The sequence below is a fragment of the Rutidosis leptorrhynchoides genome, chromosome 9 (genome assembly GCF_046630445.1).
Source record: "Rutidosis leptorrhynchoides isolate AG116_Rl617_1_P2 chromosome 9, CSIRO_AGI_Rlap_v1, whole genome shotgun sequence".
NCBI lineage: Eukaryota > Viridiplantae > Streptophyta > Magnoliopsida > Asterales > Asteraceae > Rutidosis > Rutidosis leptorrhynchoides.
The window spans coordinates 265,393,807-265,465,895 of NC_092341.1; the positions used below are offsets into that span (position 1 = coordinate 265,393,807).

At 33.6% G+C, this 72,089-nt stretch overlaps 1 non-coding gene across 1 annotated transcript; it reads right to left on the reverse strand.

Annotated features, from left to right (window-relative positions):
• Positions 1 to 35,620: 35,620 nt before the first annotated feature.
• Positions 35,621 to 35,727, reverse strand: LOC139869735 (small nucleolar RNA R71). The gene has a single exon (XR_011766316.1). It is a non-coding gene; the product is annotated as a small nucleolar RNA R71 (small nucleolar RNA).
• Between the last annotated feature and the right edge of the window lie 36,362 nt (positions 35,728 to 72,089).

The window sequence follows — 72,089 nt, forward strand, 5'->3', positions numbered from 1 at the left end:
AGGTAGTCATTTCAGTCGAAAGAACGACGTCTAGATGACCATTTTAGAAAACATACTTCCACTTTGAGTTTAACCATAAATTTTGGATATAGTTTCATGTTCATAGTAAAAATCATTTTCTCAGAATAACAACTTTTAAATCAAAGTTTATCATAGTTTTTAATTAACTAACCCAAAACAGCCCGCGGTGTTACTACGACGGCGTAAATCCGGTTTTACAGTGTTTTTCGTGTTTCCAGGTTTTAAATCATTAAGTTAGCATATCATATAGATATAGAATATGTGTTTAGTTGATTTTAAAAGTCAAGTTAGAAGGATTAACTTTTGTTTGCGAACAAGTTTAGAATTAACTAAACTATGTTCTAGTGATTACAAGTTTAAACCTTCGAATAAGATAGCTTTATATGTATGAATCGAATGATGTTATGAACATCATTACTACCTTAAGTTCCTTGGATAAACCTACTGGAAAAGAAAAAAATGGATCTAGCTTCAACGGATCCTTGGATGGCTCGAAGTTCTTGAAGCAGAATCATGACATGAAAACAAGTTCAAGTAAGATCATCACTTGAAATAAGATTGTTATAGTTATAGAAATTGAACCAAAGTTTGAATATGATTATTACCTTGTATTAGAATGATAACCTACTGTAAGAAACAAAGATTTCTTGAGGTTGGATGATCAACTTACAAGATTGGAAGTGAGCTAGCAAACTTGAAAGTATTCTTGATTTTATGTAACTAGAACTTGTAGAATATATGAAGAACACTTAGAACTTGAAGATAGAACTTGAGAGAGATCAATTAGATGAAGAAAATTGAAGAATGAAAGTGTTTGTAGGTGTTTTTGGTCGTTGGTGTATGGATTAGATATAAAGGATATGTAATTTTGTTTTCATGTAAATAAGTCATGAATGATTACTCATATTTTTGTAATTTTATGAGATATTTCATGCTAGTTGCCAAATAATGGTTCCCACATGTGTTAGGTGGCTCACATGGGCTGCTAAGAGCTGATCATTGGAGTGTATATACCAATAGTACATACATCTAAAAGCTGTGTATTGAACGAGTACGAATACGGGTGCATACGAGTAGAATTGTTGATGAAACTGAACGAGGATGTAATTGTAAGCATTTTTGTTAAGTAGAAGTATTTTGATAAGTGTATTTAAGTCTTTCAAAAGTGTATAAATACATATTAAAACACTACATGTATATACATTTTAACTGAGTCGTTAAGTCATCGTTAGTCGTTACATGTAAGTGTTGTTTTGAAACTTTTAGGTTAATGATCTTGTTAAATGTTGTTAACCCAATGTTTATAATATCAAATGAGATTTTAAATTATTATATTATCATGATATTATCATGTATGAATATCTCTTAATATGATATATATACATTAAATGTCTTTACAACGATAATCGTTACATATATGTCTCGTTTAAAAATCATTAAGTTAGTAGTCTTGTTTTTACATATGTAGTTCATTGTTAATATACTTAATGATATGTTTACTTATCATAGTATCATGTTAACTATATATATATCCATATATATGTCATCATATAGTTTTTACAAGTTTTAACGTTCGTGAATCACCGGTCAACTTGGGTGGTCAATTGTCTATATGAAACATATTTCAATTAATCAAGTCTTAACAAGTTTGATTGCTTAACATGTTGGAAACATTTAATCATGTAAATATCAATCTCAATTAGTATATATAAACATGGAAAAGTTCGGGTCACTACAGCCCCCCCTCATTATACGAGACAGATCCTCTCATGGTTAGAATAAGTCTGACCACTTGGCGACCCTGTTTGATGCTGAGGTCCGTGGATTTCCAGCTGATTTTCAAGAAAACTTTTCAAGTTTTTTTGTAGACTCTACAACTGGTCTGGACGACAACTTCCTGACCTAAATCAAGAAGCGCGTGTCTTTTTCGGAAGACTTTACTTCCTTTTAATGATGGAATTGATTCATCGTTTAGATCCATCTTTCTTTCAAATATATTACAATTTACCGGGTAAAACAGTTAATTTTGTCCAAAACAAAAGTATCTTCAATTATTTGTACAAAAATATGTGACATATGTTCTAAATAACTTGGTAAATTTTTCCCGCACTTGGCTTTTATTTTCCTTTCCTTGCCTTTTTTTTTTCCTCTATTCCATTTTAAATGAATTCTAACATTTTGGGTTGTTTCTCAATTTATGTCCTTTACGAGGTAACAATAATTTCGGTGTTAACACCTAGTTTTGTCGTTCATAAATATGTATAAACATGATTTTGAGTTCATTTAATTGAAAATTTTGAAAAATTTTACTAGAATTGGGTAGTCAGTATATAAGACTATGGCTGTTCTTTATTATCAGAGAGCACTAGATTCTAATACAACTACTGCGTTACTAGTATTTTTAATGGTAACCAAGTGTTTAAGTTTAAAATTTTAAAAATTCGAAAGAATTTAACCCCTTCCCACACTTAAGATCTTGCAATGCCCTCATTTGCAAGAAATCAGTAACAATTTAAATTATTGAGGGTGATTAGCGTAGAAAAATGATTAAATTTTACCAAAGTTTCCAAACATATTGGCGTTTATTTGTTGAATGATAAATGGTGCACATCATTTGTTCATTCCGTCTTGTTGTTACATCACATTTGTTTTTCGTTTTGTCGTCAAAATTAGTAGCTTTTGCTGAACTTAATGCCAGTCTTTGAAAATGCGCTGTTTTACCCTGTTGTGTACATGTCAATATACATACATACAAATAATAACATGCATGGTAATTTGAAATGTGACTTAACATCCCACTTTCAAATCAAATATGAAATATTAGTAAAAATATTAAACATTACATTAAAAGTATCACAATTTTATATGTTTAAACATAAATAAATAAAAATAATAAAAACATAAAAATCATAGAAATCACCAACGGGAACTATATCAATCTGGATAGGGGTTCTAGTTCATGTCGTCAGGCGGGTTCCACGGTTGGTTATAGGTGTATTGATAGGCCTGGTTAGGGTCATAGAGAGTAAATGGTGGTCGCATATCGGGCTGGTGTGGAGGATAGTAAGCAGGTCGGGTCGGTACGTAGTTATGTGGTACCTGAGGTGATAGCTGGCTCATGATCTGATGCTAATGATAGTGCCATCTATCATGCTGTAGTTGCCTGGAATGCTGGTACACATTCTCGGCTTGCCACTGCTCGTACCGACTATGTCTATCCTGGTTTGTCATTTCTACCTCATCTATACGCTGGTAGACTTCAGTCATAGCCTCCCTAATGACATCCCTAATGTCATCCGGTTCCTCCAATTCCTCATCTGAACCTCTCTCTACCTGTGGATGACAGCCATCATATGGTATTGCCTGATTGCGTCTGCTTTTTAATACCTTAGCACCCTGATAGACCTTCAATCCTAAAGTATCAACTTGTTCCCTACACACCATCAGTGGACCCCCTTGATCCCTATCTACACCCAAATACTCTCCAATGAGAGTAACAAAAATACCTCCTCCTATTATTCTCCCGTCCTGTATTCCTGCTACTATTTTGGACAGATAAAAACCAACACAGTAGGGGTTATTAACAAAGCTTCTAGGGTTTCGAATACACTTAAGGTAAAATAAGTCGTGTAAGGTCATATTCTCCTTGTTTTTACCTCTTTGTGTAATCGAATTAGCTAAAAATCTATGTATAATACGTAGCTCTGCTTTGTTAATATCTAAATAGGAGTGTCTTCCTCCCAGTGAAAAAACATTATAATTTGACATACGCCTCCAGACGGCGTCCGCGTCAAAATTCCTATCTACCCGCTCCCCATGATAAATCAAATTTGTACAATCGGGTAGTAGTAATTCACCAGGAGTGTAAATCTGTAAAGCCCTGGCCATGTCCAGCATGGATATCCTGTACATCCTACGGCCAAGTAAAAATCTAAGAAAACTTCTATCATCTAACCTAACTACATCCGCATTAAGTGAAATAGTACTCATAAGCTCAACACACCATTCCTTATATACAGGCCTACAAATGGTGAATAAACGTTCCCAATCAGGAAAAGAAGAGCTACCATACCTTTGGATCAGATGCTGTCTAACTGAGTTAACTAGTTGGACCCTTTCCAAAGGCTCCCAATCGATTACCCTCGGTACTTCTACATTTTTCGTTACCAGTTTAAATTTGTTACTTTGGTACGTCGGGTAATCTCTTCAACTTCGATCAAATCTCAAATTGGGATGCAACTGTTCTTCATGAATCGTTGGGTGTTCTACTATCGGATGAATCGAAAAAATTACGTAGGCATTAACATATATTCTTGTTGCGGATCAAAATATGGTATGTGTTGATCAGGTTGTTGTTGTTCCTGTTGTTGCTCCTGTTCAGGTTCTGGTTCATATTGTGGCTCATATTGCATTTCTGACTGTGGTTCTAGAGCAGGTTGCCTAGATGATGATGATGCACCATCAGTATCGGTATATCTCTGCAAAACACATTAAACACAAAATTTGTGCATCCAAATATGCATTAGTGTTAGCAAAATAACAACTTGAAACAATTACAATAACATGTTTAATCAAAATTAAACTTATACACATTTTCACAATTTTAACAATTCTACACTTTTTCAAATAAGCATATATGAAAATGTTTACAAAGTTCATAAGCATTCAACTTAAATAACATGTTAAAATAACCATTACTAGCAATTAAACAAGTTTCAAATGGCATTTACATCAATTTAATCAGGTTCATGAATTTTAGACCTAAAAAGTTCACTTTAATTCTCAAAAATCATGTTTAGGATCAAAGTTTGGATCATTTAGCTATCTAAACATGTTACACTACTTAATTTAGCAATAATTCATGACAAAAATCGGTCATAACCTGTTTATATCAAAAAGCCCCAAATTGCTCAAGAACACAAACCCTAGATTTTTAAAAATGTTGAAGTTTTTGGCTTCAAATCATGTTAAATAGCATCAATCTAGGTTATACATGCATAATATACTAACAATTTAACTCTAATTACACTAGAAATTAACAAAATCAAATTAGGTAAATTATAGCTCAAGAACACTAAAAATCAAATTTAAAGAGGTTTAGGGGTGTAATCTTTACCTTTCTTGAAAAACTTTTTAACAAATTCATGATTAGAGCGGATTATAGCAAGAAATTTGGTTGATTTTGGTGAAAAATTGATGATTTTAGGGGTGTTTTTGGAGTGTGTTCGTATGTATGTGTTTGTGGTATTGTGAAGACAGAGCTGCTCGATGCTCTTTTTGTTTCTGACCAGATTTTGGCCTAATGCGACCGCATGAGGTTTAAGAGGAAAACTCATGCGATCGCATGGGGTCTGATTTTATTTTTTTTATTAAAAACCTTTACCTAATAAAACATAAATTAATAAATTTTTAAAAATTTGTTTCTTGTAAGAATGAGGGCGTTTCGGATCGTTGTCCTAGTCTGTCTCTCAACAAAGTTTTAAAATTTGTTACTTTTTAAGCGTCGTTTTAGAAGCAAAGATTTTTGAATTTTTTTAATGTTTTTGGCATACTTTAATTCAATAAGATTAAAAATAAAGATAATAAAATTTCTCGTCCCTCCGTTGGGTAAAGCAATTTCGGTTCAACGACCTAGTTTTCAACTCACGATGAATTTTTAGATATCAAATTTTTAACTTAATGAAATAAAGTAAATTTTTGTTTTTAAATTCACACCAAACTTAAATTTAAAATGCATACAATTAAAAATTCATATTATTAATATTTTTATACATACAAACTTTTAAAAATATTAATTTTTCAAATATTTACAAACTTAAATATATTGATTTTAAAAAGTTTACAATATTAATATAATATTTATATATTAAAAACAAGGTAAAAATTAAAAATCTTTTTGGTTTTTTTTATCCCACTTTAATCAATCAAATATTAACAAAAATATACGCCCCTCTTTTCGGTAAAGTAATTTCGGTTCCATAACCTAGTTTTACTCCTGACGAATTTTTGAAATATTTTGGGTTGATTGATTAAAGATATTTATACCTTAAGAATAAACGGTAAATTTCGCAGTGATGTAATAAATTTTTGTATAAGATATCAATAATTTCGGTTACGCATACCTAATTTTATTGAATACCAATTTAATACTTTATAGCGAACGATTCAGCGTTTATTATCAAAAGGTTAGAAGCAATAAATAAATAAAAAAACAAAAATAAAAACTGTACATACTTACCCATGAGAAAGAATTCTCAGAGACCTGCTTTAGCCGATTCATAGGAGAGTCGTGTGATTTGGTTCTCCATAGCTACATAAGCGTAACCTCGATTCTTCAATATCTTTTCTTCTAAACATATAAACGGTCCTTCTCTGCATAGAGTAACAAATTCGGTATTTGATTATGTTTGATTATTTGAACATTTACCTTCATGTGACCATTTTCCGCATTTATAACATCTTTCAAGGTGTCGTGCTCTTCTTTTTGTTGTGGATTTTGATTTTCCTTTACCAAAATGTATCTTATGATGATCTTTTCTGAGTTCTTTCCTCACTTAGTCACATCTGCCTCTTATTACTGACACCAGGTCACTCGGGAGTGTGTCATTATTACGTTTAGTAATCATAGCGTGTAGTAGTAGACCATGGTTCAGATCAAAGGAATTCTTCATCTCGTAAAACCTAAAAAAAATAAAAAATCAGAATACAGGGAGAAGACTAGTTCTTTAGGGTCTGCTAGGGAAAGACCATTCGGATTCCATTCTCGAGAACTACACGAAAATAGAATATCTAACTCTAACATAAATATATATTACCCTTAAAAGATTCGAACCTTCCCACACTTAGTTAGCTGTGGTGTCGAAATTGTGATTAACTTCATCTTCAACTTCCATTGGACTATCTATGTAATGTTTAACTCTGTGACCATTAACCTTAAATTCAGTCCCATTTGAATTTATTAATTCTACTGTTCCGTATGGAAAAACTCTTTTGACTATGAATGGTCCAGACCATCTTGATTTCAATTTTCCAGAAAATAGCTTGAATCGTGAATTGAAAAGAAGAACTCTGTCCCCTTCTTTAAATTCTTTTGAACTTCTGATTCTTTTATCATGCCATTTCTTCGTTCTTTCTTTATAGATTAACGAATTTTCATATGCTTCATGTCTTAATTCTTCTAATTCGTTTAATTGATGTAACCGTAGACGTCCGGCTTCATGTAAATCAAGATTACATGTCTTCAAAGCCCAAAATGCTTTGTGCTCAATTTCTACTGGAAGATGACATGCTTTTCCGTAAACGAGTCTAAAAGGTGTGGTTCCAATTGGAGTTTTGTAGGCTGTTCTAAAAGCCCAGAGTGCATCCTCCAATTTCATGGACCATTCCTTCGGATTTGATCCTACGGTTTTTTCTAGAATACGTTTTAATGCTCGGTTGGTATTTTCAACTTATCTACTTGTTTGTAGATGATAAGCGGTTGAGATTTTATGAGTTACTCCATATCTTTTGAGAACTTTCTCAAGTTGATTATTACAAAAATGAGTACTCCGATCACTTATTAAAGCTTTCGGTGTTCTGAACCTAGCAAAAAGACGTTTTAAAAAGTTGACTACAACTCGTGCATCTTTAGTTAGGAGAGCTTGTGCTTCCGCCAATTTAGATACATAATCAATGGCAATGAAAATGTAGAGATTATTATGAGATTTTTGAAATGGACCCATAAAGTCAATACCCCAAACGTCAAATACTTCACATACTTGAATGACATTTTGTGGCATTTCATCACGTTGACTTATTTTTCCGGCTCTTTGACAAGCATCACAGGATTTGCAAAGAAGGTGTGCGTCTTTGAAAATTGTAGGCCAATAGAATCCAGCATCGTAAACTTTTCTTGTTGTGAGTTGAGGCCCATAATGCCCTCCTGTTGGTCCTGTGTGACAATGGTTTAAGATTTGACTAGCTTCATCTCCGAATACACATCGGCGTATTATTCCATCGGGACAACTTTTAAACAAATGTGGATCTTTCCAGAAATAGTGTTTTATATCACTAAAGAATTTCTTTCGTTTTTGGTACGACAACCCTTTTTCAAGGAATCCACATACTAAGTAGTTTGCATAGTCTGCAAACCATGAAATTTCATTATAATTTATCTTCAATAGATATTCATCAGGAAAGTTATCTTGTATGGCCGATTCATTTAGAACTTCTAATTCAGGATTTTCAAGACGAGAAAGATGATCAGCGGCGAGATTTTCTGCTCCCTGATAATGCTAAAAACGAACATATATTTCATAGCATTATTCCTCAAGAAAGACAAGCTTTTAGTTGCAATTGTTCTATTTACAAGTGATATTCGTTTAAATAATAAAAGGTGAAGACAAAATATAGATTCGACAAATTGAAGACGCAAACGATCAAAAAGCTCAAAAGTACAAAATACAATCAAAGTGGTTCCAATTATTGATAAGAAACGTCTCAGAATTACAAGAGTACAAGATTCAAAACGCAAAGTACAAGATATTAAATTGTACGCAAGGACGTTCAAAAATCCGGAACCGGGACCAGAGTCAACTCTCAACGCTCGACGCAACGGACTAAAAATTACAAGTTAACTATGTATATAAATATAATATAATATATAATTAATTATATATATTATATATATATATTATATTTATATATTAAAACCGTCGGCAGACTAGGATCCAAACTTGTGTGAGCTGGTTTTACGAACTCTGCGACTTGCGGAGTTTGTAGTGGAAAAATGCCGCAACTCGCAGAGAGACCCTGGACAAAAATGCCTATAAAAACCAGCGCATTCTGAACGTAAAATATATCCTTTTTCTTCTTCTCTCATCAAACGTATTTTATATATATATATATATATATATATATATATATATATATATATATATATATATATATATATATATATATATATATATATATATATATATATATTATAATTTTAATTTTAATTTTAATTTTAATTCTAATAATAAGGGTATGTTAGCGAATGTTGTAAGGGTGTAAGTCGAAATTATGTCCGTGTAACGCTACGCTATTTTTAATCATTGTAAGTTATGTTCAACCTTTTTAATTTAATGTCTCGTAGCTAAGTTATTATTATGCTTATTTAATCCGAAGTAATCATGATGTTGGGCTAATTACTAAAATTGGATAATTGGGCTTTGTACCATAATTGGGGTTTGGACAAAAGAACGACACTTGTGAAAATTAGACTATGGGCTATTAATGGGCTTTATATTTGTTTAACTAAATGATAGTTTGTTAGTTTTAATATAAAGATTTACAATTGGACGTCCATATAAATAATCATATACACTCGATCGGACACGATGGGCGGGGTATTTATATGTACGAATAATCGTTCATTTAACCGGACACGGGATTGGATTAATAGCCACTAGAATTATTAAAACAGGGGTGAAATTATGTACAAGGATACTTGGCATAATTGATAACAAAGTATTAAAACCTTGGGTTACACGCAATCGATAACCTGGTGTAATTATTAAACAAAGTATTAAAATCTTGTTACAGTTCAAGTCCCCAATTAGTTGGAATATTTGACTTCGGGTATAAGGATATTTGACGAGGATACTCGCACTTTATATTTATGACTGATGGACTGTTATGGATAAAAACCAGACGGACATATTAAATAATCCAGGACAAAGGACAATTAACCCATGGGCATAAAACTAAAATCAACACGTCAAACATCATGATTACGGAAGTTTAAATAAGCATAATTCTTTTATTTCATATTTAATTTCCTTTATTTTATATTTAATTGCACTTCTAATTATCGTACTTTTATTTATTGTCATTGTATTTAATTGCACTTTTAATAATCGTACTTTTTAATTATCGCAATTTTATTTTATCGCACTTTTATCTATCGCAGTTTCATTATCGTTATTTACTTTACGCTTTAAATTAAGTTATATTTATTTTTAATATTTTACATTAGGTTTTAACTGCGACTAAAGTTTTAAAATCGACAAACCGGTCATTAAACGGTAAAAACCCCCCTTTATAATAATAATATTACTTATTTATATATTTTTATTTTTATAAATTAAAACTAATATAGCGTTAAGCTTTGTTTAAAGATTCTCTGTGGAACGAACCGGACTTACTAAAAACTACACTACTGTACGATTAGGTACACTGCCTATAAGTGTTGTAGCAAGGTTTAAGTATATCAATTCTATAAATAAATAAATATCTTGTGTAAAATTTTATCGTATTTAATAGTATTTCCTGCTAAAATTTAATAGTATTTTATACCCCTTAGCTTTAACTATCACTCCCTTTTTGTCTCGAATTTCAATATCGAACTCTTGTAGGAGTAAGATCCAATGGATTAATCGTGGTTTGGCATCTTGTTTTGAAAATAGGTATCTAAGAGCAAAATGGTCGGTATAGACCACCGTTTTTGCTAGAACGAGATATGAACGAAATTTTTCAAAAGCAAAGACAATAGCAAGGACTTCCTTTTCAGTAGTTGTGTAATTCGTTTGTGCTCCTTGTAATGTCTTACTAGCGTAATAAATAGGTTGAAATCGTTTTTCAATCATTTGTCCTAAAACGGCTCCCATTTCAAAATCACTTGCATCGCACATTAGTTCAAACGGTAGATTCCAATTTGGAGTTATCATGATTGGTGCATTAGTGAGTTTTTCTTTAAGAATATTAAAAGATTTGATGCATTCATCTGAAAAGATGAATGGAGCATCATTTTCTAGGAGTTTATTCATAGGAGTGGCAATTTTAGAAAAATCTTTTATGAAACATCGGTTAAAACCGGCACGCCCTAGAAAACTCCTAACTCCTCTAACATTGGTGGGATGTGAAAGTTTAGCAATTACATCTACTTTAGCTCTCTCCACTTCAATTCCTTTCTTTGAAATTTTATGACCAAGAACGATGCCTTCTTTAACCATGAAATGGCATTTCTCCCAATTAAGTACTAGATTTGATTGTTCGCATCTAATAAGCATTCGTTCAAGATTAACTAGACATGATTCAAAAGTATCACCAAAGACTGAAAAGTCATCCATGAAAACTTCCATGCATTCTTCTATCATGTCGTGATAAATCGCCATCATGCACCTTTGAAAGGTTGCAGGGGCGTTGAAAAGTCCAAATGGCATGCGTTTATAAGTAAAAGTACCATAAGGGCACGTGAATGTGGTTTTCTCTTGATCCTCGGGTGCTATTGGGATTTGAAAATATCCGGAAAAACTGTCAAGAAAATAATAGTAACTATTTCCGGCTAATCTTTCTAACATTTGAGCAATGAAAGGTAAGGGAAAGTGATCTTTTCTGGTGGCGTCATTTAATTATCTATAATCAATACAAATACGCCATCCTGTTACAGTCCTAGTAGGAATAAGCTCATTTTTTTCATTTGTGATGATAGTCATGCCACCCTTCTTAGGTACGCATTGAACTGGGCTTACCCATGGACTAACAGAGATTGGATAAATTAAACCTGCATCTAGCAATTTAATAATTTCTTTCTTAACAACATCTTGCATATTAGGATTTAGTCTTCGTTGGCGTTGCACATACGTTTTATGACCTTCTTCCATAAGGATTTTATGTATGCAATACGAAGGACTTATGCCTTTAATATCATGAATCTTCCATGCAATAGCTGGTTTATGAGCTTTTACCACAGAAATGAGTTGAGATTTTTCATTTTCCGTAAGAGAAGACGTTATTATTACAGGTAATTCAGATTCACCATGTAAATAAGCGTATTCCAAATGGTTTAGAAGTGGCTTTAACTCTAATGTCGGTGGTTCTTCTATCGATGATTTATATCGATATTTGTCTTCTTCTTTTAGCATTTGAAGTTCTTCTGTTGTTGGTTCATAATCATTAGCCATAAGTGCGGCTAACATTTCAGCTTCATCAATTGGTTCAGTTCCTTCTCCTAAAGAACATTCTCCTGTTCCTTGTAATTCTGGAAATTCTTCTAACAATTCTGCATGTGAATCTATAGTTTGAAATATAATAACATGTATCATCTGTAGATTGCGGTTATTGCATGGCTCTATTAACAGAAAAGGTAACACTCTCGTCCTCTATACTTAGGGTCAGTTTCTTACCGAACACGTCTATTATTGCTTTAACCGTGTTTAAGAATGGTCTTCCTAATATGAGAGGAACTCGAGAATCTTCTTCCATGTCCAGAATAACAAAATCTACTGGAAATACTAAAGTACCAACTTTAACTAGCATGTTCTCCATTATCCCTCTAGGATATTTTACTGATCGATCGGCTAGTTGTATGCTTATTCTTGTTAGTTTTAATTCTCCGAGGTCTAGTTTAGCGTATAGTGAATACGGCATTAGATTTATACTAGCACCTAAGTCTGTCAATGCTTCTATTGAACTAAGACTACCCAGAAAACATGGAATTGTGAAACTTCCTGGATCTGATAATTTTTCTGGTATCTTATTCAACAGCACTGCAGAACAATTAGCATTCATTGTAACAGCGGAGAGTTCTTCCATTTTCTTTCTATTTGTGATTAGATCTTTCAAGAATTTAGCATATCTAGGCATTCCTGAGATCACATCAATGAAAGGAAGATTAACATTTATTTGTTTAAACATATCCAAGAATTTAGATTGCTCGGCTTCAAGTCTTTCTTTTCTCATTTTATTCGGGTAAGGAAGTGGTGGTTGGTATGGTTTAACATAAGGTTTAGCCTTAACTGTGTTATCTTCATTAACCTTTTCAACTACCGGTTCCGATTCCTTATCTTGCTCAGGTTGTGGTTCTTGTGTAGTAGGAATAGAGTCATCAGAAATTACAGGTATTTCAGGTGGTTTAAGTGTACCACTTCTTGTGGTAATGGCTTTAGCTGTTTCATTCCGGGGGTTAGCATTTTTATCGCTAGGTAGACTTCCCGATTTTCTTTCACCTATCAACCTTGCTAGGTTGCTTACTTCTTGTTCCAGATTTAGAATAGAAGCTTGTTGATTTCTAAATGCTTGAGCATTTTTTTCATTTGTTTGTTTCTGAGATGTGAAAAACTGTGTTTGAGATTCAACTAGCTTCGACATCGTATCTTCTAAATTTGGCTTTTTTCATCGGTTTGTGGTGGTTTGTTTTGAAAAATTGGTCTTTGCTGGTTGTAAGTATTATTGGATACTTGTTGATTGCTAGGACCTTGTTGATTGTTGTATGGAACATTTTGGTTATAATTCTGGTTTTGATTGTAGATTGGTCTTGGCGGTTAATAATTATTCTGATAATTATTTTCAGGCCTTTGGTTCACGTATGAAACATTCTCTCTTTGTTTCATTATTTGTTCAATACTGAGACAATCTTTTGTCAAATATGGTCCTCCACACTGCTCACAAATAATTCGTATTGAGTGAATATCCTTGGTCATCTTTTTCATTCGTCTCTCGACAGCATCTATCTTTGCGGAAATGGAATCGAAGTAATGGCTAGAATCGGCTCTAGCTGCTTTAGATGATCTAACGATATCTTTTTCTTGATGCCACTCATGTGAGTGGGAAGCAGTGTTATCAATAATTTTGTAAGCTTCAGTTGCTGTTTTCTTCATAATGGAACCACCAGCTGCTATGTCGATGTCTTTGCGTGTAGTGATGTCGCATCCTTGGTACAATATTTGTACTATTTGATAAGTGTCTAAACCATGTTGCGGACATCCTCTTAATAACTTTCCAAATCTTGTCCATGCTTCATATAGAGTTTCATTTGGCTTTTGCGTGAACGTAACAATTTCTCCTTGAAGTCTCACGGCTTTAGATGCCGGAAAGAATTGTTTAAGAAAATTTTCAACTAAGACATCCCATGTATCAATCGCACCTTCAGGTAACGATTCTAACCAATCTTTGGCTTCTCCCTTTAAAGTCCAGGGAAATAACATGAGATATATCTGTTCATCCTCCACTTCTCGGATTTTGAATAGAGTACAGATCCTATTAAAGGTACGAAGATGTTCATTTGGATCTTCCTTCGGTGCACCACTAAATTGGCATTGATTAGTTACCATATGTTGGATTTGTCCTTTGATTTCATAATCTGGAGCATTAATGTCTGGTTGAGTAATTGCGTGACTTTGGCCAGTGCGTTTAGCTCTCATTCGGTCTTCCATACTTAGAGGTTCCAGATTTTCCATGATCGAATTTGTTGAATCTGAATCACTAGAGGATTCTGATTTAATGGTTTGCTCCTCAACAATCTCTGTTTGAATGATTGGTGGTTCCGGAGGAAAGATTAATGGTTCAGGATCTCTGAATTGTCCCTGAATATCCTCCGGATTCTCAATTGTGAGATCGGGTTCAAAAAATGGATTATCGAAAATTTGAATTGGAGTACTTGGTCGAATGGATGACGATTCTAAAGAAAAAATCAACGGCGACAATATTGGCTAGATGTCTTGATCGAGTTACAGGTGATGAACGTATGAAAGGTGGTGAACGTTTTGCTCGGTGCATTCACTGAATATCCTATTAGTTATAAAAGATAAAAATTATATAAGTTATCAAATTAATAGACTTTTCTGATTTTGCCCACGTTTCGAATAGCCAATAGATGCAGCAGGTAGCCATGACCCTTTAAATCGGAAGCCCACAACTCGCCACTAACAAATCCAACTATTACTACGAACCAGAAAATTTTGGATGTCTATCAATTTAACCACTTAAAATAATTTTTCGTCGAAATTTAAAGAAATTTTAGAGAAGAAATAGAAAATTCTATGTCCTAAAAACTAGAGCGTCGAGAAATAAGAAAGAAAAAGAGCGCGTCGAAAAACGTCAAAAAATAAAAGGTCAAAAAAATAATAAAAAGAACGTAGCGCGTCGAAACTTAAAAAGGAACTAAAATTTATAAACAGCGTCGCAAAATTCTAAAGCACCTAAATCTTAGTCTAAAGAAAAGGCACTTAAGGGATTTTACGGCAAAGCCTAAAAATCTAGAAATAAAAGTAAACTACGACAAAAACTTATATTAAAACTAATTATGAGCGAAAAATTCAAATATTACGATTAAACTATTAAAAAGATATGAAGATATAAAAATAAAACTAAAGTTATAAAAAAAAAATTTATAAAAATATTATTTTTATATTATTTATTTTATAAAAGTATTAGTTTTTATATAAATAATAAAACTAGATAAAACTTAAAATACTAAAACTAATTAATAAATAAATAAAACCCTAATTAGGTTTTAATTAATAATAATAATAATTAATACTCCTTAATTAATACAGAACTACGTCAAACCTGACGTGTCAGATCAGGCCATGCGATCGCATGGATATCCCGTTATATTTTCATGCGGTCACATGGGTTAGGGTTCCAGGCCAGATTATGGGCTGCTACAGTACCAGGCCCAAAAATTTTTAATTTTTTAAATTTTTTTTCCGTTTTTATAAAATATTTATATAAACCAATAAAACCTTATATTTTAAAAACTAAAATAAAAATAAAGAAACTTTATAATTTTTTTTATATATATTTAACAAACTCTTAAAAATATATAAATTTTGTTTTTGTTTTTATATTTTTGTTATTTTTAAAATTTAAAATGTATTAAAACTTAATAAAAATCTTTTTTTTTTAAATATATAGCGTTGCGCTTTCGGCGTTTAAGAACTAGTCTTGTTCCCGGCAGCGGCGCCAAAAATACTTGATGTGCGTAGAGGTGTATACGAAATAGTTATGTTTTTATACGAAATACTATTAAATACGATACAATTTTACACAAGTTATTTATTTATTTATAGAGTGGATATACCTAAACCTTGCTACAACACTTATAGGCAGTGTACCTAATCGTACAGTAGTGTAGTTTTTAGTAAGTCCGGTTCATTCCACAGGGATCTAGCCAAGTTTAACGCTATATTTTTAAAACTATATTTGTATAAATATATATAAAAGTAGTATTATTATTATAAAAGGGGGTTTTTACCGTTTAATGACCGGTTTGTCGATTTTAAAACTTTAGTCGCAGTTAAAACCTAATGTAAAATATTAAAAATAAATATAACTTAATTTAAAGCGTAAAGTAAATGACAATAATTAAAGTGCGATAATTAAAAGTGCGATAAATAAAATGACAATAAATAAAATTGTGATAATTAAAAAGTACGATAATTAAAAGTGCAATTAAATAAAATGACAGTAAATAAAAGTGCGATGAAATATGAAATAAAGGAATTATGCTTATTTAAACTTCTGTAATCATGATGTTTGACGTGTTGATTTTAGTTTATTACCATGGGTTAATTGTCCTTTGTTCTGGATTATTCAATATGTCCATCTGGTTTTTGTCCATAACAGTCCATCAGTCATAAATATAAAGTGCGAGTGTCCTCGTCAAATTATTCTTATATCCGAAGTCAAATATTCCAACTAATAGGGAACTTAAACTATAATTACACCAATTTTCCTTGTATGTAATTCACCCCTGCTTTAATAAGTCCATTGACTATTAATCCATTCCCGTGTCCGGTTAAATGAACGATTATTAGTACTTATAAATATCCCGCCCATCGTGTCCGATCGAGTGTATATGGTTATTTATAGGTACGTCCAATTGTAAATCTTTATATTAAATTAACGAACTATCATTCAATTAAACAAATATAAAGCCCATTAATAGCCCATAGTCTAATTTCCACAAGTGTCGTTCTTTTATCCAAACCCCAATTATGGTACAAAGCTCAATTACCCCGTCTTAATATTTTAGCCCAACATCACGATTACTTCGGCTTAAATAAGCATAATAATAACTTAGCTACGAGACATTAAATTAAAAAGGTTGAACATAACTTACAATGATTAATAATAGCGTAGCGTTACACGGACAGAATTTCGACTTACACACTTACAACATTCGCTAACATACCCTTATTATTATTAAATTAAAATTATAATTAAAATTATAATATATATATATATATATATATATATATATATATATATATATATATATATATATATATATATATATATATAGTGGTAGGATCAAGAGGGAAGTAACCATTCGGGGGGAAGCAAAAACTTTTTTTTCTTCATTTTTTGAAAAAACGTTGTTCACGAACATTATAGATGAGATGAAAATATGAACATTTAGTAGAGACACTTTGTGATAAATGTTTTTATTTTGGCGGGAAAACGCTCGAAGAAGTAATATATAACAATTATCGTGTTTTTCGAGCGTATTTTGAGGTTTTAGCTATTGGGGTTTAGATATTAGGGTTTAGATATTAGGGTTTATAGGGTTTAGATATTAGGGTTTAGAAATTTAGGGTTTAGGGTTTAGATTTAGGGTTTAGATTTAGGATTTAGATTGAGTTTTTAACACGAACGGTTTAGAGTTTAGGGTTTAGGGTTTAGGGTTTAGGGTTTGGTGTTTTGGGTTTATGGAATAAACCCAAAACACCAAACCCTAAACCCTAAACCCTAAACCCTAAACTCTAAATCGGGCTAAATTTTACTTCACAAAACATGAAAAAAAAACGTTCATATTCTTCACGAACAATATTATCTTGAATGTTATTTTTGTCGATCGTTTTCCCGCCTAAATAATAACATTTATCACGAAGTGTCTCTTCTAAATGTTCATATTTTCGTGTGATTTAGATGCCGGAAAAAAAAATTTAAAAAAACGAAAAAAAAAATTGCTTCCCCCCGCTTCCCCCCGATTGGTTACTTCCCCATTGATCCTGCCCCTATATATATATATATATATATATATATATATATATATATATATATATATATATATATGTATGTATATATATATGTATGTATATATATATATATATATGTATATATATATATATATATATATATATATATATATATATATATATTACGTGAGAGATAGAGAGGATAGAAAAAGATGTCAATTTTTCGGCCAAAACAAACGAACTTTATAGGACCTGAGCTGATACTGTTCACCATGCGATCGCATGGTTTTTGGTCTTCCTGGCCATGCGATCGCATGGCCTTCTTTTACAGCTCACATGCTTTTGTTTTTTATTTGCCGACGGTTTTAATAAATAAATATAATATATATATATATATATATATATATATATATATATATATATATATATATATATATATATATATATATATATATATATATATATATATATATATATATATATATATATATATATATATAATTTTAAGAATTATTTATATATTATATTATATTTATGTGCATAGTTGACTTGTAATTTTTAGTCCTTTGAGTAGCGCGTTGAGAGTTGACTCTGGCCCGGTTCTGGATTTTCGAACGTCCTTTCGTACTATTTAATATCTTGTACTTTGCGTTTTTGCGTCTTGTACTCTTGTAATTTTGAGACGTTTCTCATCAATAATTTGAACCACTTTGATTGTACTTTGTACTTTTTAGCTTTTTGGTCGTTTGCGTCTTCAAATCGTCAAATCTGTCTTTTGTCTTCATCTTTTATTATTTAAACGAATATCACTTGTAAATAGAACAATTGCAACTAAAAGCTTGTCTTACTTGAAGGATAATGCTATGAAATATATGTTAGTTTTTAGCATTATCAGATTACCATAACCAAAGAAGATACCTGAGATAACCTTAGAATTGAATTTTCCCCCTGTATCGCGTACTAGAATAGTACAAGGAGCACCAAAGGGTTCAAAATGTTTAATGTTAGGCTTTCTCTTGTGCAACAATTCATAACACGTCTTATCGTGTCTCTTCACCACTAGAACTCTGTTCATCACATAACACGCTGTGCTCACGGCTTCTCCCCAGAAAACAATAGGTAAACATGCATCAGCTAGCATAGTTCTTGCGGTTTTAATTAACGTCCTATTCTTTCTTTCAGTAACCCCATTCGACTGAGGTGTATAAGGAGGACTGAACTGTTGTTGTATCCCCTTCTCATTACAAAACAGCAGCAAGTTGTTATTCTTGAACTCCGTACCATTGTCGGTACGAATCTTTCTAAATTTCAATTTATACAAACTTTCAAGCTTCAGAATCAAGACTTTAATGTGCTCGAAAGTATCTGATTTATACTTCAGCATTACAACCCAAGAGAAACGTGAATACTCGTCTGTAACCACCAAGCAATATGATTCTCTAGTGATAGTCTTGCAATTAACTGGGCCAAAGAGATCCATATGCAACAACTCCAAAGGAATATTAACAGAATGATGCTTCTTGGTCTGTTTTCCTTTCCTACACGGAAGACACCCTTTAGGAATATGAAAGCTCTTAAGATTAACACCATCAACTAGTCCATTGTGAACTAGATTATTCATCTTCCTTAGACTCAGATGACCCATATACTTGTGCCAAATGATGGACTCCTGTTCAGTAGCTTTCAAAATAAAAGCCTGATGGCCTGTAGCTGCTTTAACATGAGCCTTTTGCATATCAAGATTATAAAGATCCTTACATCTTGGAGCGGTCATCAAAATCATGTCTTCTGAAATTACGAATTCTTTTCTCAAGATATAACACAATTTATCATTAAAAGCAACTGTATACTTTTTGTCAGCAATCTGTAAAACTGAAAGCAAATTGTTCGACATTTGCTCCACAAAATTGACTTTATCGAAGCTGACATTCTCGTTAGCAATCACCCCTTGCGCAGTAATAAAACCTCCTTCACTACCGGCAAAAGAAACTAGTCCTCCATCCACTGTTTTCACATTAGAAAGTAAGGACAAGTTCCCTGTCATGTGCCTGGATGCCCCACTATCAACAATCCATGTACTGCAGCGAGGATTGTAGGCGACCTGCACATGAAAATAAGGAGATTAGTTAGAAAGGGCCACCCATGCCCGAATGGCAGTGGGTTTCCCATCAATGCTAACCACTGGCAATTCCACCCATTGTCCCTTAGATCCGGAAGGACCTTCAGAGTTTTGGACACCTTTCACTTCTGATTTACGTTTCCAAACAGCATTTTTGGTAATGGTTTCCTGTAATAGTCATTTGTTTGAAAAACTTTTGTTTCAGTTGATTTGACAGAAGTAGGTTTAAACACAGGTGAAGATGATCTTCTATCAAAAGTACGTTTGGGACTAAGATCAATCTTCTTATATGGTGTTTATCGAATGGGTTTGCAATTCATAGCCCTGTGTCCCAACATCCCACAATTGAAACAGTTAACATTATCAAAACCATTAGCATTAAACACTTGACGCCTAGAAGTTGAATACTGTCTCCTCGGGGGTGTATTTTGTTGCCTAGCTGGAGGGGGTGACGTGACTTGCTGTTTAACGGTCTGTCGACGATTAGGCGGAATATATTTCGTCACGCTTCCTGAATTTGAACTCTCACCTTTTGGTGGAAGTTCAACTTTGGAATCAATGACCCGAGTATTCACAGTACTACTATCCTTAACAAACTTAACAGGGGTGAGCTGAGTGTTTTTCTTCCTAGATTGTTTTGGTTTTCTAACACTCCTTTTCTCAGACTTCTGACTCTCACTCCTATTTGCCTCATTCTTTGGATTCTTCAAAATAGTAATGGTCTTAGTCACAACTACAAAAGGTTTCCCGTCTTTTTCGGTGTCGAAATCAGTGTCGGACTCCGTCTCATAAACAACATCTAATGGCTTCTTACCATCACCATTCTCACTTTTACACTCATCAGGATTTTTCTCGGGCTTACCATACTTCGGTTCTACAATCGGATCCCTACTTTTTTCAACAGGTTTATTTACAAACTCTCCCAAAAGTGGTGGTGCAACCTGATTATAGCCTATCCCTTGGTTTTTCGGATGTTTCAAAGTTTGAGTCACGTATGACATTCCCTGCCAGTTATCGATCCTAGCCTTTTCTGACTCACATTTTAACCTGTATGAATCTTTTTCAGCCTTAAGTGCTTCTATCTGGCTCAAATACAGGTGAATCACTTTCTCATAATCTATAATAGTTAATTTTAAATGACCTACCTGATTCTCTAAGGACTTAATAACATCAACATACTCTTTCTGCTTATTAAGGTAGAAAAGAGCATCCTCATAATTCTTCCTATGTGTCTGATTTTCTAGACTCAAGTTCTTAAGTTCAAGTCTAAGTTTCGGACAAGTTTCACAAGTAGCAGGTATCTCGTTAAGCTTTGAGACTACACATTCAAGTCTAGCGATTTCCTATTCAAGGTCAGTGCATTTTAAGCAAAAGGAATCTAAATCATTACATACCTTGTCATTGCAGGATGTGTTAGCCATGAACGCGTAATCTTTTCTACCGACCTGCGAATCTGTATCTGATTCTGATTCTGACTCTGAACTTGTACTGTCTGAATAATTAGCATCATAACCTTCTTTGCCCTCAACTTTAGCAGGATTATCCGAACTTGTCATCGTGACTATCTTCTCATCAGTACCTTCAACATCACCCTTGAGCAAATGTGCAAGTTCTTTTCTAAACCAGGTTCCTGTATGACAACTCATTCCTGAGATTCATCATCATCTGAAGAGTCAGTTGTGAATTCAAGATCAGACAGATCCTTGGCTTTGCGAAACTTATCATACAACCTATACTAATTCTCTTTCTACGACACATCTTCATTATAGCTTCAACCCTTTTCATACGTGCGTCACATTTGCATACATAGCATGTGCAAGCAGGATCATCTTTACCTATACAACCAGCATTTCTTCTGATAACCCTTTCTTCTTCTATTTCAGCTTCACTCTTACCAACAAAAACCACATTAGCCTTTTCAGTATCAACTAAGATCGATCAATCACACACTTCATCAGCATAAGTAGTAGTCAAAGCCTTGGATTGACCACTAGAAGTTGTTTCCTTGTTTACTGTCAGACCAGCATGTCCAGGAGTCACCACAATTGAAGTATTATGAAAAGGATTATGAAAACCAGGCTTAGGTGGTCTTGTGCATGTCCTCTTGAAATGACCAAGTTCATCACAATTATGGCATCTCACTTTGGACATATCAAAACCAAACTTAGTGTTGCGGTTCAAACTCAAAGTACTCTGACCTGTTCTCTTCAAATACTTTCTAGCACATCTCACCACACTGCCCATAGCATACAGGATGTCCATTCTCTCAATCTCATCCTCAACTATCTGATCATAGTCCTCATTCTCCAGATAACCATTTATTATCTGCCCACTTATCATATCATTGTAAGAGTTAACCACGATAGCAGCCAAAGCTATATCCTCCTGAATCAATTCTAGAGGCCCTTTCTTGATATTTTCTGTCTTGATCACTGGTGATTGAGCCTGTTGCATAACGCCGGAATCAATCAGTTTAGCAGTTGACTTCTGTGCTTGAGATTTGGTAATGAAATAACCAGAATCTGATGCTGGAGCTGAGGTCTGTGATGCATTGGTTGAAATGTAAGTTGTTTGCAAAGAAGCATGATTTCCTGAAGATGACCCAATAATGGACGAACCAGCTACAGTGCCAAGTCTCTTCCTCTTTGCCTCAACCTGAATATCCTTTTCCATCAACTTGGAAGTAAAAGCCATCAAGGTTAACGTACGACATGATTCAATGTATCTATTCTGAATCTTTTCAATTTCATTGTCCCATTTCTCAGGAAGACCGTCTTTCAAAACTCTAACTGCTTTCTCATCAGATAAATCAATTCCATAATCTGCCATTTCAGCAACCAGTAGATGATATCTCTCCAAAGTTTGTCCAAGAGACTCGGAAGGAAGAGCAACAAACACTCTCCATTCATCTTTGAGAACCTTACCCTTAGTGGCACGGTAAGTGGCTGTTCCTTTTGTGGCTGATTGAAGAGAAAGCCAAAGGGTATACGAGGTCTTATTTCTGTTCTTGAACTGTGAGAAGATCTCCTTAGACAGTGCCTGAGTAAGTTGAGCGTAGCACTTACACTCCAAGTTATACTGTTCACGCTCAGCAGGATTGAACTGAGCAGTCTCTTTAGGTTCACCGTCTGCCCCGTTTGGCCATGCAAATTCAGTCTCAATAAACTTCCATAGTCTAGAATATATACCATTCAAATATATCATAAAACGTGCCTTCCAGTCCAAAAAGTCCTTCTGGTTGTCAAGCTTGGGAACCTTATTGGAAGTTCCAGACTCATTCGCAGAAAGTATTAACTTTTGAAGTCCAGGTGAAATCACTAAAGCACTGAGTTCGTTAGCCGCTTGTTCATTAGTGTCCGACATTCTAATTAATTATGTGAGAATTAAATGTAAATTAAGTTTCTGGGTTGAAAGACACTCGGTCGATTGTGTAAGACATACGGTCGATTGACTAATACACACGGTCGATTGACTAAGACACACGGTCGATTGTGTAAGACACACGGTCGATTGTCTGTCAAAATTTTGGCAGCACTTCATTACACACTATGCCTTTGGTATTACAACTCACACGGCCGACTGTCAAACTCCCACGGTCGATTGTATTGCTCACACGGTTGAGTGACTACACACACACGGCCGACTGACTATCTTGATCTCACACGGCTTTGGTAATACACACACAGTTGACTAACAAGCTCGCTCGGTCGATTGAGGGACTCACACGGCCGATTGTCAAGACACACACGGCCGAGTGTGTTCTTGACAGATACAGGTCGACTATTAGGATTTTCTAGACTAAAATCGATTTTTCGATCGATTTTTGATGAAAAACTCTAAACCAAAACGTAGAAAACAACTGCAATGACTCCAGAAACACTTTTTGACAAAGAAAACACAAACTATAACGTAAGAAACAGGATTAATCGTTCAAAACACAAATAACACCAAAAACACCAACTTTTTGACCCAAAAACGATTTAGATCAAGCAAAACCAGAGACTTCAGCTCTGATACCACTTTGTAGACGAAGATTTAATAGGTCACTTGCTAACAATCCTAGAGGCGGAATACACTAGAATTGGGTTAAACCGAGATATGGGTCGTATCGAGATCGAATAGATCAAACCTAGGACAAATACTAGATTAGATCGACGCATAAACAAAGTATTTCGGTGGTATTTGGTGTTAGAGTTCGGCAGAGACGAAAACCTGTCGATTAGGGTAAATGTGATGATTAACCTCAACAAAGAAGTCTCAACCCGTATATATACTGCATATCAGACACACTCGGTCGAGTGTGTCTCTCAGTCGGTCGACTGTGTAACACAGTCTGTCGAGTGTGTGGACACACTCGGTCGACTGTGTGTGCAATTTAACTAATTGATTGTTTAACAAATTAAGCACGCACAATCACAAACGTAATCAATAGTCACAAGTAAACATTATTACATAACCGAATGTATCAAACAACGAATCAATCTACAGCTGGGGATTCATGCACCAACAGTTAGCGTGGGGTGCCGATGATGATGGTTTAACCAAAACTCATGTACCAACCACCGAAAAATAAAAATCTAGGTGTAACGGTGCAAAAATGTACAAACTACAGGTACCAACAGTGTAATTTTTTCTAAAATTAATGAATGGAAGGCTAAAGTTAGATTAAATTTCCAAAGATGACTCTTTTTCATTTTCTTATTAGAGATTTCATATATTACAAAGATGACTCTTTTTTCATTGTTGATACTTTGTTGAATTAAAAATGGATCCATGGTGTATTTGGTTTGCTTGTATATATAAATATATACTTATCTGTTTCTATGATCATTGTTATATATGTTGGTTTCGATTACTGCCTACTGAAACTACAATTTTATATTTTGTTAAAACGATCTCATATTGTTCGTTATTTTATCAAAGGTAATGTAACTGGTCATCTTGTCCATTTAAATGGATCTGCAATTGATAGTAATTTAGGGTGTGTTTGGCAAACAGCTTCTTGAAGTTTATGAAAGCTTATTGGAGCTTGAGCTTATCATTTTAATAAGTTTAAAGTCATAAGCTTTGTTTGCTTGACATAAAAAGTGGAGCTTATAAAAATCATAAGCTCTTAAAATTAAGCCACTTCTAGTAGTTTATGAAAAAAGTAGAGCTTATGAACTGAAAAATAAGCTCCAGCACCAAACCCTTATACAAAATAATAAAACTCTAGCACATAAGCTCTAGCTATAAGCTTCAGCTCCAACTAATTTCATCCAAACACACCATAAAAAAACAAATAAAATAATTAGTTGTTGTAGGGGTAAAATAGTCAATTCTATCATTTAAACTCAGAAAAAAGTAAACAACACTGGTTATCATACGTAATATTGTAATCCATAATTTCATAGGGTTTGTTTGAATGAAACTAGTTAGAGCTGGAGCTTATTTTGAAGTTGGAAGATGAAGCTTATAATTTTTTATAAGTGTTTTATAAAGTAACTGAAGTTTATACTTGTGAAATGACTTAAGGGTATCTTACAAAATTTATTTCTCACGAGCTCTTCTTTTTTAATAAGCTAGTTTTAAAGGCTTCTGTTTTTATAGCTTCTTTTTTTATAAGTTCTACTTTTTGACGTATGCCAAACAAAACTTATGATTTATAGTTTATTAATATCATAAGCTCAAACTTCTATAAGCTTTCATACTCGTCGATCAAACGTACTTAGTATCTATAGTAAAGAGCTTAATGGAAAAAAAACAACCCGTTATACTTACAAATATCATATATTATTATTATTATTATAATAGATAGATACTAAAGAGAAAAAAACATAATAAGTGGTTCCATTTCCTTACGTCTTTAACAATCTTTTAGAGAAACTTCCTTTCTAAGATGCTAAGAACAGAGTAGCAGTATTCTCACAAAGACGGGAAAAACAAGAGCAAAGACGCTCCCATTGTTAAAACAATAGTGCAAACTAGAAAACTGAAGCTGGTTGAAAGCTTCCGATCTGAGATCCAATATACCGGGTGGAATCTTATCTTCCGGATCAAGTATCCTAGCTGGGAGGCTTTTGAATGAATTTGATTAGAAGAACTTTCTCGGTTGTCGAGGGTTTGGTCGCGGTATGCGAGGTAATAGCCCCGGGAACGGCGAATATTTTTAGGACCAAGAGACGCGAGGTCGTAGACAAATTTGTGTTGTGGTTATATCTAGTTAGAGGGTCATGATCAGGTGGTAGTTTTTCCGGTTTTGTTTACTATATTACTACCTAAACTTAGTAGGAGTTGGTGATTAAATAAAGTAGCGAGATAGTTAAGTAGTGAGGTAGTGGTTATGCTTTATTTTATGCTATGTAAAGAGTCTTTGAAAGTAACACATCAAAGTATCAATCGTAAGGATTATAGGACCCAAACAATAAGATTAATCACTAAGATTAATCTCCCACTTCGACAAACGAAAGACAATAATACGAAAAATTAAAGAACGCGAGATTTAACGTGGTTATATGTAATCGAATGTCGATTACTTTAATCCACAGACCAAATAAGGAGATTTATTGATATAATTCGTGCACATACATGAGGGTTACAATAGGATGCTTATATAGGCCAAAAACACTTTGAAAAACAAGAAAAACATAAATATCGAAACTACCCGTCAGACACTAACCGCGCTGCGCCTATATGGGGTCGCGTCGCGCCTCTAAGGCAAAACCCCGGACAGACGTTTTCTTTAATATGATGCTCTTTTCAAGTGTTAGGCCGCGGCGCGCCATTCAAGGCCACGGCGTACCTCTTTACTTGAACCGTTTCCATCGTCTTGTTTTGATATCCTTCACATCCAACAATCTCCCACTTGAAGATAGTCAAAACCATAACTCATTTTGTAAACCCATCATATCATCAAACAAACCAAGATCGCCAAAGCACCCTTTACCACCAAACTCCATTTGGGACACGCACACTCCTATCACATACACCGGATAAGCAGACTTTCGATACAAGGTCTTCAACACTTCTTGTTAGAATCAAATCATCATCTCTCTATCTCCCTAGTCGGTCACCACCTTCTCATTAGTTCATGAGAAGACCCGTTGAGGCTATGCAAAACCTCAACTTGTCCATTGACACCACCTTAGTAAACATATCCGCGGGATTCTTCATACCAAGGACTTTCTCCATTATCAAAGTACCATTCTCAATACGTTCTCGAATAAAATGATACCTCAAATCAATGTGTTTCATACGATTATGAAATACCGAATTCTTCGCGAGATTGATTGCACTTTGGTTGTCACAATATAAGATGCAATTGTCTTGTCTTTTACCCAACTCACACAAGAAGTTTGTGACGACCCAGAAATTTCTGACCAAATTTAAACTTTATCTTTAAATGATTTAGTGTTTCCGACACGATAAGCAAAGTCTGTAATGTGAAAATCTCAAAAACTTTGAACTGTGTTCATATAATCAAATACCCTTTTATTCCTACGATTCACGAACGTCATAATTTGTATTAATTATATATACGTGTATATATATATTATATATATTTAACTTGAAAATATGATAATTAAATATCTCATTAAGTATATTAACAAAGTATTATATATATATATATATATATATATATATATATATATATATATATATATATATATATATATATATATATATATATATATATATATATATATATATATATTCATACTACTAATTTAAAGAGTTTTTGAACAATATATATGTTACTATTTAAACGACGTAATTAACTTATGTTAAAATGTATTTACATATAAAGTATTACGAGTGTAAATACATCCTTACAAGTATTAAATACACTTTATAATATACCAATATATATAAAGGATAGCTATACTCGTATTTTCGTCCAATTTCCTCAAGAATTCTACTCGCATTCAAACGATATTTTTACCCGTATTATACACAGCTTCTAGAAGTATTTACTATTGGTATATACCAATAGAAATCTGCAATTATTTTTTAATATGTCATCCATGACCTAATTAATTTAATATGTCATCCATGACTTAATACATTTTAACTTATCTTAGATATTTTCACTAAAAACCAAATTTTCAAGCCTATAAATAAGCACCATTTCTAACTCATTTTCACACATTCATTTTACAAATTTTACTTTCAATTTTCACACACACTTGCAAGAACTCTCTCAAGTTTTGTTCTACTACTTCTTTCCAGCAACTTTACATTCTAAAGTTGAGGTAAAAACTCTACTTTAACTCTTGTTCAATTCATATGTCTATAGCTATCTATATAAGAGTTTATAAACTAGAACATAGTTTAGTTAATTCTAAACTTGTTCGCAAACAAAGTTAATCCTTCTAACTTGACTTTTAAAAATAACTTAACACATATTTTATATCTATATGATATACTAACTTAATGAGCTAAAACTTGGAAACACGAAGAACACCGTAAAACCGGACATACGCCGTCGTAGTAAAACCGGGGGCTGTTTTGGGTTGGATAATTAAAAACTATCATAATATTTGATTTAAAAGTTGTTCTTATGGGAAAATGATATTTCATATGAACATGATACTATATCCAAAAATTATGGTTAAACTCAAAATTGAAGTATGTTTTTCAAAATGGTCATCAAGATATCGTTCTTTCGACGGAAATGACTACCTCTTTAAAATATGGATTATAACTTGTAACTCTGACTATAAACCACCACTTTTTCAGTTTAGTTTCACAAATTACAATTCGTTATGAAACCATATCAATTTGGTTCACTCAAAACGGATTTATAACGAAGAAATTATGGGCAAAACAATATTGGTTAGAAATGGATAATTTGATTACGAGATTAATTCATTAAAATCTATACTAACCATATCCTAGCTAACTTTTCTTGTATTATACATGTATTCTAACATGTCATGGTTACACAATACGTTGGATAAATCAAAAGACACCACATACACAATACGTGTAACTACAATAGCGGTATTGTGGGTCATGATTGAGTCTTATACAACACGTGTATACTATGTACTACTAATTGTGGACTACTAACTGTGGACTACTAACTGTGGACTACTAATTGTGGACTACTAACGTTGGACTGATAACTTGACAACTTAAACAATCACACGTGATTGAAAATATGAACTTAAACAATCACATGTGATTGAAGATATGATATGAATAATAGTTGTATTACATTTTGAATATATATATATATATATATATATATATATATATATATATATATATATATATTTATTACAGGTTCGTGAATCCAAGGACGACGGCCATATTAGAAATAAGTTGAAAACTTATTATTAATATACTTTTACTACCGTGAGTATATAGTCCCATTTTTAAACTCTAAAAATATTTTGAGATGAGAATACATGCATTTTATATTTTACGCCATGGACACAAGTACTTAAAATATATTCTACGTTGAGTTGTACCACCTTGCATATCTTCCCTAATAGCTTGGTAACTAATATTTACATGTTGTAAGAACATGTAAGCGCGAATCCTATTGATAGATCTATCGAGTTTGACAGCCCCAACCGGGCTAGTCGCTCTAGTATCGTAAACGGTTGCATAGTACTTCATTTTTACTACACTTGGTACAGTGTAGGGAGATTTCATAATAAAGGGAATATGCTACATTAATGGTTAAGTATGGTTACCGAAGTGCTCAACAACTTATAGAATATCTTTATTGAAATGTTTGTAACTATGAAATCTTGTTGTCTATATTTATATCGATGCTAACTTTAAACCTATATATCTCACTAACCTTTGTGTTGACTGTTTAAGCATGTTTATTCTCAGGTCTTTAAGAAAGTCTTCCGCTGTTGCATTATCTGAGCAAGCTGTGCATGGAGTCTCATGTTTTTTAAAATGAAGTGTTGCATTCAATAAAACCTTTGTCATGTATTATATTCGACTGTTATGTCACGTGTGTAGTATTTGGAAACCGATGTATTATGGGGATTATTTCTTAAATAATCGCCCACTTGTTTAAAACATGCATTATGTATAATAATGGCGTGATTTTTATGAAACGAATGCAATATTTTCTAAAACGTATCATATAGAGGTCAAATACCTCGCTATGGGACCAATGAATAACGTACTGCATTTATAGTAATATGGACGGGTCGTTTCAAAGTTCTTCAACCAAACAAACTCTTTAGAAGCTTTCGCAATAGCCATGTACTCGGCCTCAGTGGTCAACAAAGCAACACTCCTTTGTAGTCTAGACATCCAACTAACAGCCTTCTTACTAACCATGAAAACATATCCCGTAGTACTCATACCCGAATCACCAAATCCACCTAAATTTGCATCCGCATAACCTCTAAGTACAACATTGCCCTTAGTGAAACACAATCCCATACTAGAAGTATCTTTCAAATAACGAAGCAACCATTTGACAGCTTCCCAATGCTCCTTCCCCGGATTAGACATATAACGGCTTACAACTCCCAATGCATGAGCTATATCCGGTCTCGTACAAACCATGGCATACATAATACTTCCCACGACCGATCTATTCAAAACCTTTTCCATCTCCACTTTGTCTTCTTCCGTTTTAGGTGATTGATTCTTTGATAACTTTATCGCGCTACCCAAAGGCATGGTACGAGCCTTTTCTTTATCAATATTAAACTTTTCTACTACTTTCTCAATATATTTGTATTGAGACAAGTATAGAACACCTCTAGCACGATCACGCACAATACTCATTCCAAGTATTTGCTTAGCACTACCAAGATTCTTCATCTCGAACTCTTTTGAAAGCATAAATTTCAACTTATTGATCTCGGACATGTCGGAACCAGCAAGCAACATGTCATCAACGTATAATAATAAGAATATGTAAGAAGACTTGAATTTCTTCAAGTAACAACAATGGTCTGCTTCACATTTTACAAAACCAACCTTCTTCATAAACTCATCAAATCTCAAGTACCATTGCTGAGGTGCTTGCTTCAATCCATATAAAATTTTCTTTAACATACAAACCCACTTCTCTTTACCCTTTACCTCAAAGCCCTCGGGTTGCCTAATATAGATCTCCTCATCAAGATCCCCGTGTAAGAATGCGATCTTCACATCTAGTTGTTGTAGATGTAAGTCCTCGGATGCGACCAACAAAAGTACCAAACGAATAGTTGTCATCTTCACCACCGATGAAAATATCTCTTTGTAATCAACCCATTTCCTTTGTTGAAAAACTTTAACCACTAACCGTGCTTTGTACCTCTTCCTGCCATCCACCTCATTCTTTATTCTATACACCCATTTGTTTTGCAACGCCTTTTTATCATGAGGTAATTTCACTAGTGACCAAGTCTTGTTCTTCTCAAGTGACCCCATCTTTTCTTTCATAGCAAGCTCTCATTGTATGGATTCTTTGGACTTTCTTGCTTCAAAGTAACTTTCGGGTTCACCATTCTTGGTATAGAGCAAGTAGTTTGTTAATGAAGAATACCTAGGATTAGGTTTCGGCACTCTAGTCGAGCGTCTAAGTATAAGGACAACCGGTATGGTTGAACCATTTTCATTAGTAGTCTCCTCATCACTAGAACTCGTACTATGTTCGAAATTATCACCGTTATCTGAACCATCCCCATCATTGTCAAGATCTGACCCATCACCATTAATCGGTAATTCATTTGTTCCCCGAACTCCCACTAAAACCCACAAGATCATCAAGAGAAACATTGATAATTCTAAAAACGAACATATATTTCATAGCATTATCCCTCAAGAAAGACAAGCTTTTAGTTGCAATTGTTCTATTTACAAGTGATATTCGTTTAAATAATAAAAGGTGAAGACAAAAGACAGATTCGACGAATTGAAGACGCAAACGACCAAAAAGCTCAAAAGTACAAAGTACAATCAAAGTGGTTCAAATTATTGGTGAGAAACATCTCAAAATTACAAGAGTACAAGTCGCAAAACGCAAAATACAAGATATTAAATTGTACGCAAGGACGTTCGAAAATCCGGAACCGGGACCAAAGTCAACTCTCAACGCTCGACGCAACGGACTAAAAATTACAAGTCAACTATGCACATAAATATAATATAATATTTAAATAATTCTTAAAATTATTTATATATTATATATATTTATATAAACCGTCGGCAGAATGCAAACAAATTCTTCTGAGCTGGAAAAAGGGGCCATGAGATCGCATGGCCTGGAGGCTATAACTCCATGCGATCGCATGGTGAACAGTGACAGGTCAGGTCCTATAAAGTTCGCGAGTTTTGGACAAATTTTTAACATATCTTTTCCATCTATCTCTCACTCAACGTATATATATATATATATATATATATATATATATATATATATATATATATATATATATATATATATATATATATATATATATATATATATATTATATTTTTATTTTAATTTTAATTTTAAATTCTAATAATAAATGTATGTTAGCGAATGTTGTAAGGGTGTAAGTCGAAATTCTGTCCGTGTAACACTATGCTATTATTAATCATTGAAAGTTATGTTCAACCTTTTTAAATTAATGTCTCGTAGATAAGTTATTATTATGCTTATTTAATGTCGAAGTAATCATGATGTTGGGCTAAATATTAAAATTGGGTAATTGGGCTTTGTACCATAATTGGGGTTTGGACAAAAGAACGACACTTGTGGAAATTAGACTTTGAGTTATTAATGGGCTTTATATTAACTAAATGATACCTCGTTGATTTAATATATAGACTTATAATTTGACGTATTTATATAACCACATACGCTTGACTGGGTACGGTGGGCGGGATATCTATAAATACCAATAATTGTTCATTTAACCGGACACGGGGATGGATTAATAATCAATAGACTTGTTGAAACAGGGGTGGATTACATTCAAGGGTAATTGGTGCAATTGTTAATAAAGTAGTAAAACCTTAGATTACACGCAGTCGATAACCTGGTGTATTCATTAAACAAAGTATTAAGACCTTGTTACAATTCGAATCCCCAATTAGTTGGAATATTTGACTTCGGGAATAAGAATAATTTGATGAAGACTCTCGCACTTTATGATTATGACTGATGGACTATTATGGACAAATCCGTATGGACATATCGAATAATCCAGGACAAAGGACAATTAACCCACGACTAAACTAAAAACAACACGTCGAACATCATGATTACGGAAGTTTAAATAAGCATAATTTATATATTTCATATTTAATTGCACTTTTAATTATCGCACTTTTATTTACTGTCATTGTATTTAATTGCACTTTTAATTATCGTACTTTCTAATTATCGCACTTTATTTATTGTCATTTTATTTATCGCAATTCCATTATCATTATTTACTTTACGCTTTAAATAAAGTTGTATTTTTTTTAATATTTTACATTAGGTTTTAACTACGACTTAAGTTTTAAAATCAACAAACCGGTCATTAAACGGTAAAAACCCCCCTTTTATAATAATAATACTACTTATATATATTTTTGTATTTTTACAATTATAAGTAAAAAAAAAATATAGCGTTAAACTTGGCTAGAGTTCTCTGTGGACGAACCGGACTTACTAAAAACTACACTACTGTACGATTAGGTACACTACCTATAAGTGTTGTAGCAAGGTTTATGTATATCCACTCTATAAATAAATAAATTACTTGTGTAAAATTGTATCGTATTTAATAGTATTTTGTAGTAAAAATATAACTATTTTATACACCACCTCGCACACATCAAGTATTTTTGGCACCGCTGCCGGGGAAGACATAAACGCCGAAAGCGTAACGCTATATAAAAAAAATTTTAGTTTACTTTTGTAAAAATACGCTTTAGTAAAAATACATTTTAAATATTGAAAATATAAAAATATAAAAAGAAAAGAAAAAACAAAAAAATTATACATTTTTAATAGTTTGTTAAATATATATAAAATTATAAAGTTTTTATTTTTATTTAAAAATTAAGTTTTTATTTAATTTTTACCATCTATTTTATATATATATATTAAAACAGAAAAAAAAATTAATAAAAGTAATCGGCCCGGTACTGTAGCAGCCCAGGTTCTGGCCCGAATTCGCAGACCATGCGACCGCATGGTATTACAACAGTCAGGCCATGCGATCGCATGACCTGATTTGACAAGTCTGAAACATCAGCCGACCAGTTTAGGGTTTAAATTATTAATAATTATTATTATTAAACCCTAATTAGGGTTATATTTAATAATAATTTGTTTTAGTTTTTATTTAATTTGTATTTTTAGTTTAATTAGTTTCATAAATATATAAAAGTAACAGTTTTATAAAATAAATAATATAAAATAATATTTTTATAAAAATTGTACTTTTTATAACTTTAAGTTTATTTTTATATTTTATATCTTTTTATTTGTTTTTAGCATAATATTTGTATTTTTCGCTCGTATTTAGTTTTAAGTCATAGTTATTTTTATTTTTAGATTTTTAGGCTTTGCCGTAAAATCCCTTAAGTACTTTTTCTTTAGACTAAGATTTAGGTGCTTTAGAATTTTGCGACGCCGTTTTTAAGATTTTAGTACTTTTTTAAGTTATTGCTATTTGGGATATAGTATTTCTTGTAAGCTTTAATATTTTTAGACGCAACTTTTAATTCTTAGTTTTTAGTTCCTTTTTAAGTTTCAACGCGCTACATTCTTTTTATTATTTTTTGACCTTTTATTTTTTGACGTTTTTTGACGCGCTCTTTTTCTTTCTTATTTTTCGCCACTCTAGTTTTTAGGACATAGAATTTTCTGTTTCTTCTCTAAAATTTCTTTAAATTTCAATGAAAAATTATTTTAAGCGGTTAAATTAATAGACATCCAAATTTTCTATTTCGTAATAATAGTTGGATTTGTTAGTGGCTGAGTTGTGAGCTTCCGATTTAAAGGGTTCTGGCTCCCTGCTACATCTATTGGCTATTCGAAACGTGGGCAAAAGCAGAAAAGTCTATTAATTTGATAACTTATATAATTTTTATCTTTTATAACTAATAGGATATTCAGTGAATGCACCGAGCAAAACGTTCACCACCTTTTGTACGTTCACCACCTGTAACTCGATCAAGACATCTAGCCAATATTGTCGCCGTTGATTTTTCTTTAGAATCGTCTTCCAGTCAACCAAGTACTCCAATTCAAATTTCCGATAATCCATTTTTTGAACACGACCTCATAATTGAGAATCCGGAGGATATTCAGGGACAATTTAGAGATCCTGAACCATTAATCTTTCCTTCGGAACCACCAATCATTTAAACGGAGATTGTCGAAGAACAACCCATTAAATCAGAATCCTCTAGTGATTCAGATTCAACAAATTCAATCATGGAGAATCTGGAACCTCTAAGTATGGAAGACCAAATGCGAGCTAAACGCACTGGCCAAGGTCACGCAATTACTCAACCTGACATTAATGCGCCAGATTATGAAATCAAAGGACAAATTCTACACATGGTAACTAATCAATGCCAATTTAGTGGTGCACCGAAGGAAGATCCAAACGAACATCTTCGTACATTTAATAGGATATGTACTTTATTTAAAATCCGAGAAGTTGAGGGTGAACAGATATATCTCATGTTATTTCCCTGGACTTTAAAGGGAGAAGCCAAAGATTGGTTAGAATCGTTACCTGAAGGGGCGATTGATACATGGGACGTTTTAGTTGAAAATTTTCTTAAACAATTCTTTCCGGCACCTAAAGCCGTGAGACTTCAAGGAGAAATAGTTACGTTCACACAAAAGCCAAATGAAACTTTATATGAAGCATGGACAAGATTTAGAAAGTTATTAAGAGGATGTCCGCAACATGGTTTAGACACTTGTCAAATAGTACAAATATTCTACCAAGGATGCGACATCACTACAAGAAAAGACATAGATATAGCAGCTGGTGGTTCCATTATGAAGAAAACCGCAACTGACGCTTACAAAATTATTGATAACACTGCTTCCCACTCACATGAGTGGCACCAAGAAAAAGATATCGTTAGATCATCTAAAGCAGCTAGAGCCGATTGTAGCCATGACTTTGATTCCATTTCCGCAAAGATAGATGCTGTCGAGAGACGAATGGAAAAGATGACTAAAGATATTCATTCAATACGAATTAGTTGTGAGCAGTGTGGAGGACCACATTTAACAAAAGATTGTCTCAGTATTGAACTAACAATGGAACAAAGAGAGAATGTTTCATACATAAACCAAAGGCCCGGAAATAATTATCAGAATAATTATCAACTGCCAAGACCAATCTACAATCAAAACCAGAATTATAACCGAAATGTTCCATACAACAACCAACAAGGTCCTAGCAATCAACAAGTATCCAACAATACTTACAATCAGCAAAGACCTATTTTTCAAAACAAACCACCACAAACCAATGATAAAAAGCCAAATTTAGAAGACATGATGTCAAAGCTAGTTGAATCTCAAACTCAGTTTTTCACATCTCAGAAACAAACCAATGAACAAAATGCTCAAGCATTTAGAAATCAACAAGCTTCTATTCAAAATCTGGAACAAGAAGTGAGCAACCTAGCAAGGTTGATAGGTGAAAGAAAACCGGGAAGTCTACCTAGTGATACAAATGCTAACCCCCGGAATGAAACAGCTAAAGCCATTACCACAAGAAGTGGTATTACACTTAAACCACCTGAAATACCTGTAATTTCTGATGATTCTATTCCTACTCCACAAGAACCACAACCTGAGCAAGATAAGGAAACAGAACCGGTAGTTGAAAAGGTTAATGAAGATAACACAATTAAGGCTAAACCTTATGTTAAACCATACCAACCACCACTTCCTTACCCGAGTAAAATGAGAAAAGAGAGACTTGAAGCCGAGCAATCCAAATTCTTGGATATGTTTAAACAGATAAATGTTAATCTTCCTTTCATTGATGTGATTTCAGGAATGCCTAGATATGCTAAATTTCTGAAAGATCTAATCACTAATAGAAAGAAAATGGAAGAACTCTCGGCTGTTATAATGAATGCTAATTGTTCTGCAGTACTGTTGAATAAGATACCAGAAAAATTATCTGATCCAGGAAGTTTCACAATTCCATGTTTTCTGGGTAGTCTTAATTTAATAGAAGCATTGGCAGACTTAGGTGGTAGTATAAATCTAATGCCGTATTCACTATACGCTAAACTAGACCTTGGAGAATTGAAACCAATACGAATAAGCATACAACTAGCCGATCGATCAGTAAAATATCCTAGAGGGATAATGGAAAACATGCTAGTTAAAGTTGGTACTTTAGTATTTCCAGTAGATTTTGTTATTCTGGACATGGAAGAAGATTCTCGAGTTCCTCTCATATTAGGAAGACCATTCTTAAACACGGCTAAAGCAATAATAGACGTGTTCGGTAAGAAACTGACCCTAAGTATAGAGGACGAGAGTGTTACCTTTTATGTTGATAGAGCCATTCAACAACCGCAATCTGCAGATGATACATGTTATTATATTCAAACTATAGATTCACATGAAGAATTGTTAGAAAAATTTCCAAAATTACAAGGAACATGAGAATGTTCTTTAGGAGAAGGAACTGAACCAATTGATGAAACTGAAATGTTAGCTACGCTTATGGCTAATGGATATGAACAAACAACAGAAGAAATTCAAATGCTAAAAGAAGAAGACAGATATCGATATAAATCATCGATAGAAGAACCACCGACATTAGAGTTAAAGCCACTTCCAAACCATTTAGAATACGCTTATTTACATGGTGAATCTGAATTACCTGTAATAATATCGTCTTCTCTTACTGAAAATGAAAAATCTCAACTCATTTCTGTGCTAAAAGCTCGTAAACCAGCTATTGCATGGAAAATTCATGATATTAAAGGAATAAGTCCTTCGTATTGCACTCATAAAGTCCTTATGGAAGAAGGTCATAAAACATATGTGCAACGCCAAAGAAGACTAAATCCTAATATGCAAGATGTTGTTAAGAAAGAAGTTATTAAACTGCTTGATGCAGGTTTAATTTATCCAATCTCTGATAGTCCATGGGTAAGCCCAGTTCAATGTGTACCTAAGAAGGGTGGCATGACTGTCATCACAAATGAGAAAAATGAGCTTATTCCTACTAGGACTGTAACAGGATGGCGTGTTTGTATTGATTATAGAAAATTAAATGACGCCACTAGAAAAGATCACTTTCCCTTACCTTTCATTGATCAAATGTTGGAAAGATTAGCCGGAAATAGTTACTATTGTTTTCTTGACGGTTTTTTCGGATATTTTCAAATTCCAATAGCACCCGAGGACCAAGAGAAAACCACGTTCACGTGCCCTTATGGTACTTTTGCTTACAAACGCATGCTATTTGGACTTTGCAACGCCCCTGCAACCTTTCAAAGGTGCATGATAGCAATTTTTCATGACATGATAGAAGAATGCATGGAAGTTTTCATGGATGACTTTTCAGTCTTTAGTGATACATTTGAATCATGTCTAGTTAATCTTGAACGAATGCTTATTAGATGCGAACAATCAAATCTAGTACTTAATTGGGAGAAATGCCATTTCATGGTTAAAGAAGGCATCGTTCTTGGTCATAAAATTTCAAAGGAAGGAATTGAAGTGGACAGAGCTAAAGTAGATGTAATCGCTAAACTTCTACATCCCACCAATGTTAGAGGAGTTAGGAGTTTTCTAGGGCATGCCGGTTTTTACCGACGTTTCATAAATGATTTTTCTAAAATTGCCACTCCTATGAATAAACTCCTAGAAAAGGATGCTCCATTCATCTTTTCAGATGAATGTATCAAATCTTTTAATATTCTTAAAGAAAAACTCACTAATGCGCCAATTATGATAACTCCAAATTAGAATCTACCGTTTAAACTAATGTGCGATGCAAGTGATTTTGCAATGGGAGCCGTTTTAGGACAAAGGATTGAAAAACGATTTCAACCTATATATTATGCTAGTAAGACGTTACAAGGAGCACAAACGAATTATACAACTACTGAAAAAGAACTCCTTGCTATTGTCTTTGCTTTTGAAAAATTTCGTTCATATCTCGTTCTAGCTAAAACGGTGGTCTATACCGACCATTCTGCTCTTAGATACCTATTTTTGAAACAAGATGCCAAACCAAGATTAATCCGTTAGATTTTACTCTTACAAGAGTTCGATATTGAAATCCGAGATAAAAAGGGAGCAGAAAATTTCGCAGCTGATCATCTTTCTCTTCTTGAAAATCCTGAATTAGAAGTTCTAAATGAATCGGCCATACAAGACAACTTCCCTGATGAATATCTATTGAAGATAGATTATAGTGAAATTCCATGGTTTGCAGATGATAGTGCTCCAAATGAACATATATTTAGTATCAATATCCCTCCGATATGTAAAGATTTCAGTTGAAATTGTTCCATTTTCATGTAATATTCATTTATATTAAATAAGTGCGAAGACAAAAGGCGAAAACAACGAATTGAAGACGCAAAGGTCCAAAAAGCTCAAAAGTACAAGATACAATTAAAAAGGTTCAATTTATTGATAAGGAACGTCTAAAAATGACAAGAGTACAAGTTACGAAACGCAAAGTACAAAATATCTCAGCGTACGCAAGGACGTTCGAAAATTCGGAACCGGTACATGAACCAACTCTCAACGCTCGACGCAACGAAAAAAAAAATTACGAGTCTACTATGTATATAAATATAATATAATATATAAATAATTATAAAAATTATTTATATATTATATATATTTAAATAAAAACCGTCGGCAGCCTTGGATCTTAAACTTGTGGGCTGGTTTTGGAACCTCCGCGACTTGCGGAGCTGGAAGGCCAAAAGTGCCGCGACTCGCGGAGCACAGAAATTTCAGAATCCCTATAAAAGGTCGCGAATTCTGCCGAGTAATAAATAATAATAATAATAATAATACTCCATAAGATAATAAATAAATAAATATATATATATAGTATAGATTAGTGTTATATTAGATTAGTTCGGGTTATGTAAAGGTTATTTTACGGGTTTTTGAAGTCGAAACTCTGTCCGTGTAACACTACGCGATAAATAATCAATGTAAGCTATGTTCTCCTTTTTAAATTAATGTCTCGTAGCTAAGTTATTATTATGCTTATTTAAAATGAAGTAATCATGATGTTGGGCTAATTACTAAAATTGGGCAATTGGGCTTTGTACCATAATTGGGGTTTGGACAAAAGAACGACACTTGTGGAAATTAGACTATGGGCTATTAATGGGCTTTATATTTGTTTAACTAAATGATAGTTTGTTAATGTTAATATAAAGATCTACAATTGGGCGTCCCTATAAATTACCATATACACTCAATCGGACACGATGGGCGGGGTATTTATATGTACGAATAATCGTTTATTTAACCGGACACGGGAATGGATTAATAGCCACTAGAATAATTAAAACAGGGGTGAAATTACATTCAAGGGTAATTGGTGTAATTGTTAACAAAGTAGTAAAACCTTGGTTTACACGCAGTCGATAACCTGGTGTATTCATTAAACAAAGTATTAAAACCTTGTTACAATTCGAATCCCCAATTAGTTGGAATATTTAACTTCGGGTATAATAATAATTTGACGAGGACACTCGCACTTTATATTTATGACTGATGGACTGTTATGGACGAAAACCAGACGGACATATTAAATAATCCAGGACAAAGGACAATTAACCCATGGGCATAAAACTAAAATCAACACGTCAACCATCATGGTTACGGAAGTTTAAATAAGCATAATATATTTTATTTCATATTTCCTCGTACTTTTATTTATTGTCATTTTAATTATGATTATTTATTTTATTGTTATTTAAATATCATCATTTACTATACGCTTCGCTTAAAATATAAATCGACAAACCGGTCATTAAACGGTAAACCCCCTTTTATATATTATTTTATATAATTATATATATTTTGTACAAATATAGTTGTTTAAAAATATAGTGTGCAATAAGCCCGCTCCCTGTGGAACGAACCGGACTTACTAAAAACTATACTACTCTACGATTAGGTACACTGCCTATAGTGTTGTAGCAAGGTTTAGGTATATCCCATCCGTAAATTAATAAAACTTGTGTCATATTTTGTAGTATTTTGTATTAAAAATACTACTATTTCGTACCCTCACGCTACATCATCAAGTTTTTGGCGCCGCTGCCGGGGAATCGGTGAAACGCTATATTTTTAATATATATTTGTATAAATATATTTTTAGAAAAACAATATAAAATTTATTAAAAAAAAAAAAAAAAAAAAAAAAAAACGTTTTACATCCTCCGCGACTTGCGGAGTTGTAAGGCAAGTGGAACCGCGACTCGCGGAGCCGCCCTGACGAGCTGACAGAAACCCTAAAATCGCATTAATTACGGATTATTATTTATTATTATTTAAACCTAATTAGTTTATTATTAATATAATTTAGTTTTAAGTTTTAATTAATTAGTTATAATTAATTATATTTAATTTTAATATATAAAAAAATTAATACTTTTATAAAATATAAAAATAAAAATATAAAAATAATATTTTTATAAAAATTGTACTTTTTACAACTTTAAGTTTATTTTTATTTGTATAAAAAATAATATTTTTGTGTAATATTTGTATCGTTATTGTTCGTAGCTAGTTTTAAGTTCTAGTATTTTGCCGTAGCTTATTTTTATTTTTAGGCTTTGCCGTAAAATCCCTTAAGTGCTTTTTCTTTAGACTAAGATTTAGGTGCTTTAGAATTTTGCGACGCAGTTTTTAGATTTTAGTGCCTAATTAAGTTATTGCCGTTTTGGATATAGAATTCCTGTAAGCTTTAATACATTTAAGCGCAACTTTTTAGATTTAATTTTTAGACTTTTAAGTTTCGACGCGCTCTTTTCTTATTTTTATTTTTCGACGTTTTTTTTTCGACGCGCATTCTTTTTCTTTCTTATTTCTCAACGCTTTAGTTTTTAGGACTTAGAAATTTTCTCTATTTCTTATCTCAAACGGAAAGAAAAATTATTTAAGTGGTTAAATTAATGGACGTTGACAATTTTCTGCTTCGTAGTAATAGTTGGATTTGTTAGTGGCTGAGTTGTGAGCTTCCGATTTAAAGGGTTCTGGCTCCCTGCTGCATCTTTTGGCTATTCGAAACGTGGGCAAAAGCAGAAAAGTCTATTAATTGGACAACTTATATAAGTTTTTCTATTTTTATAACTAATAGGATAATTAGTAAATGCACCACATTGTAGCTAAAATCTGGCCATCGCAATAAAATGGAAAATTTTGAAAACAAGGCTATGGAAACTCTTTTTGATATCCGAAATCAATTAAATCAATACTCTCAAACGAGTGTTGATAAAAATTCATTCGGTCAATCTTGGATCACGAACGACGAAACAATAACTGGTTGTGAAATTTGTGGAGATTATCACTCAACATGGGAATGTTACTATTACGTTCCTATGGAAAATTACGCACCCACGGAACCTGAATGGAACGATTACGAAGAATACAATTCAAATTGGGATTATTCCCAAGAATATATCCAAACTCAACAACCAGAAGACGAGGAAAATTATGTGCCTGAAAATTCTTTAGATTATATGAAAATCAAACTCGAAGAACTCAATGCTCAAAATGAACAAATGAGAGAGTTTGTAAACCGGCAAGCTGAAACTCTATCAGACTACACACCTGTTGATCTGAGGAGTCGTGTGCAAGAAAATCTCATATCATCGAATTTTGATGAATTCGAGAGCTCCGAAATCACCAACTATCCCGATGATACTTTTTATTCAGTCTTACCAATTTCACAACATATCGACCCATTAGCCTCTACCGACGAAATCATCGATCCATCAATGGATAAAGAAGAAGTAAGGGTGACAAATTGGTACTCTTGGGAATACGATAACGTTGAAAATTTTACCCCCGAGGCCAAACCGAACTTCACCATTCCACAACCTTCCAACACAATATTCTCAATAGACGAGTCATCCACCGGAAATGAACTACGAGCTGTAATAGATAATGACACCTCGAATTTCACCCAATTGGGTAATAGAGGTGAAAACTTTGATCCTGAGAATAAAAGGAAGGAAATGTTAGGAATTGTCCACCCTATAGAAATATGTATGTCGGTGTATATCGATCCATTTGACCAAGAACCAGAAAAGAGACATATCCATTTACTAAAAGCTACACTTAAAAAAGAATTAAGTAGTGACAATCGGGTGGGTCTAAACTTTAAACCCATTGATATAATATATACCACCCGAGATGTAAATAACTGGCTCACTATTTTAATTCTTGGAACTTATTCTACTGACTTCACATATCGTCAGCTAAGTGTGGGGAAGTTTAACCCTACTTAACGTTAAATTAGGGGTTCGGGTTAGTGCATAACTCGTTAATAAACATGCATAATAAATTAGGGCAAAAGACGTATTTTTAAAGATTAGCAAACAGTTCAGAAAAGCAACCGTTTTTGAAGAAAAATATGTGTGATAAAACATAAAGGAATGAACGATGAGACGCGCCATCTATCATTCGACGAGCTTTGTAATTACAAACTGGGTATTTTTAATTACTTTTCTACACTAATCACCCTCATGAATTTATAATTATAGTCTGATTTCATGTAAATGAGGGCATTGCATGATCTCAAGTGTGGGGAAGGGTTATAAATTCTCTCGGGTTTGCACTTAGTTTATTTGCCAAATTTTGTGAAAATTTGAAAAATTTTCAACTAAATGAAGTCAAAATCATGTTTATACATATTTATGAACGATGAAAACTAGGTGTTAATACCGAAATTATCGTTACCTCGGAAAGGACATAAATTGAGAAACACCCTAAAACGATTGAATTCATTTAAAATAGAATAAAGGAGAATAAAAAGGCAAAGAAAGAAACTAAGTGTGGGGAGAATGTACCAAGTTATTCAATTAAAAACTATCTATCACATGTTTCTGTAAAGTTTATTGCAAGTGTTTTTGTTTTGGACTAAATTAACTGTTTTACCCGATTTATTAAAGAAAGATGGATCTACACGATGAATCAATTCCATCATTAAAAGGAAGTAAAGTCTTCCGAAAAGGACACGCGCTTCTTGATTTAGGTCAAGAAGTTGTCGTCCAGACCAGCTGTAGGTTGACGAAAAATCTAGAAAAGTCATCACTAAAATCAGCATGAAATCCACGGACCTCAGCATAAAACAGGGTCGCCAAGTGGTCAGATTTATCCTAACCATGAGAAGGATTTATCTCGTACAATGGGGAGGCACCGTGCAAATTAGCTTGATAAGACTAATGAATCAGATCCCCAGAAAGGATAATCTCCTTAAAAGATTAAAAATCAGCTTTTAAGCCTGATATTACTCAATCCTTGAGATTGACCTTAAAGATTGAGAATTACAAACTCATGGAATTCAATGATATCTAAACTCGAGCTTGAACGAGAAAATATTTTGATCAAATTATAAACCGATTTGTTTTCTGAAAACCCATTTTCAATGCGTTCATTACCATTGAACGTAAAATCCTAGGAATTCACCTAGAATTCATTAGGTCACCTGAACCAAATCGGGTGTCAACCGTAAGAACGGTGGTTGCATATTGGTCGAAGACAGGACCTTTTGCCAAGACCGAAAAACTATAGGGTGATCTTTACTATTGCTCCTACAAAGGATAGTATTGCATCCGACACGTTAAAGACCATAATCAAAAGCATGTCACGGGACATTGCCTTAACAGTTGCTTGTTCATCGCTTTCCTTTACAACCGGACGATAGTTTACCGAAAGGTAATATACGGGACAAGTAAACTGGACGTGTTGCTTTCCTAATACAAGGTTAGCAAGTGGGTGAAACAAAACCATAAGTTTTGAGCTAAAATTTTCAAATCTGAAACCCACCAACCCACAAAAATATTTTGCAAACACCGGTGCAGGGTTATTCCGGAAAACCTGTCTAGGGTAAAATCTAGCATGAATTTTCAAAAGATCAAATGTTTTTATAAAGATCCAATTTCCTAACGGATCTAAATTTTCATAGTCATGTGGGACTGTAAACCACAAATGCTACTATCATTGTTTATACCGCCGTATCAAAATCACTGATGTACAAAGTGTGAAGAATAAAGAAGTGATTCTAGTGTGTTTTATTTCAAGACTGTATTGCTTGAGGACAAGCAACGTTCAAGTGTGGGGATATTTGATAGTGCTCCAAATGAACATATATTTAGTATCAATATCCCTCCGATATGTAAAGATTTCAGTTGAAATTGTTCCATTTTCATGTAATATTCATTTATATTAAATAAGTGCGAAGACAAAAGGCGAAAACAACGAATTGAAGACGCAAAGGTCCAAAAAGCTCAAAAGTACAAGATACAATTAAAAAGGTTCAATTTATTGATAAGGAACGTCTAAAAATGACAAGAGTACAAGTTACGAAACGCAAAGTACAAAATATCTCAGCGTACGCAAGGACGTTCGAAAATTCGGAACCGGTACATGAACCAACTCTCAACGCTCGACGCAACGAAAAAAAAAATTACGAGTCTACTATGTATATAAATATAATATAATATATAAATAATTATAAAAATTATTTATATATTATATATATTTAAATAAAAACCGTCGGCAGCCTTGGATCTTAAACTTGTGGGCTGGTTTTGGAACCTCCGCGACTTGCGGAGCTGGAAGGCCAAAAGTGCCGCGACTCGCGGAGCACAGAAATTTCAGAATCCCTATAAAAGGTCGCGAATTCTGCCGAGTAATAAATAATAATAATAATAATAATACTCCATAAGATAATAAATAAATAAATATATATATATAGTATAGATTAGTGTTATATTAGATTAGTTCGGGTTATGTAAAGGTTATTTTACGGGTTTTTGAAGTCGAAACTCTGTCCGTGTAACACTACGCGATAAATAATCAATGTAAGCTATGTTCTCCTTTTTAAATTAATGTCTCGTAGCTAAGTTATTATTATGCTTATTTAAAATGAAGTAATCATGATGTTGGGCTAATTACTAAAATTGGGCAATTGGGCTTTGTACCATAATTGGGGTTTGGACAAAAGAACGACACTTGTGGAAATTAGACTATGGGCTATTAATGGGCTTTATATTTGTTTAACTAAATGATAGTTTGTTAATGTTAATATAAAGATCTACAATTGGGCGTCCCTATAAATTACCATATACACTCAATCGGACACGATGGGCGGGGTATTTATATGTACGAATAATCGTTTATTTAACCGGACACGGGAATGGATTAATAGCCACTAGAATAATTAAAACAGGGGTGAAATTACATTCAAGGGTAATTGGTGTAATTGTTAACAAAGTAGTAAAACCTTGGTTTACACGCAGTCGATAACCTGGTGTATTCATTAAACAAAGTATTAAAACCTTGTTACAATTCGAATCCCCAATTAGTTGGAATATTTAACTTCGGGTATAATAATAATTTGACGAGGACACTCGCACTTTATATTTATGACTGATGGACTGTTATGGACGAAAACCAGACGGACATATTAAATAATCCAGGACAAAGGACAATTAACCCATGGGCATAAAACTAAAATCAACACGTCAACCATCATGGTTACGGAAGTTTAAATAAGCATAATATATTTTATTTCATATTTCCTCGTACTTTTATTTATTGTCATTTTAATTATGATTATTTATTTTATTGTTATTTAAATATCATCATTTACTATACGCTTCGCTTAAAATATAAATCGACAAACCGGTCATTAAACGGTAAACCCCCTTTTATATATTATTTTATATAATTATATATATTTTGTACAAATATAGTTGTTTAAAAATATAGTGTGCAATAAGCCCGCTCCCTGTGGAACGAACCGGACTTACTAAAAACTATACTACTCTACGATTAGGTACACTGCCTATAGTGTTGTAGCAAGGTTTAGGTATATCCCATCCGTAAATTAATAAAACTTGTGTCATATTTTGTAGTATTTTGTATTAAAAATACTACTATTTCGTACCCTCACGCTACATCATCAGCAGACTATGCAAACTACTTAGTATGTGGATTCCTTGAAAAAGGGTTGTCGTACCAAAAACGAAAGAAATTCTTTAGTGATATAAAGCACTATTTCTGGGAAGATCCACATTTGTTTAAAAGTTGTCCCGATGGAATAATACGCCGATGTGTATTCGGAGATGAAGCCAGTCAAATCTTAAACTATTGTCACACAGGACCAACAGGAGGGCATTATGGGCCTCAGCTCACAGCAAGAAAAGTTTACGATGCTGGATTCTATTGGCCTACAATTTTCAAAGACGCACACCTTCTTTGCAAATCCTGTGATGCTTGTCAAAGGGCCGGAAAAATAAGTCAACGTGATGAAATGTCACAAAATGTCATTCAAGTATGTGAAGTATTTGACATTTGGGGTATTGACTTTATGGATCCTTTTCCAAAATCTCATAATAATCTCTACATTCTCGTTGCCATTGATTATGTATCTAAATGGGCGGAAGCACAAGCTCTCCCAACTAACGATGCACGAGTTGTAGTCAACTTTTTAAAACGTCTTTTTGCAAGGTTCGGAACACCGAAGCTTTAATAAGTGTTCGGGGTACTCATTTTTGTAACAATCAACTTGAGAAAGTTCTCAAAAGATATGGAGTAACTCATAAAATCTCAACCGCTTATCATCCACAAACAAGTGGACAAGTTGAAAATACCAACCGAGCTTTAAAACGTATTCTAGAGAAAACCGTAGGATCAAATCCGAAGGAATGGTCCATGAAATTAGAGGATGCACTCTGGGCTTTTAGAACAGCCTACAAAACTCCAATTGGAACCACACCTTTTAAACTCGTTTATGGAAAAGCATGTTATCTTCCAGTAGAAATTGAACACAAAGCATTTTGGGCTTTGAAGACATGTAATCTTGATTTACATGAACCTGGACGTCTAAGATTAAGTCAACTAAACGAATTAGAAGAATTAAGACTTGAGGCATATGAAAATTTCTTAATCTATAAGGAAAGAACGAAGAAATGGCATGATAAAAGAATCAGAAGTTCAAAAGAATTTAAGGAAGGAGACAGAGTTCTTCTTTTCAATTCACGATTCAAGCTATTTCCTGGAAAATTGAAATCAAGATTGTCTGGACCATTTATAGTCAAAAGAGTTTTCCCATTCGGAACAATAGAGTTAATAAATTCAAATGGGATTGAATTTAAAGTTAATGGTCACAGAGTTAAACATTACATACACGGTCTGATGGAAGTTGACAATGAAGTCAATCATAATTTTACCAACCAAGAAAACCTTCAAAATGAAAACATAAATATGTTATCAACAACATATGAAAATTCAAAATTGGAAAATAGGGAGGATTCAAATTGGAGTGATGAAGAAGAATTCTTATACAAACCTCCCATTCCAAGAAACGAAGAAAAATGTGAACAAGAAGTTCAAATAGAAGTGAAAGAACCAAGAAAAGAACACCCGAAAAAGGTTTACAAACCAACTCGACTTACTAAAGCAGGAGACCCGGGCGAATTTATCATTTCTTGCTTGCTTAATGATGGTGCTGTATATAATGGACTCGGAGATTTAGGAGCAAGTGCAAATATTATGCCTCTTTCCTTATATAAAAGATTAGGTATGGGTAAATTAAAGCCAACCAAAATAGGTGTTCAATCATTTAACCTAATCATTAAACACCCGGTTGGAATAGCAAGTAATTTATTTGTTAACGTGGGAAGTTTGACCTTTGTTGCAAACTTCATAGTGAGTAATATGGAGGAAAACCTTGATATTCCTCTAATTTTAGGTCGCCCATTTTTAGCAACCACCGAGGCGTTCATTGATGTAAGAGAAGGTAGAATGACACTAAGGGATGATGATAAATCGATCACCTTTGTGAACCGAAAGTTTAGATCTCCACCAACCAAAACTGTTAAACCAATAAAAACACATAAGTGTGGGGAAGATGAAGAAACACTTAATGATGAACCAATCATAAAGAACCCTGTTGATGATACAAAATTAGATGAACCCGTTTTTAACAGTTCAACGAAGAAACTTTATAAACGGATTCACGATGCTAAGATTAAGGGAAACTTTAAGTTATGTAATCGATTAGTATCCAATTTATCGCCAAAAGAAAAGGCGATGTTAGTTGAATTTGTGAAAGTTATAGAGGAAATCAACAAATGGATTGAAGAAAAAGTCAGAGATATACAAGTTGTTGATGATCCAATTGAAAATAACGTTAATCACAATTTCAACCACCACATCTAACTAAGTGTGTGGAGGTTCGAATCTTTTTAGAGTAATATGTAATTCTGTTAGAGTAGATATTTTGTTTTCGTGTAGTTCTCGAGAATGGAATCCGAATGGTCTTTCCCTAGCAGACCCTAAAGAACTAGTCTTCTCCCCCCATTCTGAATTTTCATTTTTATTAGGTTTTACGAGATGAAGAATTCCTGTGAACTAAACCATGGTCTAATGCTACACGCTTTGATCACTAAACGTAATAATGACACACTCCCGAGTGACCTGGTATCAGTAATAAGATCCAAATTGGACGGAGTAAGAAAAGAACTCAGAAACGATCATAATAAGTTACATTTTGGTAAAGGAAAATCAAAATTCGCAGCGAAAAGAAGAGCACGACACCTTGAAAGATGTCACAAATGCGGAAAATGGTCACACGAAGGAAAATGCTCGATGAATCAGACATATTTCAATACCGAGTTCGTTACTTTATGCAGAGAAGGACCGTTCATATGTTTCGAAGAAAAATCGTTGAATGCTCGAGGTTATGCCTATGTAGCTATGGAAAACCAATTAGTCCGACTATCTTATGAGTGGGCTAAAGCAGGTCACTGAGAATTCTATCTCACAGGTAATACTGCAGTTTTTATTTTTATTTTATTGCTTTTAATAATAAACGCTAAATTGTTCGCTATAAAGTATTAAATTGATACTCAATAAAATTAGGTTTTGCAACCGAAATTATTGATATCATACAAAAATTTATTACATCACTGCGAAATTTACCGTTTATTCTTAAGGTATAAATATCTTTAATCAATCAACCCAAAATATTTCAGAAATTCGTCAGGAGTAAAACTAGGTAATATAGCCGAAATTACTTTACCGAAAAGAGGGGCGTATATTTTTGATAATATTTGATTGATTAAAGTGGGATAAAAGACCAAAAAGATTTTTAATTTTTATTTTTACTTTGTTTTTAAAATTAATATATTAATATATTAAATTATTATTGTAAACTTTTAAAATCAATATATTTAAGTTTGTAAATATTTGAAAAATTTATGTTTTTAAAATAAGTTTGTATGTATAAAAACAAAATTATAATATAAATTTGGTGTGAATTTTTAAAATTGTAATAATATGAATTTTTAATTTTATGCATTTTAAATTTAAGTTTGGTGTGAATTTAAAAACAAAAATTTACTTTATTTTGCTAATATAAAAATATGATTTTTAAAAAAATTCGTCGTGAGTTGAAAACTAGGTCATTGAACCGAAATTGCTCTACCCAAGGGAGGGACGAGAATTTTTATTATCATTATTTTTAATCTTATTGAATTAAAGTAAGCCAAAAACATTAAAAATCCCAAAAATCTTTGCTTTTAAAACAACGCTTTGAAATGACAAATTTTAAAATTTTGTCGAGGGACGGACTAGGACGATGATCCGAAACGCCCTCATCCTAAAAAGAAACAAAATTTTAATTTTTTATTAATTATATGTTTCATTAGTATAAGGTTTTTATAAATAAAAAAAAAAAGCAAAAAGTTACTGTACCCGGACCCCATACGATCGCATGGGATTTGGCCTTCAGAGCCATGCGATCGCATGGAGCTGAATATTTGGCCAGAATCAAAAAGCAGCGGGTCTGCTTCTGTCTTCATAAAACACCCACACACACACGAACATACACACATATACACTCCTAAAATCGCCATTTTTTCACCAAATTCAACCAAATTTCTCGCTATAATCTGCTCTAAACATGAATTTAATAAGAAGTTTATCAAGAAGGATAACAATTTCAACCCTAAACCTCTTTAAATTTGATTTTTAGTGTTCTTGAGCTATAATTTACCTAATTTGATTTTGTTAATTTCTAGTGTAATTAGAATTAAATTGTTAGTATATTATGCATGTATAACCTAGATTGATGCTATTTAACATGATTTGAAGCCAAAAACTTCAAAATTTTTAGAAATCTAGGGTTTGTGTTCTTGAGCAATTTGGGGCTTTTTGATATAAACAGGTTATGGCCGATTTTTGTCATGAATTATTTCTAAATTAAGTAGTGTAACATGTTTAGGTAGCTAAATGATCCAAACTTTGATCCTAAATATGATTTTTGAGAATTAAAGTGGACTTTTTAGGTATAAAATTCATGAACTTGATTAAATTGATGTAAATGCCATTTGAAACTTGTTTAATTGCTAGTAATAGTTATTTTAACATGTTATTTGAATTGAATGCTTATGAACTTTGTAAACATTTTCATATATGCTTATTTGAAAAAAAATGTAGAATTGTAAAAATTGTGAAAATGTGTATAAGTTTAATTAAACATGTTATTGTAATTGTTTCAAGTTGTTATTTTGCTAACACTAATGCATATTTGGATGCACAAATTTTGTGTTTAATGTGTTTTGCAGAGATTTACTAATACTGATGGTGCATCATCATCATCTAGACAACCTGCTCCAAAGCCTGAACCTGAAATGCAATATGCACCTGAACCGGAACAACAACAGGAACCACAACAACAGCCTGATCAACACGTACCTTATTATGATCCGCTACAATTTGTTGATGCCTTTATAGTATTTCCGATGCATCCGCCTGTAGAATACCCAACGATTCCTGAACACACGTTGCATCCTAATCTAAGATTTGATAAAAGCTGGAGAGATTACCCAACATATCAAAGTAACAAATTCAAACTGATACCGAAAAATGTAAAAGTGCCAAGGGTAATCGATTGGGAGCCTTTAGAAAGGGTCCAACTTGCTAACTCAGTTAGACATCATTTGATTCAATGGTATGGCAGCTCTTCTTTTCACGATTGGGAACATTTATTCACCATTCGTAGACCTGTATATAAGGAATGGTTTATTGAGCTTATGAGTACTATAGCGTTAAATGCAGATGTAGATAGATTAGATGATAGAAGTTTTCTTAGATTTATACTTGGCCGTAGGATGTACAGGATGTCCATGTTGGACATGGCCAGGGCTTTAGAGATATATACTCCTGGTGAATTACTACTACCCGATTGTATGAATTTGATTTATCGTGGTGAAAAGGTAGATAGGAATTTTGACGCGAACGCCGTCTGGAGGCGTATTTCAAATTATAATGTTTTTACACTAGGAGGAAAACACTCCTACTTACATATTAACAAAGCCGAGCTTCGTATAATTCATAGATTTCTGGCTAACTCGATTACACAGAGAGGTCACAACAAGGAGAAAATGACCTTACATGATTTATTTTACTTAAAGTGTATTCGAGACCCAAGAGGCTTTGTTAATATCTCTTACTGTGTTGGTTTTTATTTGGCTAAGATGGTGGAAGGAATACAAGAAGGGGGGATAATAGGAGGAGGTATTTTTGTTACACTCATTGGAGAGTATTTGGGTGTAGATAGGGACCAAGGGGGTCCACTTTTGGAATGTAGGGAACAGGTTGAGCGTTTAGGATTGAAGTTCTATCAGGGTGCTAAGGTATTAAAGAGCAGACGCAACCAGGCAGTACCCTATGAAGGTCGTCATCCACAGGTAGAGAGAGGATCAGATGAGGAAATGGAGGAAGCGGATGACATTAGGGATGTCATTAGGGAGGCTATGACTGACGTCTACCAGCGTGTAGATGAGGTAGATATGACAAACGCAGAGAGATTTAATCGGATGGAGCAGTGGCAAGTCCGGAATGATTACGAGCATTCCAGGAAACGATAACATGATAGATGGGACTATCATCAGTGTCAGATTATGAGCCGTCTGTCACCTCAGGATCACTACGTCCCGATCCGACCCGCTTACTATCCTCCACATCAGCCCGAGATGAGACCACCATATACTCTCTACGACCCTAACCAGGCCTACCAGTACACCTATCACCAACCATGGAACCCGAACGACGACATGAACTGAAACCCCTATCCAGATTGATATAGTTCATGTTGGTGATTTCTATGATTTTTATCTTTTTATGATATTTATTTATGTTTTATCATATGATATTGTGATACATTAATGTATTTTCTAATATTTTTATTATTTTGTACTAATATTTCATATTTGATTTGAAAGTGGGATTTTAAGTCCCATTTCAAATCACCATTCATGTTATTATTTGTATGTATGTATATTGTCAATTGTACACAACAGGGTAAAACAGCGCATTTTCAAAGACTGGCATTAAGTTCAGCAAAAGCTACTGATTTTGACGAAAAAACGAAAAACAAATGTGATGTAACAACAAGACGGAATGAACAAATGATGTGCGCCATTTATCATTCAACAAATAAACGCCAATATGTTTGGAAACTTTGATAAAATTTAATCATTTTTCTACGCTAATCACCCTCAATAATTTAAATTGTTACTGATTTCTTGCAAATGAGGGCATTGCAAGATCTTAAGTGTGGGAAGGGGTTAAATTCTTTCGGATTTTTAAAATTTTAAATTTAAACACTTGGTTACCATTAAAAATACTAGTAGCACAGTAGTTGTATTAGAATCTAATGCTCTCTGATAATAAAGAACAGCCCTAGACTTATATACTAATGTAGTGACCTGAACTTTTCCATGTTTATATATATTAATTGAGATTGATATTTACATGACTAAATATTTCTAACGTGTTAAGCAATCAAACTTATTAAGACTTGATTAAATGAAATAAGTTTCATATAGACAATTGATCACCCAAGTTGACCGGCGATTCACGAACGTTACAAATTTGTAAAAACTACATGTTGTGGTATATATAGACATATATATATATATATATGGTTGACATGAGATTATGATGAGTAAGTATCTCACTAAGTATATTAACAATGTGTGATATACATAAGAAATGAGATTACTAAGTTAAGAAACTCGAAATGATATATATAACGATTATCGTTATGATAACGTCTACTAAATACATATGTATCATATTAAGATATTGATACACTATATTTAACATGATAAAATGATATTTAAATATATCATTAAGTGTGTTAACAATGAACTACATATGTAAAAACAAGACTACTAACTCAAGAATTACGAAACGAGACTTATATGTAACGATTATCGTTGTAACGATATTTTAATGTATATATCATATTAAGAGATATTCATACATCATAATATCATGATAATATAATAATTTAACATCTCATTTGATATAATAAACATTGGGTTAACAACATTAATTGAGATCGTTAACTTAAGGGTTTCAAAAATAACACTTACATGTAACGACTAACTAAGACTTAGCGACTCCATTAGAATGTATATACATGTTGTGTTTTGATATGTATTCTTACACTTTTGAAAGACTTCAAGACACATATCAAAGTACTTCTACTTAACAAAAATGCTTACAATTACATCCTCGTTCAGTTTCATCAACAATTCTACTCGTATGCACCCGTATTCGTACTCGTACAATACACAGCTTTTAGATGTATGTACTATTGGTATATACACTCCAATGATCAGCTCTTAGCAGCCCATGTGAGTCACCTACCACATATGGGAACCATCATTTGGCAACTAGCATGAAATATCTCATAAAATTACAAAAATATTAGTAATCATTCATGACTTATTTACACGAAAACAAAATTACATATCCTTTATATCTAATCCATATACCAATGACCAAAAACACCTACTGTAACACCCCAGGTAAAATGTTCCCCGTAGTATGATATTATCCGCTTTGCAGAGATAGGGACGTACCCTTGTCTCCCCCGTAGGTTGCTCACGGTTTTTTCTTGGCGACCAAACACGACGAGCACTTTCCCAGTAGGTCACCCATCCTGGTAGTGCTCTTGCCTGAGCACGCTTAACTGCAGAGTTCTCATGGGATCTGCTGTGCTTGTGGTCCCAAAACGCGTCATGCTAGGAAAGGTCTCCACACCCTTATAAGACATGCTTCGTTCCCCTCTCCAACCGATGTGGGACGGATGTAACACGGATGTTACAATCCTCCCCCTAATGGGACACAGCGTCCCCACTGTGCACGTTTGGTCTGGGGCCTGGCTCTGATACCATATGTAACACCCCAGGTAAAACGTTCCCCGTAGCATGATATTGTCCGCTTTGCAGAGATAGGGACGTACCCTTGTCTCCCCCGTAGGTTGCTCACGGATTTTTCTTGGCGACCAAACATGACGAGCACTTTCCCAGTAGGTCACCCATCCTGGTAGTGCTCTTGCCTGAGCACGCTTAACTGCAGAGTTCTCATGGGATCTGCTGCGCTTGTGGTCCCAAAACGCGTCATGCTAGGAAAGGTCTCCACACCCTTATAAGACATGCTTCGTTCCCCTCTCCAACCGATGTGGGACGGATGTAACACGGATGTTACACCTACAAACACTTTCATTCTTCAATTTTCTTCATCTAATTGATCTCTCTCAAGTTTCATCTTCAATTTCTAAGTGTTCTTCATAAATTCCATAAGTATAGTTTCATAAAAATCAAGAATACTTCCAAGCTTTCTAATCCATTCCAAGTAATCATCTAAGATCAAGGAACCTTTGTTATTTATAGTAGGTTATCTTTCTAATTCAAGGTAATATTCATATTCAAACTTTGATTCAATTTCTACAACTATAACAATCTTATTTCCAGTGAAAATCTTACTTGAATTGTTTTCGTGTCAAGATTCTGCTTCAAGAACTTTCAAGCCATCCAAGGATCCTTTGAAGCTAGATCCATTTTTCTCATTTCTAGTAGTTTTATCCAGAAAAGTTGAGGTAGTAATGATGTTCATAACATCATTCGATTCATACATATAAAGCTATCTTATTCGAAGGTTTAAACTTGTAATCACTAGAACATAGTTTAGTTAATTCTAAACTTGTTCGCAAACAAAAGTTAATCCTTCTAACTTGACTTTTAAAATCAACTAAACACATGTTCTATATCTATATGATATGCTAACTTAATGATTTAAAACCTGGAAACACGATGAACACCATAAAATCGGATATACGCTGTCGTAGTGAAACCGGGGGCTGTTTTGGTTTGGATAATTAAAAACTATGATAAACTTTAATTTAAAAGTTGTTCTTCTGGGAAAATGATTTTTCATATGAACATGAAACTATATCCAAAAATCTTGGTTAAACTCAAAGTGAAAGTATGTTTTTCAAAATGGTCATCAAGATTTCGTTCTTTCGACGGAAATGACTACCTCTTTAGTAAATGACATGTAACTTAAATTTCCGACTATAAACCTATACTTTTTCTGTTTATATTCATAAAATAGAGTTCAATATGAAACCATAGCAATTTGATTCACTCAAAACGGATTTAAAATGAAGAAGTTATGGGTAAAACAAGATTGGATATTTTTGATATTTTTAGCTACGGGAAATGTTTAACAAATCTATAAAAATCATATCCTAGCTAAGTTATATTGTATTATACATGTATTCTAATATATTATGTAATCTTGGGATACCATAGACACGTATGCAAATGTTTTGACATATCATATCGACCCATGTATATATATTATTTGGAACAACCATAGACACTCTATATGCAGTAATGTTGGAGTTAGCTATACAGGGTTGAGGTTGATTCCAAACATATATATACTTTGAGTTGTGATCTAGCTTGAGACGTGTATACACTGGGTCGTGGATTGATTCAAGATAATATATATCGATTTATTTTAGTACATCTAACTGTGGACAACTAGTTGTAGGTTATTAACGAGGACAACTGACTTAATACACTCAAATCTTTAAAACATAATAAAAATGGTTGTAATTATATTTTGATCATACTTTGATATATATGTACATATTTATATAGGTTCGTGAATCGATCCGTGGCCAAGTCTTATTTCCGAGGAAGAAAATATCTGTGAAAGTGAGTTATAGTCCCACTTTTAAAATCTAATATTTTTGGGATGAGAATACATGCAGGTTTTATAAATGATTTACAAAATAGACACAAGTACGTGAAACTACATTCTATGGTTGAATTATCGAAATCAAATATGCCCCTTTTTATTAAGTCTGGTAATCTAAGAATTAGGGAACAGACACTCTAATTGACGCGAATCCTAAAGATAGATCTATTGGGCCTAACAAACCCCATCCAAAGTACCGGATGCTTTAGTACTTCGAAATTTATATCATATCCGAAGGGTGTCCCGGAATGATGGGGATATTCTTATATATGCATCTTGTTAATGTCGGTTACCAGGTGTTCACCATACGAATAATTTTTTTATCTCTATGTATGGGATGTGTATTGAAATATGTAATCTTGTGGTCTATTGTTATGATTTGATATATATAGGTTAAACCTATAACTCACCAACATTTTTGTTGACGTTTAAAGCATGTTTATTCTCAGGTGAATACTAAGAGCTTCCGCTGTTGCATACTAAAATAAGGACAAGATTTGGAGTCCATGATTGTATGATATTGTGTAAAAACTGCATTCAAGAAACATATGTCAATGTAATATATTTCTATTGTAAACCATTATGTAATGGTTGTGTGTAAACAGTATATTTTAGATTATCATTATTTGATAATCTACGTAATATTTTTAAAACCTTTATTGATAAAATAAAGGTTATGGTTGTTTTAAAAATGAATGCAGTCTTTGAAAAACGTCTCATATAGAGGTAAAAACCTCGCAACGAAATCAATTAATATGGAACGTTTATAATCAATATGAACGGGACATTTCAGTTGGTATCTGAGCGTTGGTCTTAGAGAACCAGAAAATTTGCATTAGTGTGTCTTATCGAGTTTGTTAGGATGCATTAGTGAGTCTGGACTTCGACCGTGTTTTCTTTAAAAATGATTGCTTAACATTTTTGTTGGAAACTATATATTATTAACATGTAAATATTATGTGATATATTAATCTCTTAACATGTTTGATATTGTGTGATAGATGTCTACCTCTAGCACAAATCCCATTGACTCACCTAATAATAACGAAGAGTCGAATATATATTGGCAAGATTCACAAGTTCCCGAAGAAATGAAAGAAGAGGAAATGGAACCGGAAGAAGAGGAACCGGAAGAAGAAGAGGTTCCGGAGGGGGGAATAGTAGGAACCACGAAAAACCGGTCAAATAAAAGAAAATCCTCAACCAATGGACCAAAGTTAATAATGGTCAATGGTGTTTCCGCTAAGGAAGCAAAATATTGGGAAAATTACCAATTTTCCGATGAATCGGATCCTGATGAGGATTCCGATGATGTTATAGAAATTACCCCGACCCAATTTAATGAGGCAAAAGAAAATAATAAGGGAAAAGACATCAAAATAGAGAAATCTGATTCCGACCCCGATGAACTTTATATGTACCGTCAACACCCGTATTTTCAATATCGTGACAATAACCCGGGAACCTCTAAACCACCAGGTTTTTCTAAACCAATGTGAAAAATGACGACTCGTATTAGAGGAACATCATATATCCCTAGAAGATTAGGAAAAAGAACCAAGTCTGAAGAAGAAGAAACCAGTGATTCAGATTAGAGGGGTGTGAGCATGTTGTGTAATAAATGTATTGTAGTGTGCTTGTACTTTTATGTTCTATGTAAAAATTGCTTGTATTGTTTGTTATTACGAATCTAATCCTTGTCTATTTTACAGTATAAAAATAAAATGGACGTTAAGGGTAGACAACCGAATATTTTAGAAGACCTACCAGAGGATGTGATTGAGGAAATCTTGTCTAGAGTCGGTCAGAATTTATCAGCACATTTAGTTATGGCGAAATTAACTTGTCAAACATTTGAAAGACTTTCCAAAAATGCCTTAGTTTATAAAAGGCTTTCCTTTGATAGGTGGGGTATATCACATTGGGTAGACTTTAAGTTACGCCGTGTTTTCTTTAAAGCGTTAAATGCGGGGAACCCAAATGCAATTTTACGCTACGGGTTAAGAATCTATTTTGACTCAACATATCCCAACATAGGATTTCATGAATTAGAAAGAGCTTCTAACATGCAACATAAAAAAGCATGTTATGCTTACGGATTAGTGATGTTCGCTTCTTACCAAAGTGAGAAAAAGAACATCGGATTGCTGCTTTTAAATAAAACTTTCCCACAAGTGACGGATTCAGTAGTTGGGGTGAGAAACAAGGTTTTTAGATTATTACGGGGCTGCTGGACATTACGAAACCCTCGTCCTTTTGACGACATTACAACATGCTGCCTAGCTAATGGTCATAACGGTTATTTTCCACAAGACCAAGGATGGGAAGTCGTCTTAGTAAAACCAGAATGCATGACTTGTTTCTGGACTTATGAATTACGTGTCTTTATTTCCTTTGCTGAACAACTTGCGTATTAACTAGATTTATCTTCAAAACTGTCCTGTATCATAGTGTACTATATTTCATGTTATATGTAATATAGCGAAGTTGTAAGTTTGAAGAATATTTGTATGTGATATATTATTATAATCAGTTTTTCATATGGAATTATAGTAGTTGAATTGTATATTAGCTACTAAGTATGAACTTAACGGGTAGATAGTACCCGAATTTAAACTTATAAAACGCTAATATGAAGAAAAAGCTTTTATAAATGAGTTCATATTATGCTACGAGATACTATTGACTACTCTTAATATTCTGTATGATTAACTTGTTTCATTTGACTATTTTGAAGGAAATGGCAGCGACTACTCGACACACCTTGAATATGAGCGAAGAGGAATTTCGTGCCTTTCTTGCTTCAAACATAGCCGCAGTACAGACCGCGCTACATACCAATAATAACTCTGAATCTAGCAATACAGCTAACGGCACAAGAAATCATGTAGGATGCTCCTACAAGGAATTCACTGCCTGCAAACCTTCAGAATTTGATGGGACCGAAGGACCAATTGGATTGAAACGGTGGACCGAGAAAGTTGATTCGGTGTTTGCCATAAGTAAGTGTGCTGAAGGAGACAAAGTGAAGTACGCTACGCATACCTTCACAGGTATTGCGTTAACATGGTGGAATACCTATCTAGAGCAAGTGGGATAAGATGCTGCTTACGCGCTACCGTGGTCAGCATTCAAGCACTTGATGAACGAGAAGTACCGTCCCAGAACCGAGGTCAATAAGCTCAAGTCAGAACTTAGAGGGTTACGAACACAGGGATTCGATATTACTTCGTACGAAAGACGATTCACAGAATTGTGCCTATTGTGTCCGAGAGCGTTCGAAGATGAGGAAGAGAAGATCGACGCATTTGTAAAAGGGTTACCGGAGAGAATCCAAGAAGATATAAGTTCACATAAGCCTGCCTCTATACAAAAGGCATGTAGAATGGCTCACAAACTAGTGAACCAGATTGAGGGAAGAATTAAAGAACAGACAGTCAAAGAGGCCAACGTGAAGCTAGTCAAAAGAAAGTGGGAGGAAAACGGTGATAAGAGTCCCCAAAACAATAACAACTATCCCAACAATCGCAACATCAATCGCAACTACAACAAACGGCACAACAACAACAACAACAACAACAACTACAACAATCATCCCAATAACAATAACAACCGCAACAACAACAACAATCAGAAGCAGCTATGCCAAAGGTGTGAAAAGTATCACTCGGGGTTCTGCACAAAATTTTGCAACAAGTGTAAAAGAAATGGTCATAGCGCTGCGAAGTGTGAGGTCTACGGACCAGGGGTTAACAGAACGAAAGGAACAAATGGTGTCGGAACGAGTAATGGCGGAGCAAGTAGTGTCGGAGCAAGTTATGCCAATGTAGTTTGTTATAAATGTGGAAAATCGGGCCACATTATTAGAAATTTCCCGAACCAGGAGAACACGAATGGACAAGGCCGCGGAAGAGTTTTCAATATTAATGCGGCAGAGGCACAGAAAGACCCGGAACTTGTTATGGGTACATTTCTTATTGACAATAAATCTGCTTACGTTTTATTTGATTCAGGTGTGGATAGAAGCTATATGAGTAGAGATATTGGTGCTAAATTAAGTTGTCCATTGAAACCATTGGATAGTAAATTTTTACTCGAATTAGCAAACGGTAAATTAATTTCAGCAGATTATATATGCCGGAATCGAGAAATTAAACTGGGTAGCGAAATATTTAAGATTAATTTGATACCAGTAGAGTTAGGGAGTTTTGATGTAATAGTTGGTATGGACTGGCTGAAGGAGATGAAAGCAGAGATCGTATGTTACAAAAATGCAATTCGCATTGTACGAGAAGAAGGAGAACCCTTAATGGTGTACGGAGAAAAGGGCAACATGAAGCTACATCTTATTAGTAATTTGAAGGCATAAAAACTAATAAGAAAAGGTTGCTATGCTGTTCTAGTACACATCGAGAAAGTACAAACTGAAGAAAAGAGCATCAATGATGTTCCCGTCGCAAAAGAATTTCCAGATGTATTTCCAAAAGAATTACCGGGACTACCTCCACATCGATCTGTTAAATTTCAAATAGATCTTGTACCAGGAGCTGCACCAATAGCTCGTGCTCCTTACAGAATCGCACCCAGCGAGATGAAAGAACTGCAAAGACAACTGCAAGAACTATTAGAACGTGGTTTCATTCGACCAAGCACATCACCATGGGGAGCTCTTGTTTTGTTTGTCAAGAAGAAGGATGGTACATTTAGGTTATGTATTGACTACAGAGAGTTGAATAAACTTACCATCAAAAACCGTTATCCACTGCCGAGAATTGACGACTTATTTGATTAACTACAAGGCTCGTCAGTTTATTCGAAAATTGATTTATGTTCTAGATATCATCAAATGCGAGTAAAGGAGGATGATATTCCAAAAACTGCTTTTAGGACGCGTTATGGTCATTACGAGTTTATGGTTATGCCGTTTGGATTGACTAACGCACCAGCTGTGTTCATGGACCTTATGAACCGAGTGTGTGGGCCATATCTTGACAAGTTTGTCATTGTTTTCATCGATGACATACTTATTTACTCAAAGAATGATCAAGAGCACGAAGAACATTTGAGAAAAGTGCTAGAAGTATTGAGGAAAGAAAAACTGTACGCTAAGTTTTCAAAGTGTGCATTTTGGTTGGAAGAAGTTCAATTCCTCGGTCACATAGTGAATAAAGAAGGTATCGAGGTGCACCCGGCAAAGATCGAAACCGTTGAAAAGTGGGAAACCCCAAAAACTCCGAAGCGTATACGTCAATTTTTAGGATTGGCTGGTTACTACAGAAGATTCATCCAAGATTTCTCCAAAATAGCAAAACCCTTGACTGTATTAACGCATAAAGGGAAGAAATTTGAATGGAAGGATGAACAAGAGAAGGCGTTTCAGTTATTGAAGAAAAAGCTAACTACGGCACCTATATTGTCATTGCCTGAAGGGAATGATGATTTTGTGATTTATTGTGACGCATCAAAGCAAGGTCTCGGTTGTGTATTAATGCAATGAACGAAGGTGATTGCTTATGCGTTTAGACAATTGAAGATTCACGAGCAAAATTATACGACTCACGATTTGGAATTGGGTGCTGTTGTTTTTGCATTAAAGACTTGGAGGCATTATTTATATGGGGTCAAAAGTATTATATATATCGACCACAAAAGTCTCTAACATATATTTAATCAGAAGCAACTGAATATGAGACAACGCAGGTGGATTGAACTGTTGAATGATTATGATTTTGAGATTCGATACCACCCGGGGAAGGCGAATGTTGTAGCTGACGCTTTGAGTAGAAAGGACAGAGAACCTATACGGGTAAAAGCTATGAATATAATTATTCGTACTAACCTTACTACTCAAATAAAAGAGGCGCAACAGGGGGTTGTAAAAGAAGGAAAGTTGAAGAATGAGATACCCAAAGGATTAGAGTAACATCTTAATATTCGGGAAGACGGAACCCGATATAGGGCTGATAGAATTTGGGTATCAAGGTTTGGAGATGTGAGAGAAATGGTACTTAAAGAAGCACATAAAACCAGATATTTAATACATCCCGGAGCGGGGAAGATGTATAAAGATCTCAAGAAATACTTTTGGTGGTCGGGTATGAAAGCCGATTTTGCTAAATATGTAGGAGAATGTTTGACGTGTTCTAAGGTCAAAGCTGAACATCAGAAACCATCAGGTCTACTACAACAACCTAAAATCCTGGAATGGAAATGGGAAAATATTACCATGGATTTCATTACTAAATTGCCAAGGACTGCAAGTGGTTATGATACTATTTGGGTAATAGTTGTCATCTCACCAAGTCAGCACACTTCCTGCCAATGAGAGAAGATGACAAAATGGAGAAGTTGGCGCGATTGTATTTGAAGGAGGTTGTCTCCAGACATGGAATACCCGTCTCTATTATCTCTGATAGGGATGGTAGATTTGTTTCAAGGTTCTGGCAGACGTTGCAACAAGTATTGGGGACTCGTCTAGACATGAGTACTGCCTATCATCCACAAAATGATGGGCAGAGCGAAAGGACGATACAAATGCTTGAAGACATGCTACGAGCATGTGTTATTGATTTCGGAAACAGTTGGGATCGACACCTACCGTTAACAGAATTTTCCTACAACAACAGTTATCATTCTAGTATTGAGATGGCACTGTTTGAGGCACTTTATGGTAGAAAGTGCAGGTCTCCGATTTTTGGAATAAAGTGGGGGATAGACAGATTACGGGTCTGGAGATAATACAAGAAACTACCGAGAAAATCATCCAAATTCAACAACGATTGAAAACCGCCCAGAGTCGATAAAAGAGCTACGCGGATAGTAAAACAAAAGATATAGAGTTTGAAATTGGAGAAATGGTCATGCTTAAGGTTTCACCTTGGAAAGGCATTGTTCTATTTAGTAAACGGGGAAACCTAAATCCAAGGTACATTGGACCATTCAAGATTATAGATCGTGTTGGACCAGTAGCTTACCAACAGGAGCTACCTCAATAACTCGTGGCTGTACATAACACTTTCCACGTCTCGAATTTGAAGAAATGTTTTGCTAAAGAAGATCTCACTATTCTGTTGGACGAAATCTAAATCAATGAAAAACTTCAATTCATTGAAGAACCCTTCGAAATAATGGATCGTGAGGTTAAGAGACTTAAGCAAAACAAGATACCGATTGTTAAGGTTCGATGGAATGCTCGTAGAGGACCCGAGTTCACCTGGGAGGGTGAAGATCAGATGAAGAAGAAATACCCGCATCTATTTCCAGAAGATTCGTCAACACCTTCAACAGCTTAAAATTTCGGGACGAAATTTATTTAACGGGTAGGTAGTATAGTGACCCGAACTTTTCCATGTTTATATATATTAATTGAGATTGATATTTACATGACTAACTATTTCTAATGTGTTAAGCAATCAAACTTGTTAAGACTTGATTAAATGAAATAAGTTTCATATAGACAATTGATCACCCAAGTTGACCGGCGATTCACGAACGTTACAAATTTGTAAAAACTACATGTTGTGGTATATATAGACATATATATATGGTTGACATGAGATTATGATGAGTAAGTATCTCACTAAGTATATTAACAATGTGTGATATACATAAGAAATGAGATTACTAAGTTAAGAAACTCGAAATGATATGTATAACGATTATCGTTATGATAACATCTACTAAATACATATGTATCATATTAAGATATTGATACACTATATTTAACATGATAAAATGATATTTAAATATATCATTAAGCGTGTTAACAATGAACTACATATGTAAAAACAAGACTACTAACTCAAGAATTACGAAATGAGACTTATATGTAACGATAATCGTTGTAACGATATTTTAATGTATATATCATATTAAGAGATATTCATACATCATAATATCATGATAATATAATTATTTAACATCTCATTTGATATAATAAACATTGGGTTAACAACATTAATTGAGATCGTTAACTTAAGGGTTTCTAAAACAACACTTACATGTAACGACTAACGAAGACTTAACGACTCCATTAGAATTTATATACATGTTGTGTTTTGATATGTATTCTTACACTTTTGAAAGACTTCAAGACACATATCAAAGTACTTCTACTTAACAAAAATTCTTACAATTACATCCTCGTTCAGTTTCATCAACAATTCTACTCGTATGCACTCGTATTCGTACTCGTACAATACAAAGCTTTTAGATGTATGTACTATTGGTATATACACTCCAATGATCAGCTCTTAGCAGACCATGTGAGTCACCTAACATATATAGGAACCATCATTTGGCAACTAGCATGAAATATCTCATAAAATTACAAAAATATTAGTAATCATTCATGACTTATTTACATGAAAACAAAATTACATATCCTTTATATCTAATCCATATACCAACGACCAAAAACACCTACAAACACTTTCATTCTTCAATTTTCTTCATCTAATTGATCTCTCTCAAGTTCCATCTTCAATTTCTAAGTGTTTTTCATAAATTTCATAAGTATAGTTTCATAAAAATCAAGAATACTTCCAAGTTTGCAAGTCTACTTCCAAGCTTTCTAATCCATTCCAAGTAATCATCTAAGATCAAGGAACCTTTGTTATTTATAGTAGGTTATCTTTCTAATTCAAGGTAATATTCATATTCAAACTTTGATTCAATTTCTACAACTATAACAATCTTATTTCGAGTGAAAATCTTACTTGAACTGTTTTCGTGTCATGATTCTGCTTCAAGAACTTTCAAGCCATCCAAGGATCCTTTAAAGCTAGATCCATTTTTCTCATTTCTAGTAGTTTTATCCAGAAAACTTGAGGTAGTAATGATGTTCATAACATTATTTGATTCATACATATAAAGTTATCTTATTCGAAGTTTTAAACTTGTAATCACTAGAACATAGTTTAGTTAATTCTAAACTTGTTCTCAAACAAAAGTTAATCCTTCTAACTTGACTTTTAAAATAAACTAAATACATGTGCTATATCTATATGATATGCTAACTTAATGATTTAAAACCCGGAAACACGATGAACACCATAAAATCGGATATACGCCATCATAGTGAAACCGGGGGCTGTTTTGGTTTGGATAATTAAAAACTATGATAAACTTTGATTTAAAAGTTGTTCTTCTGGAAAAATGATTTTTCATATGAACATGAAACTATATTCAAAAATCTTGGTTAAACTCAAAGTGAAAGTATGTTTTTCAAAATGGTCATCAAGATGTCGTTCTTTCGACGGAAATGACTACCTCTTTAGTAAATGACATGTAACTTAAATTTCCGACTATAAACCTATACTTTTTCTGTTTATATTCATAAAATAGAGTTCAATATGAAACCATAGCAATTTGATTCACTCAAAATGGATTTAAAATGAAGAAGTTATGGGAAAAACAAGATTGGATATTTTTGATCTTTTTAGCTACGGGAAATGTTTAACAAATCTATACAAATCATATCCTAGCTAACTTATATTGTATTATACATGTATTCTAATATATTATGTAATCTTGGGATACCATAGACACGTATGCAAATGTTTTGACATATCATATCGACCCATGTATATATATTATTTGGAACAACCATAGACACTCTATATGCAGTAATGTTGGAGTTAGCTATACAGAGTTGAGGTTGATTCCAAAAATATATATACTTTGAGTTGTGATCTAGCCTGAGACGTGTATACACTGGGTCGTGGATTGATTCAAGATAATATATATCGATTTATTTTAGTACATCTAACTGTGGACAACTAGTTGTAGGTTATTAACGAGGACAGCTGACTTAATACACTCAAATCTTTAAAACATAATAAAAATGGTTGTAATTATATTTTGATCATACTTTGATATATATGTACATATTTTTATAGGTTCGTGAATCGATCCGTGGCCAAGTCTTATTTCCGAGGAAGGAAATATCTGTGAAAGTGAGTTATAGTCCCACTTTTAAAATCTAATATTTTTGGGATGAGAATACATGCAGGTTTTATAAATGATTTACAAAATAGACACAAGTACGTGAAACTACATTCTATGGTTGAATTATCGAAATCGAATATGCCCCTTTTTATTAAGTCTGGTAATCTAAGAATTAGGGAACAGACACCCTAATTGACGCGAATTCTAAAGATAGATCTATTGGGCCTAACAAACCCCATCCAAAGTACCGGATGCTTTAGTACTTCGAAATTTATCTCATATCCGAAGGGTGTCCCGGAATGATGGGGATATTCTTATATATGCATCTTGTTAATGTCGGTTACCAGGTGTTCACCATATGAATAATTTTTTATCTCTATGTATGGGATGTGTATTGAAATATGAAATCTTGTGGTCTATTGTTACGATTTGATATATATAGGTTAAACCTATAACTCACCAACATTTTTGTTGAAGTTTAAAGCATGTTTATTCTCAGGTGAATACTAAGAGCTTCCGCTGTTGCATACTAAAATAAGGACAAGATTTGGAGTCCATGATTGTATGATATTGTGTAAAAACTGCATTCGAGAAACATATGTCAATGTAATATATTTCTATTGTAAACCATTATGTAATGGTCGTGTGTAAACAGTATATTTTAGATTATCATTATTTGATAATCTACGTAATGTTTTTAAAACCATTATTGATAAAATAAAGGTTATGGTTGTTTTAAAAATGAATGCAGTCTTTGAAAAACGTCTCATATAGAGGTCAAAACCTCGCAACGAAATCAATTAATATGGAACGTTTATAATCAATATGAACGGGACATTTCAACTGACTACCCAATTCTAGTAAAATTTTTCAAAATTTTCAATTAAATGAACTCAAAATCATGTTTATACATATTTATGAACGATAAAACTAGGTGTTAACACCGAAATTATTGTTACCTCGAAAAGGACATAAATTGAGAAACAACCCAAAATGTTAGAATTCATTTAAAATGGAATAGAGGACAATAAAAAGGCAAAGAAAGGAAAATAAAAAGTTAAGTGTGAGAAAAATTTACCAAGTTATTTTGAACATATATCACATATTTCTGTAACAAATAATTGAAGATACTTTTGCTTTGGACTAAACTAATCAGTTTTACCTGATTTACTATAATATATTTGAAAGAAAGATAGATCTACACGATGAATCAATTCCATTATTAAAAGGAAGTAAAGTCTTCCGAAAAAGAAACGCGCTTCTTGATTTAGGTAAGGAAGTTGTCGTCCAGACCAGTTGTAGAGTCTACGAAAAACCTTGAAAAGTTTTCTCGAAAATCAGCTGGAAATCCACGGACCTCAGCATCAAACAGGGTCACCAAGTGGTCAGACTTATACTAACCATGAGAGGATCTGTCTCGTAAAATGGGGAGGGCGCCGTGCAAATTAGCTTGATAAGACTAATGAATCAGATCCCCAGAAAGGATAATCTCCTTAAAGATTAAAAATCAGCTTTTAAGCATGATATTACTCAATCCTAGAGATTGACCTTAAAGATTGAGAATTACAAACTCATGGAATTCGATGATATCTAAACTCGAGCTTGAACGAGAAAATATTTTGATCAAAATTAAAACCGATTTATTTTCTGAAAACCTATTTTCAATGCGTTCATTACCATTGAACGTAAAATCCTAGGAATTCACCTGGAATTCATTAGGTCACCTGAACCAAATCGGGTGTCAACCTTAAGAACGGTGGTTGCATAGCATGGTCAAAGACAGGACCTTGTGCCAGACCGAAAAATTATAGGGTGAGCTTTACTATTGCTCCTACAAAGGATAGTAATTGCATCCGACACGTTATAGACCATAAATAAAAGCATGTCATGGGACATTGCCTTAACAGTTGCTTATTCAACGCTTTCCTTTACAACCGGACGGTAGTTTACCGAAGGTAATTTACGGAGCAAGTATACTGGACGTGTTGCTTTCCCAATACAAGGTTAGCAAGTGGGTGACACAAAACCGCAAGTTTTGAGCTAAAATTTTCAAATCTGAAACCCACCAAACCCACAAAAACAATTTCGCAAACACCGGTGAAGGGTTATTCCGAAAAACTTATCTAGGGTAAAAGCTAGATTGAATTTTCAAAAGATCAAATGTTTTCATAAAGATCCAATTTCCTTAAGGATCTAAATTTTTATAGTCATATGGGACTGTAAAATACATCGTTACTACCATTGTTCATACCGCCGTATAGAAATCACTGATGTATAAAGTGTGAAGAATAAAGAAGTGATTCTTGTATTTTTATTTCAAGACTATATTGCTTGAGGACAAGCAACGCTCAAGTGTGGGAATGTTTGATAATGCAAAAACGAACATATATTTCATAGCATTATCCCTCAAGAAAGACAAGCTTTTAGTTGCAATTGTTCTATTTACAAGTGATATTCGTTTAAATAATAAAAGGTGAAGACAAAAGACAGATTCGACGAATTGAAGACGCAAACGACCAAAAAGCTCAAAAGTACAAAGTACAATCAAAGTGGTTCAAATTATTGGTGAGAAACATCTCAAAATTACAAGAGTACAAGTCGCAAAACGCAAAATACAAGATATTAAATTGTACGCAAGGATGTTCGAAAATCCAGAACCGGGACCAAAGTCAACTCTCAACGATCGACGCAACGGACAAAAAAGTACAATCAACTATGCACATAAATATAATATAATATTTAAATAATTCTTAAAATTATTTATATATTATATATATTTATATAAACCGTCGGCAGAATGCAAAAAAACTCTTGTGAGCTGGAAAAAAGGGCCATGCGATCGCATGGCCTGGAGGCTATAACTCCATGCCATCGCATGGTGAACAGTGACAGGTCAGGTCCTATAAAGTTCGCGAGTTTTGGACGAATTTTTAACATATCTTTTCCATCTATCTCTCACTCAACGTATATATATATATATATATATATATATATATATATATATATATATATATATATATATATATATATATATATATATTTTAATTTTAATTTTAAATTCTAATAATAAAGGTATGTTAGCGAATGTTGTAAGGGTGTAAGTCGAAATTCTGTCCGTGTAACGCTACGCTATTATTAATCATTGTAAGTTATGTTCAACCTTTTTAAATTAATGTCTAGTAGCTAAGTTATTATTATGCTTATTTAATGCCGAAGTAATCATGATGTTGGGCTAAATATTAAAATTGGGTAATTGGGCTTTGTACCATAATTGGGGTTTGGACAAAAGAACGACACTTGTGGAAATTAGACTATGGGTTATTAATGGGCTTTATATTAACTAAATGATACCTCGTTGATTTAATATATAGACTTATAATTTGACGTATTTATATATAACCACATACGCTTGACTGGGTACGGTGGGCGGGATATCTATAAATACCAATAATTGTTCATTTAACCGGACACGGGGATGGATTAATAATCAATAGACTTGTTGAAACAGGGGTGGATTACATTCAAGGGTAATTGGTGTAATTGTTAACAAAGTAGTAAAACCTTGGATTACACGCAGTCGATAACCTGTTGTATTCATTAAACAAAGTATTAAGACCTTGTTACAATTCGAATCCCCAATTAGTTGGAATATTTGACTTCGGGAATAAGAATAATTTGACGAAGACTCTCGTACTTTATGATTATGACTGATGGACTATTATGGACAAATCCGTATGGACATATCGAATAATCCAGGACAAAATACAATTAACCCATGGTACTAAACTAAAAACAACACGTCGAACATCATGATTACGGAAGTTTAAATAAGCATAATTTATATATTTCATATTTAATTGCACTTTTAATTATCGCACTTTTATTTACTGTCATTGTATTTAATTGCACTTTTAATTATTGTACTTTCTAATTATCGCACTTTATTTATTGTCATTTTATTTATCGCAATTCCATTATCATTATTTACTTTACGCTTTAAATAAAGTTGTATTTATTTTTAATATTTTTCATTAGGTTTTAACTGCGACTTAAGTTTTAAAATCGACAAACCGGTCATTAAACGGTAAAAACCCCCTTTTATAATAATAATACTACTTATATATATTTTTTTGTATTTTTACAATTATAAGTAAAAAAAAATATAGCGTTAAACTTGGCTAGAGTTCCCTGTGGACGAACCGGACTTACTAAAAACTACACTACTGTACGATTAGGTACACTGCCTATAAGTGTTGTAGCAAGGTTTAGGTATATCCACTCTATAAAGAAATAAATCACTTGTGTAAAATTGTATCGTATTTAATAGTATTTTGTAGTAAAAATATAACTATTTTATACACCACCTCGCACACATCAAACATCATCAAGAATAACATGATCCGATTTTTGACTCTCCGTTACCGGTTTGCCATAAACCGAATCTTCATCAAAGATAACATCACGCGATCGAATAACCTTTCTAGCTTCATTATCCCAACAACGGTAGCCCATTTCATCCGAACCATAACCAATTAACGTACACTTATTTGACTTAGCTTCAAGTTTATCTTTATCAATATCTTTGGTCTTCACATAAACATTACACCCAAAGATTCTAAGATGATCATAACTAACCTTTTTACCTAGCCATTCTTCCTTGGGAATTCGGAAACCCAATGGTGTTGAGGGTCCCCTATTAATCAATTAAGTAGTCGTATTAACCGCATCCGCCCAAAACATCTTAGGCAAACCGTCATGTACTCTTATACTCCTAGCCCTTTCATTCAACGTACGATTCATACGTTCAGTGACCCCATTGTGTTGCGGTGTATCCGGTACCGTTTTCAATATTCTAATACCGAAATTTGCACAATTTTCTTCAAACTCATGACTACCATATTCTCCTCTATTATCCGACCTTAAGCACTTGACCTTTAATTTTGTCTCATTCTCAACCATAGCTTTCCACTTCACAAAAGTACCAAATACTTCGGATTTAGCT